Source organism: Bos taurus, chromosome 29 (assembly GCF_002263795.3).
Source record: "Bos taurus isolate L1 Dominette 01449 registration number 42190680 breed Hereford chromosome 29, ARS-UCD2.0, whole genome shotgun sequence".
NCBI lineage: Eukaryota > Metazoa > Chordata > Mammalia > Artiodactyla > Bovidae > Bos > Bos taurus.
The window spans coordinates 37,897,479-37,969,567 of NC_037356.1; the positions used below are offsets into that span (position 1 = coordinate 37,897,479).

Genomic DNA, 72,089 nt, shown 5'->3' on the forward strand with positions numbered 1-72,089 from the left:
TGGGTACCTACCAACCTGGGGAGTTCATCTTCCAGTGTCCAATCTTTTTGCTTTATCAATAGTTCATGGGGTTTTCAAGACAAGAATACTGAAGTGGTTTGCCATTCCCTTCTCCAGTGGACCACATTCTGTAAGACCTCTCTACCATGACCTGTCTGTCTTGGGTGGCCCCACATGGCATGGCTTAGTTCCACTGAGTTAGTTCCATTGGCTTAGTTCCATTGAGACAAGGCTGTGATCCGTGTGACAGATTGGCTAGTTGTCTGTGATTGTGGTTTCAGTCTGTCTGCCCTCTGATGCCCTATCTCAGTGCCTACCATCTTACTTGGGTTTCTCTTACCTTGGATGTGGGGTCTTTCTTCGCAGCTGCTCCAGCAAAACACAGCCATTGCTCCTTACCTTGGAAGTAGGGTAGCTCCTCTCGGCTGCCGCCCCTGATTTGAACATGGGGTAGTTCCTCTCCGCCATGCTTCTGCGCTGCCATTACAGCTTCAGCGAGCAATAATTTAACAGCTTATTGTTCCTCATATTGTTTCTGTTATTGTGACAGAATCGTATGTATGTTAACAGGTAAAAGCAAGACAATAATTATAACCAATGTTTTGAAGTAAGCCTTTCAGTGGCTAGAAAAAGAGGTTCACATGTAATATATAGAAGTTTAATTCAAACCCTGCTGTCTTAAATCTTGAACTGAAAGCATAAGTTTGTACAAACTAATTATATTTCTTTTAATATTAATTTTTAAGGAAAATGTGTACTTCCACCTCTGACTACTGTAAAGCCTAGAAGCAGTGACAACTTGGTAACAGTGACTATTCTGAGGTCTAACATCTAGCTTCTGAATACGTTTCCCATCAGACAATCTTAAATAGATGGCTGATTTCAGGACTGGGTAAAGAAAGGCACAAAATAATCTTGGGAATCATGAAAGACCAGAAAGCTGAGTGACTTCAAAGATCAATGGGGACTGGACAGAAAGTTTAGAAATCCAAATGAAAAGGCCAAACATTTGCCAGATTGTTGGGCAGAATGATGTTTCTGCTTCTCAACACACTGTTTATATTTCTTATAGCTTTCCTGCCAAGAAGCAACGCCTTCTGAATTCATGGCTGCAGTCACCATCCACAGTGGTTTTAGAGGCTAAGATGAAGAAATCTGTCACTGCTTCCACCTTTTCATCTTCTATTTGCCATGGAGGATGGGGCTGGATCCCATGACCTTAGTTTTTTTAATATTTAATTTTAAGCTGGCCGACTGTATCCAAATGTTAATAGGCAACATCTAATTTGTCACTGTGATAGATTGCTGGGGCACCAACTCACCATTCTGAGCACTGAGAAAGGAAAATAATCATCAATATTTAAGCTATTTTTGTTTATTAAGCATAGGTTATGTAACTACAAACAGTTCCAGGAAAACAAGCTAGACTGTCCCTTCTGGGGGTGATGAGAGGCTGATGGGGAGCAGCTATAATACAGATGAAGCCTTACTTACTGGTCTGCAGCTCACCTACTTCTGTGGAGGTCTTGTTCCTAATAGACCAAGGACTGGTACTGGTCCTGACCCACTGTGCTGGTATTGTGGACTCTTGCTCAATAGAGGCGAGAGGAGTTTGGTTTGAAAACTGCTTTTCCAATTCAGGTCCCAAATCTCTCTCAATTCTTCAGCTTCTAAATACCTTGTCTTTGTTCCCTCACATTCTGACCTACCTGTCCCACCTTCCTTATTTCTATTCACATCACTTCTCCATCTAGTCCACCAGCATTGCGAGATCCTGTATTGAGTACTTAGCAACACATTCTAGAAGTGGGTAGAAACACAATGAGTATTTCTACTTTAGTGTTTGTGTGTCCTGATCAAGGTCTTTTGAAAAGACTGAAATGGCTAGAATTATGGAGATCTCATGTTTCTTCTAAAATCCCAACCAAGAATGTCACTTCCTTGGACCTGGAGGGGATGCGTTTACTTTTGGACCCACAGATCTTAGAAGAACAGTAAGTCCCCTGTATATGAACAAGTTACATTTGAAAAAGGTGTTCAAAAATCCAAATTTCTTCATAAATCCAGCAAAGTTACTTAGGTAGCCAACTAAGACAATAGGTTATATTACTGTAGTTTAATAGCTTTATGATACTTTTCACACAAATAATACATAAAAAGCAAACACAATTAAAGAAACATTTTTAATCTTGCAGTACCCGGATAAGGCATGGCAACCCACTCCAGTATTCTGGTCTGGAGAATCCCCATGGCAAGAGGAACCTGGCATACTGCAGCCCATAGGTTGAAAATTCAGACACAGCTGAGCAACTAAGCACACCTTTAAAAATAGAATAGTAGTACCCTCTACATTATGACTGCATTTATGCTTCCTTTCAAACAGCGTGACTATGCCAAAGCCTTTGACTGTGTGGATCACAATAAATTGTGGAAAATTCTGAAAGAGATGAGAATACCAAACCACCTGATCTGCCTCTTGAGAAATTTGTATGCAGGTCAGGAAGCAACAGTTAGAACTGGACATGGAACAGACTGGTTCCAAATAGGAAAAGGAGTACATCAAGGCTGTATACTGTCACCCTGTTTATTTAACTTATATGCAGAGTACATCATGAGAAGCTCTGGGCTGGAAGAAACACAAGCTGGAATCCAGATTGCCAGGAGAAATATCAATAACCTCAGATATGCAGATGACACCACCCTTATGGCAGGAAGTGAAGAGGAACTTAAAAGCCTCTTGATGAAAATGAAAGAGGAGAGTGAAAAAGTTGGCTTAAAGCTCAACATTCAGAAAACGAAGATCATGGCATCTGGTCCCATCACTTCATGGGAAATAGATGGGGAAACAATGGAAACAGTGTCCGACTTTATTTGTCTGGGCTCCAAAATCACTGCAGATGGTGACTGCAGCCATGAAATTAAAAGACACTTACTCCTTGGAAGGAAAGTTATGACCAACCTAGATAGCATATTCAAAAGCAGAGACATTACTTTGCCAACAAAGGTTCATCTAGTCAAGGCTATGGTTTTTCCTGTGGTCATGTACGGATGTGAGAGTTGGACTGTGAAGAAGGCTGAGTGCTGAAGAATTGATGCTTTTGAACTGTGGTGTTGGAGAAGACTCTTGAGAGTCCCTTGGACTGCAAGGAGATCCAACCAGTCCATTCTGAAGGAGATCCGCCCTGGGATTTCTTTGGAAGGAATGATGCTAAAGCTGAAACTCCAGTACTTTGGCCACCTCATGTGAAGAGTTGACTTATTGGAAAAGACTCTGATGCTGTGAGGGATTGGGGGCAAGAGGAGAAGGGAACGAGAGAGGATGAGATGGCTGGATGGCATCACTGACTCGATGGATGTGAGTCTGAGTGAACTCCGGGAGTTGGTGATGGACAGGGAGGCCTGCGATACATGGGGTCACAAAGAGTCAGACATGACTGAGCAACTGATCTGATATATATATATATATATATATATATATATAATTTTTGTGACTTTGTTTTTTTCCTTAATATTATATTTTTGAGAATTCAACCTCTACTCTAGATTTGTAATCTTTGCTTTTTGGTATTTGTTATCAATTTTGTACCTTTAAGAACCCAATCTTCAGAAACCATTTTTACTTGGGAGCAAGATCTCTGGCTCGCTCTCTCCCCCTTTGGATCTCCTTTTTCTCTACCAGGTCGCCTCTGTCTCTTCCATCCCCTTTGTCTTCTCTACCTAACTCTGTGAATCTCTCTCTCTCTTTTTTTTTTTTTTTTTAAAACCGGCACGCTCTCGGTCGGGGCTCCGGCTCAGCGGCCCGGTTCCGCCCGGCAGCTCCGTGCCCACGGCCGCTGCGCCCGCAGGAAGCGTGCGCTGCCACCGGGCCGCCCCCAGCGCGGGGGGCGGGGCGCGGAGGGGCTGAATCTCTTTTTGTGTTCTGGACTGAGGAGAACACTTAGGGAATGGATTACTGGCTGGATCTGTTTCCCTCCTTTTGATTCCCCCCTTTATACCCCTGGCCACCCCTGTCTATTTCCTCCCTCTTCTCTTCTCTGTGTAACTCTGTGAACAACTCTGAGGGATCCATACTTTCGAGAGCACATAAGGAAGTGATTACTGGCTAGCTTGCTCTCGCCTCTTTTGAGTCCCCCTCTTCTACTCCTGGTCACCTCTATCTCCCTTCTCCATATTCTCTTCTCCATGTAACTCTGTGAACCTCTCTGGGTGTCCCTCACTGTGGAGAAACTTTTCATCTTTAACCTAGATGTTTTATTATTGGTGCTCTATAGATGGAGAAGTCTTGAGGCTACTGTAAGAATAAGACTGAAAACCAGAGGCGGGAGGCTTAAGTCCAAATCCTGAGATCACCAGAGAACTGAGTCCAGGGAGCATTAATCGATAGGAGCTCATCAAATGCCTCCCTACCTACACTGAAACCAAGCACCACCCAAAGACCAACAAGTTCCAGAGAAAGACATACCATGCAAATTCTCCAGCAACACAGGAACATAGCCCTGAGCTTCAACATACAAGCTGCCCAAAGTCACTCCAAACCCGTTGACATTTCATAACTCATTACTGGACACTTCATTGCACTTCAGAGAGAAGAAATCCAGCTCTACCCACAAGAACACAGACACAAGCTTCCCTAACCAGAAAACCTTGACAAGCCACCTGTCCAACCCCACCCACAGTGAGGAAACTCCACAATCAAGAGAACTCCACAAACTGCCAGAAGACAGAAAGGTGATCCCAAACACAGCAATAACAAGATGAACAGGCAGAAAAATATCCAGCAGGTAAAGGAACAAGGTAAATGTCCACCAAACCAAACAAAAGAGGAAGAGATAGGATATCTACCTGATAAAGAATTCCAAATAATGAATGTGAAAATGATCCAAAATCTTGAAAACAAAAAGGAATTACAGATAAATAACCTGGAGACAAGTATTCAGAAGATGAAAAAAAGGTTTAACAAGGACCTAGAAGAAATAAAAAAGAGTCAATATATAATGAATAATGCAATAAATGAGGTCAAAAACACTATGGAGGGAACCAAGAATAGAATAACAGAGGCAGAAGATAGGATAAGTGAGGTAGAAGATAGAATGTTAGAAATCAATGAAACAGAGGAAAAAAGAAAAATGAATTAAAAGAAATGAAGACAATCTCAGAGTCCTCTGGGACAATGTTAAACACCCCAACATTCGAATCATAGGAGTCCCAGAAGAAGACAAAAAGAAAGACCATGAGAAAATATTTGAGATAATAATTGAAAACTTCCCTAAATTGGGGAAGGAAATAATCAGGCAAGTCCAAGAAACCCAAACAGGATAAATCCAAGGCGAAACACCCCAAGACACATATTAATCAAATATCAAAGACCATATTAAACAAAGATCAAACACAAGTAACAAATATTAAAAGCAGCAAGGAATAAAACAACAAATAGCACACAAGGGCATTCCCATAAGGGTAACAGCTGATCTTTGAATAGAAACTATTCATGCCAGGAGGGAATGGCAGGGGATACTTAAAGTGATGAAAGAAAAACACCTACATCCCAGATTACTGTACCAAGCAAGGATCTCATTCAAATATGAAAGAGAAATCAAAAACTTTACAGAAAAGCAAAAGCTGAGAGAATTCAGTGCCACCAAACCAGCTCTCCAAAAAATGTTAAAGGATTTTCTCTAAACAGGAAACACAGAAAGAGTGTATAAACTTGAACTCAGGACAATAAAGTAAATGGCAATGGGATAATACTTATCAATAATTACCTTAAATATAAATGGGTTGAGTGCACCAAACAAAAGACAAAGACTGGCTGAATGGATTAAAAAAAAAATGTGTTGTCTATAATAGACCCACCTCGAAACAAGAGACACATTCAGACTGAAAGTGAAGGACTGGAAAAAGATATTCCACTCAAATAGAGACCAAAGGAAAGCAGGAGTAGCAATACTCATATCAGATAAAATAGACTTTAAAGCAAAGGATTTGAAAAGAGACAAAGAAGGACACTACATAATGATCTAAATATCAATCCAAGAAGAAGATATAACAGTTATAAATATAAAGGCACCCAACATGGGAGCACCGCAATATGAAAGACAAATGCTAACAAGTATGAAAGTGGAAATTAACAATAACAGAATAATAGTGGGAGACTTTAATACCCCACTCACACCTATGGATAGATCAACTAAACAGAAAATTACCCAGGAAACACAAACTTTAAATGATACAATAGACCTGTTAGACCTAATTGATATCTATAGGACATTTCACCCCAAAACAATGAATTTCACCTTTTTCTTAAGTGCACACGGAACCTTCTCCAGGATAAATCACATCCTGGGCCATAAATCTAGCCTTGGTAATTTCAAAAATATTGAAATCCTTCCAAGCATCTTTTCTGACCACAAGGCAGATAAAATTAGATCTCAATTACAGGAGGAAAATTATTAAAAATTCCAACATATGGAGGCTGAACAACACACTGCTGAATAACCAACAAATCACAGAAGAAATCAGAAAAGAAATAAAAATATGCATAGAAACAAATGAAAATGAAAACACAACAATCCAAAACCTGTGGGACACTGTAAAAGCAGTGCTAAGGGGAAGGTTCATAGCGATACAGGCATACCTCAAGAAACAAGAAAAAAGTCACATAAATAACCTAATTCTACACCTAAAGCAACTAGAAAAGGAAGAAATGAAGAACCCCAGGGTTAGTAGAAGGAAAGAAATCTTCAAAATGCGGGCAGAAATAAATGCAAAAGAAACAAAAGAGACCATAGCAAAAATCAACAAAGCCAAAAGCTGGTTCTTTGAAAGGATAAATAAAATTGTCAAACCATTAGCCAGACTCATCAAGAAACAAAGGGAGAAAAATCAAATCAATAAAATTAGAAATGCAAATGGAGAGACCACAACAGACAACACAGAAATACAAAGGATCATAAGAGACTACTATCAGCAATTATATGCCAATAAAATGGACAACTTGGAAGAAATTGACAAATTCTTAGAAAAATAAACTTTCCGAAACTGAACCAGGAAGAAACAGAAAATCTTAACAGACCCATCACAAGCACGGAAATTGAAACTGTAATCAGAAATCTTCCAGCAAACAAAAGCCCAGGACCAGATGGCTTCACAGCTAAATTCTACCAAAAATTTAGAGAAGAGCTACCACCTATCCTACTCAAACTCTTCCAGAAAATTGCAGAGGAAGACAAACTGCCAAACTCATTCTATGAGGCCACCATCACCCTAATACCAAAACCGGACAAAGATCCCACAAAAAAAGAAAACTACAGGCCAATATCACTGATGAACATAGATGCAAAAATCCTTAACAAAATTCTAGCAATCAGAATCCAACAACACATTAAGAAGATCATACACCATGACCAAGTGGGCTTTATCCCAGGTATGCAAGTATTCTTCAATATCTGCAAATCAATCAACATAATACACCACATTAAAAAATTGAAAAATAAAAGCCATATGATTATCTCAATAGATGCAGAGAAAGCCTTTGAAAAAATTCAACATCCGTTTATGATAAAACCCTCCAGAATGCAGGACTAGGAGGAACATACCTCAACATAATAAAAGCTATATATGGCAAACCCACAGCAAACATTATCCTCAATGGTGAAAAATTGAAAGCATTTCCTCTAAAGTCAGGAAGAAGACAAGGGTGCTCACTCTCACCACTACTATTCAACTATAGTTTTGGAATTATTGGCCACAGCAATCAGAACAGAAAAAGATATAAAAGGAATCCAAATTCAAAAAGAAGAAGTAAAACGCTCACTGTTTGCAGATGACACGATGCTCTATATAGAAAACCCTAAAGAGTCCACCAGAAAATTAATAGAGCTAATCAATGTATATAGTAAAGTTGCAGGATATAAAATCAACACAAAGATATTCCTTGCATTCCTATACACTAATAATGAGAAAATAGAAAGAGAAATTAAGGAAACAATTCAATTCACCATTGCAACGAAAAGAATAAAATATTTAGGACTATATCTACCTAAAGAAATTAAAGACCTATATATATATATATAACTATAAAACACTGGTGAAAGAAATAAAAGAGGACACTAATAGATGGAGAAATATAGCATGTTCATGGATCAGAAGGATCAATAGCGTGAAAATGATTATATTACCCAAAGCAATCTATAGATTCAATGCAATCCCTATCAAGCTACCAACAGTATTTTTCACAGAGCTAGAACAAATAATTTCACAGTTTGTATTGAAATACAAAAAACCTCAAATAGCCAAAGCAATCTTGAGAAGGAAGAATGGAACTGGAGGAATCAACCTGCATAACGTCAGGCTCTACTACAAAGCCACAGTCATCAAGACAGTATGGTACTGGCACAAAGACAGATGTATAGATTAACGGAACAAAATAGAAAGCCCAGAGATAAATCCACGCACCTATGGACACCTTATCTTTGAAAAACGAAGCAAGAATACACAATGAAAAAAAAGACAATCCCTTTAACAAGTGTTGCTGGGAAAACTGGTCAACCATTTGTAAAAGAATGAGACTAGAACACTTTCTAACACCATGCACAAAAATTAACTCAAAATGGATTAAAGATCTAAATGTAAGACCAGAAACAATAAAACTCCTAGAGGAGAACATACGAAAAACACTCTCTGACATAAATTACAGCAGGATCTTCTATGACCCAACTCCCAGAGTATTGGAAATAAAAGCAAAAATAAACAAATGACACCTAATTAAACTTAAAAGCTTCTGCACAACAAAGGAACCTATAAGGAAAGTGAAAAGCAGACTTCAGATTGGGAGAAAATAATAGCAAATGAAGAAATTGACAAAGAATTTATCTCAAAAATATACAAGAAAATCCTGCAGCTCAATTCCAGAAAAATAAATGACCCAATGAAAAAATGGGCCAAAGAACTAAACAGACATTTCTCCAAAGAAGACATACAGATGGCTAACAAACACACGAAAAGATGCTCAACATCACTCATCAGAGAAATGCAAATCAAAACCACAATGAGGTACCATTTCACGGAAGTCACAATGGCTGCTTTCCAAAAGTCTACAAGGAGTAAATGCTGGAGAGGTTATGGAGAAAAGGGAACCTTCTTACACTGTTGGTGGTAATGCAAACTAGTACAGCCACTATGGAGAACAGTGTGGAGATTCCTTAAAAAACTGGGAATTGAACTGCCATACGCCCCAGCAATCCCACTGCTGGGTATACACACCAAGGAAACCAGAATTGAAAGAGACACGTGTATCCCAATGTTAATCTCAGCACTGTTTATAAAAGCCAGGACATGGAAGCAACCTAGATGTCCATCAGCAGACGAATAGATAAGAACGTTGTGGTACATATACACAATGGAATATTACTCAGCCATTAAAAAGAATACATTTGAATCAGTTCTAATGAGGTGGATGAAACTGGAGCCTATTATACAGAGTGAAGTCAGCCGGAAAGAAAAACACCAATACAGTATACTATTGCATATATATGGAATTTAGAAAGATGGTAACAATAACCCTGTGTATGAGACAGCAAAAGAGACAGAGATGTATAGAACAGTCTTCTGGACTCTGTGGGAGAGGGCGAGGGTGGGATGATTTGGGAGAATGGCATTGAAACATGTATATTATCATACGTGAAATGAATCGCCAGTCCAGGTTTGATGCATGATACAGGATTCTCGGGGCTGGTGCACTGTGATGACCCAGAGGGATGGGATGGGGAGGGAGGTGGGAGGGGGGTTCAGGATGGGGAACACATGTACACCCATGCAGATTCATGTCCATGTATGGCAAAACCAATATAATATTGTAAAACAATTAGCCTCCAATTAAAATAAATGAATTTATATTAAAAAATGAGTAATTTCCACGCTGGTGAGTGGGGACACAATTAGACTTGGTGCAATTTCAGACTCAAGGATTGTTCCCTATAATTCAGATCAGTACTATAAACTCTCTGCTGAAAACTGGAAGGGTATCACCTGTACCTTCCTACAGTTCTCTGTATGTCACTCTCTCCTATGAACTCTGTCTATATAGAGTCATAAATCTGTCTTCTTGGGGAGACTGTTTGTCTCTGCCTAGGTATGTGTTGTATGTGTTGGAAAGTATTTCTAGAGTTGGGGCAATTGTAGAACTCTCCTTGCTTGCTCCCTGCCTCAGAAATGCATTCTCTGCTGCCAGATGTTTGATGTAATACAATGCTCTTTCATTTGTCTTTTCTACTTTGGAGTTATTTGAGACAGGAGGATAAATGTGTCCTTTACTCCTTTATGTCAACTAAAATGGAGGAATCATGAGTGTATGTGAGAGTTGGACCATAAAGAAAGCTGAGTACCAAAGAATTGATACTTTTAAATTGTGGTGTTGGACAAGACTCTTGAGAGTCTCTTGGACTGCAAGGAGATCCAACCAGTCCATGCTAAAGGAAATAAGTCCTGAATATTCATTGGAAGGACCGATGCTGAAGCTGAACCTCTAATACTTTGCCCACCTGATGGGAAGAACTGACTTATTAGAAAAGACCCTGATGCAGGGAAAGATTAAAGGCAGAAGGCAAAGGGGAAGACAGAAGATGAGATTGTTGGGTGGCATCACCAACATGATGAAGATGAGTTTGAGCAAGCAACCTAGCATGCGGCACTCCATGATATAGCAAAGAGTTGGACATGACTGGGAGACTGAACTTAACTGATGTACAGAGGACATCAGGGAGCAGGCAGAAGTCTTTGGGGTCCAGTCAAGCCTGTGGCCCTGGTGGGAGTGCTGAAAGATTTAGGTGGAAGGGGAGGCTTCCCATCCTCTGGTGCAGGTCCTTGAATCCAAGGCAAGGAGCACATGATTTTGAATGTGTTACCAAATATTGTTTTCTAAAAAAAACAAACTAAAAAAAAATCTGTTTTCTGCAGGAGTGAGAACTTTGACTGAATCTGTTCTCTAGATTTTACTGAGAGATGTGGAAGGGATATGGAGTGCGCTGAGTCTGCAAAAATTAGGTGACCAGCTGCTGGAGGGCCAGGCTTATGATTGACATTCTGCACTAGATGGAAAAAAAATTCAGAAAAAAGTGTCCCTTCTGGAGTGTACATGCCAATGTATCACATGCCAATGAAACAATGTATCACATTGTTTCAGGAGATCACTTCAGTGGTGTTTTGGGGCAAGCAAAAATGCATGATGGGTGGTTTGCTTTTGTCAATTCCTGTGGGTAGTTAGATGACTAAATGTTTGGTTACTTAATTGCATGGTTGGAATTATGCTTGGGAAAGAAAACAAGATGAGGTCCACACATATTTTGACATTAAACAGCAAGCATAGGAAGGATACTAAGGCAACTATAGGTAATTTAAACATGAGGGGGCAAATGGGGAAAGATTCATTTAACAGGCTGAGATTGGACTGTACAGGTTGCCATAGTTGTTGCTATGACAAGTAGCCATAACAGCTACTTGTTGCTATGCTGGAGATGTGGGAAACTGACTTTATGACTCTCCTTGCAGTGTGATTTAAGGGGAGAAGTAGTTGAAAAGGAAAGCATGACTGGTAAGGCTGAGGAAGGGAGTATTCTGAGCCAGTAATCATTAGCTCCTGTGGGAGCCCAGAAAACAGAAGCATCGGCTCAGTCAGGTTCTGGTCAGGGTTCAGAGATAGATGTCATTTGGCTTGAATCATTATTTAGCCTTGGGGATGGCAGCCATAACCTCTAAAAAGTTTTCCTTCTTACAGGTGGTGGAATAATTCATATTTGTTCCAGACTCAGGAACTCAGAAAGCCCTCTCAGGGCCACTTGCTCTTTGCAGGCACACATGCAATCTAGAAGGTGGAATAATCACCACGGTGCCCATTTTCCAGATGAGAAAACTGAGGTTAAGATACTTGATCAAGCTCACACAGCTAAGCATGTGAAAAGCCAAGCACAAACCCAGGGTAACAGTCCTCAAATTGTTTTTGCTCCACACCCACTGGGAGTGGTGGATGGTGATCTGACACCAATGGTTAGGCAGAAGCAAGCAATATTCAGGCTTAAATTAAAGAAAGTAAGGAAAACCACTAGAACATTCAGCTATGACCTAAGTCAAATCCCTTATGATTATACAGTGGAGATGAAAAATAGATTCAAGGGATTAGGTTTGTTAGCCTGAAGAACTATGGATGGAGGTTTGCAACATTGTATGGGAGGTGGTCACCAAAACCATCCTCAAGAAAAACAAATGTGAGAAGGCAAAGTTGTTGCCTGAGGAGGCCTTAAAAACAGCTGAAAAAATAAGAAGAGAAAGGGAAAGATATACCCAATGGAATGCAGACTTCTAGACAATAGCAAGGAGTGATAAGAAAGTTTTCATAAGTGAATAGTGCAAGATTTAGAGGAAAACAATAGAATTGTAAAGAGTATAGATCTTTTCAAGAAAAGTGGAGATACCAGAGGGACACTTCGTGGAAAGATTGGCACAATAAAGGACATAAAAGTTAAAGATCTAACAGAAGCAGATGAGATTAAGAAGAGGTGGCAAGAATGCACAGAAGAACTATACAAAAATGGTCATAATGACCAGGATAGGGATGATGCTGGGGTCACTCACATAAAGCCAGATATACTGGAGTATGTAGTCAAGTGGGCTTTAGGAAGCATCACTACAAGAAAAACTAGGGAAGGTGATGAAATTCCAAATGAGTTGTTTTAAATTCCTAAAGAATGAGATTGCAAATGTGCTGCATTCAATGTCAGCAAATTTGGAAAACTCATCAGTGGCCACAGTGCTGGAAAATTCATTTTTCTTTCCAATGCAAAAGAAAGGCAATGCCAAAGAATGTTCAACCTATCATGCCATTGTGCTCATCTCACTTGCTAGCAAGGTCATACTCAATATCCTTCAAGCTAAGTTTCAACAGTACATGAACTGAGAACTTTTAGATATACAAACTGGTTTGAATAACCAGAGATCAAATTGCCAACATCCATTGGATCATAGAGAAAGCAAGGGAATCCCAGAAAAGCATTTCCATCTGCTTCACTGACTATGCTAAACCTTTTCACTGTGTGGACTACAACAAACTGTGAAAAATTCTTAAGGAAATGGGAGTACCAGATCACCTTCTCTTTCTCCTAACAAGTCTGTATGTAGGTCAAAAGGCAGCAGTTAGAATCAGACACGGAATAACTGAAAGATTTAAAGTTGGGAAAGGAGCATGACAAGGTATACATTGTCTGGTTATGTAACTTATATGTAGGATACATCATTCAATATGCTGCTCTGGATAAATCAGAAGCTGGAATCAAGATTGCTGGGAGAAGTATCAACATCCACAGATATGAAGATGACACTACCCTAATAATAGAAAGCAAAGAAGAACTAAAGAGCCTCTCAGTGAGGAGAGGAGATGAAAAAACTAGTTTAAACTCAACATTCAAAAAACCATTCACAAAAAGGTACTCAACATTCATGGCATCCAGTACCACCACTTCATGGCATATAGATGAGGGAAAAGTGGAAAGAGTGGGCAGATTTTATTTCCTTGGGCTCCAAAATCAATATGGACCTTGAGTGCAGCCAAAAAATTAAAACACACTTGCTCCTTGGAAGGAAGAAAGGCTATGAAAAACCTGCACAGTGTATTAAAAAGCAGAGACTCACTTTGCTATAGAAGTCTGTAGTGTCAAAGTTATGGTTTTTCTAGTAATAAGGTACAGATGTGATATCTGGACCATAAGAAACAGTGAACGCCAAAGAATTGAGCTTTTGAACTGTGGTGCTTGAGAAGATTCTTGAGAGTTCCTTATACCACAAGGAGATCAAACCAGTCAATCTGAAAGGAAATCAACTTCTGACCCCTGTTGTCTCAGCTGAGGCATCTACTGAGGGCCTCCAGGTGGAAAGAACGGATGCTTCCACTGCAAAAGTGCCTAACCATGGCAGGTCCAAGCAAACAGTTTGTAGCCCCACCTATGGAGAAGCTCAGAAAGGCTGAAGTCTCTGTGTACCCTGGGTCTCCTGATACATGCGTTGCATTCTCCCCAGCAGCACTGGAGGCCAAGGAAGGGGTTGTGTGCCTTGGAGGAGGAGGATGGCTCAGGGATCCACTGGGGCCATCACTTATCAAGTAGGACTGGAAAGGACAGAGCAGGCATATGTGGTAGAGACCTGGTGACTGGGTGTGGGGCAAAAGGGAACTAGCTCTTGGTGAAGTACCTCACCCAAACTCTCCTGGAGGAGAAGCCCAGTGAAAAGTTCATCTGAGATGGGATGAAGAGAGTCTATTTCATTACCCATTATAATTCCTCTGAGTGAGGAGGTGGTGGAGTTGATGGGTTATCACAAACTCTTCCGTGGCCAGGACTATCTCCCAGTCTCTTTCTTTGGGGCTGCCTCTCCCCAGCTTCAGTCATGTAGTTCTGGAGGAAATTGGCAATCATGTTTGCTTCTGGGTCAGGGCCACAAGACCATGTAAAGCCAATCATAGGACCCCATGCCCCTGCCAGCATGGCTGATCTAGGACTGTGCCTGTGATCTGAGGTGGGTCATTCAGAGAACACCCTTGAACTCTGATGTCTTCAAACTTTTCTTTCCTTATTGGAGATGCCTTCAAGATATAAAACGCTAGGGCAGGTATCTTGGACTCCCTCACTAGGTGTAGAAGCCTTAAGGAAGAAAGTTGTCAGGCTAAGACCATCAAACAAGAGGGAATGAAAGAGTGAGGGTGTGAAATAGAGAACTGATGACTTCTGATTTCTTGGGTCCAGTCATTGAGATCTTTGTATTTGCTTTGAGTCTTGTGTCCTGGATTCTCAGAATCATTTCAATGAGTCTCTCCTTTCCTTGAAGCCAGGTGGAGGTGGGCTCCTCTCAACTGTGATTCAGACTTTGTTGTAGATCCTTCCTGATCATTGTACACCTCCCAAACACAAACAGTGGCACCCGTTTGTTTCAGCACCATTACATGTGAAACCCTTTACTGTTTATTGTAGTAGGGTGTGCAGAACATCAAATACAGTTCAGCAGCATCCTGGGCAGGAGTACCCTAAGTGTGATTTAGTGTTTGCTCGGAGCGGCCTTACTGATTCCTGAAAACACTCCAAGCATTTACACTGCCTGTGCCAGGGCAATCCTGTCATTTCCTCAATCCAAGACTGAGAAATACAGCCTCAGGAAGACGTCACCCAGGATCCAGGTCTCTCTAGATGTCCTCACTGTGTTCTCTTGAAAGGTGGTATATCAGTAGCCTCTAGAATCCTGGGGGAGTCAGAGACACACATCAGTCATCCTGAGCCCTTACATGCGACTCCCCCCAGTATCCAGACCCAGCACAATTATTTGTTTTATTTCCCTCTTTTGGTAAGTATCAAGGGATTTTCTCAGTAGCAGGGGATATGAGAATTCATCCACAACCAAAAAGGGCCAAGACATGAAGTTTACATGAGGAAGGGTGTGGGGGAGGGGAGGACAGGGAGTTGGGGATACAGAGGAATGATAAACAACAAAGTCCTACTGTAGAGCATAAGGAAATATATTAACTACCCAGTCATAAACCACATGAAAAATAATAAGAAAAAGAATATATATTTCTGTATGTGTATAACTGAGTCACATTGCTGTGCAGCAGAACTTAACGCAACACTGAAGATTAGCCACACTTCAATAAAAATTTTAGAAAAGAAAAAGAATATCCATAGTTCTCCTCTCTCCCTGTTTCTTTCCTTCTGACTCCTGCTCCTTGTTTTCTCTGCAGAGAATGCTGGTTCTCCTGCATCCCCACAATCCATACATTATTAATAAACTGTATTTTGTATTGGAATATAGCTGATTAACAATATTCTGAGTTTCAGGTGGACAGTAAATGGACTCAACCATATGTATCCATGTATCCTGGTCCCCAAAATAAACCGCCCATCCAGGTTGTCATATAATTCAGTGGAGTTCCCCGTGATACACAGTAACTCATTGTTGGTTATCCATCTTAAATAGAGCAGTGCCCACAACACGTTCTTGAAGACTTAGGAATTCTGGGAAGCCTCCTTCAGCCCGCATTCACCCTCTTTGGCCACTCCAGGGTTGGTTGGGTAACGTACTCTGGTTCCCCATCCCCACCGGTGAGTCCATAGCCCTCATCACCCCGAGTAAGTCCCCAGGACCCCAATGCAAAGCACCTTGGGATGCCATTTGCATGGAATCCAGTGCAGTTTTGCCTAGAATCAAGCAACCCTCCATATGGCTCCATGAGTTTACAGTTTTAGAATTCCTGAAATTCCCTCCCTTCCTCAAAGTCTTCTTTGAGCCCATCAGCCAGCTGTGAACTCCCCTAGGGAGCTGACATGAAGCCTCCACCCTGTGCTTGGGCTGAGCAGTCACTGTGCACCCTTTATTCACATTAGCATCCCGCCTCCGCACAGAGGGGTCAGGTATTCCAACTCACAAAGGGGGCACCCGGCCCTAGCTAGGGGAAGATGCATCCGAGAACTAGGGTGACCATGTAATTTATCATCTAAACCAGCAAAACTGCAAGAAGGGAAGGGAGACTGTTAATCCCTATGGTGGGACAGCAAACTGGGACTGTCCCCAGCCATTCTTCTTGTCACATGACTTATTTCAGGGACTGCTAGAGCTGACTTTCCATGTTCATCCGTCCGAAGGTTCAGACTGAAGTAAAGCTCTTTGAACACTGAGGACCTGAGTGTTTCCTTCTCCTTGTGACTTCCACCATGCCAGCATGGCATGGTGTCTCCACATTTATTTCAGGATGATCAATGTCCCAGATGGCCCTTTACTCTCAATTGGTTCATCTGGCCACCCCGCCCCCCTCGCCCCCGCCGCTCAGCAGCGTCTGCAATAGTGAGAGATAGCCTGCAGAGGGCGCCCTCCTCCCAGCGGCAGCCCAAGGATTCCTGCAAGTTCCTATTTGAGAACCACCCCTCAGGGTTCTCTCCTCACCTTGATGATGTAGGCTTGAGCTGGGACTGGGTAGTTGATGACATGATGGTGAAGATAATAGAGGACAGGGTATTGACTGCAAAACATGAAACGTAGTGCTGTTAGAGAGAGAGGGAGAGAGTTTGGCCCTGGAGATGCTTCTTTTGTACGGAGACTGGGAGTGACCCTGGGGCATGACCCTTCACCTCGGAACCCCCTGGCATGGCGCTGATGAGCTTCTGGATGTTACTGACCAGTCTTCTTGGGCCAAAGATCAGTGATGCCCCGGTATCCACAAGGGCCTCACAGCTGCCAGAACAAGCAATAGTCTTTCTTTTCATGGAGATGCTGAGAGACAGTGTGACAAAGCAGGCATCAAGGTCACTCTGAGTCCCCCCAGAGCTGCCCCCTTCCCAACTGTCTTCTAAACAGCTCTTTGTCTCTTGCTCTCTTTTCCTTTGCCCCCGACAGGGCATCTTCCTTGACATTCTTGAATGCAGTACTTGATTACACCAGGCTCTTTTGCACCTTGACACAAGCTGGTCTTCCTTCCTAGAGGAGCCCCCTCCCATTTGACTAGCAAATTTCTTCTCATCTTCCAGATTCCAGCTTAATTGTCATGGTTTCAGGGAAGTCTTTCTCCTGGTGTTTATCAGTCTCCTTTCTTGACAGTCTCTGTAGATCCTTCCTCATGTCTAGCATGTACCAAAGTCACAGTTCACTATATGTGTGTCTCATTTCCTGTGCATCTGCCTTCTTAGATGTGCTGGTAAGTTTTATTCTCATTACCTCCCTAAAGTGCCTGGCACACAGTGGATGCCCAAGACTTCTCTGTTTAGTGTGTGAATGAAAACTGTGAACATAATGAATGAGAAACATCCAGACAGCTGTGTCTGGAGGGGAACAAATAAAGGGTCAATCACAGAGTGAAGACGGAAATTTGTGAGGGCAGCAGATTCTCACAGTGGTGGGAGAGAGGGGCTCCTCTGGGAGAGGGTGTCTGCCAGCACTGCTCCTACAACCAGCTCAGATGCTGAGACCCTGGCCAGGAAATACATGACTAGCCCACAGAAACTCCAAAGGACAGGTCAGCTTTTGTCTGAGGGTATCACACAGAATCCTATCAATTATGCCTCTTGTCCTCAGGTCACTCCTGGATCCTACCTTCCTGATTCTCTGTTATAGCCCCTGCCCCACAGTGTGCCCATGAACGTGGGGTATCTTTTTTATTAGTTACTTTCACATCTTAAGATTTCAGCAAATCTCTCTACACTTCTCAGTCGTTGTTCCCTTAGGAGACCAGTTCTCCCCATTTCCAGCACTTTCCCTGTTTTTAAACTGATATTTATCTGTACTGAGACCTTCCTTGGTCCCAGGTAGCCTCGGACAGCTGGTCATTTTATACCTCTGTTCAGGATGGAGAAATTCTCCCTAATCCTCTGTTCACCACAGTGTAGAGTCCTCTAACCATGCTCCACGCCTCACAGGGCAGTGGGTGCAATCCTCTCCCAGCTGCAAAGACCTCTCTGCACCCTTTTAGGACCCTGGTCAGAGCCCTGGTCAGAAGGCCTGGGGATTATGAACCCATGGGTTGTTTGCATATCTATCTGCTTGTGTGTTTGTTTGTATGTGTCTCTGTGAGTGCTTGTGTGTCTCTGACTAGCTATGCATGTTTATATGTGTATGTTTATATGTGTCTGCTTGTGTGCTTCGATGTGTCTATGTGTCAGTGTCGTTGTGGGTGGTGTATATGTCTGTGTGACTGTGTGTCTGAGAATGTATTGTGTGTGTCTGCCTGTGTCCATGTACAATAGCGGGAGCATCACTTGGGCTGACCCTCAGAGGGAGAGGCTTACCGGTCCATGTGTACACGCCTGTCACCCACGTGGATCAATGGTACCCAGTTGAGCACTCCCTGGTAGTAGGATTTATCCACCCCACCAAACATCACCACACTGCCTTTCGCCCTGCATGTGTATAGAGAAGAGAGGGGTGGATCCTTGGAGGACAGTAACAACAGCACTGTCTGAGAGCTGTGATGGTCCACCCATCAAGGCCCTAATAAGGTCCCTATGTACAGATTCAGAAATAGCGTCTAGGAGCGATTGAGATCCAGACTGAGGTTGGTTACTGGCTAATGAGTGGCACAGAGGAGGTTAGAAGCTAAGTCACCTGGCTGGGCTCCACCCACTCTATCTTCTGAAGATGCCCTACCTCCTGCGACCTGAGTGGTCAGACACATTCAGAGGACATGGTGCTGAAGCATATTGGCTTTCTCCTTGTCCAGGTTGTCATTTTTTCAGGAAACTCAAAGCCTGGTAGTTCTAAGGGTATGGGTTCAGGGAACCCAGAGTTGGCTCCACTGGCCTGTGACCTCTACTGTTCAAAGGGCTCAGAAGGGATCCCAACAGTGCCCTCCCTGTCTTGAAATGCCTAATATTTCTTGAACAAGGGGTCCCACATGTTTGTTTTGTGTCCCACACTTTCAGTTTTCACTGGCTCCTGCTAATAGGGTACCTGGTCCTAGGCTCCCAGTGGAATGCTAATGAGGAAGGAAAGATATCCACCATCCTTCTCCTTCTTTCGTGATCAAATTCATAACAAATCATATTGCTTTTTCCTCCAACTTGTTTCCTGTTGCCTTCCATTAGTCTTCCTCCTCACTCAACCCCCTAGACCAAGTTACTGGTTTTGAGTCCAGGAGCAGGGTTGTGTTCCAATAAAACGTTATTTATAAAAGCCAGTGGTGAAGCCAGGTACAGCCCTGGGGCTATATTTATCCTGGGTTAGATTATCTCTCAGGATTCTTCTTTATCAAGTGTTCTATAATTTTCATGTACCTGAAAGCATCTTACAGCTAATTTGGAGAAAGAGATTGTCCATTTCAGACTTACTTGCTCAAGTAGAATTCAAAAACAGGCTCAGAAATGGCACCTTGATTCTTCAGGTTGTCAAAGATGGGGATAGCTCCAAAGACGGATATGTTGGGGTAGTTCAAGCCCAAGATGCCAGCAAAAGGTGCATCCTCATATCCATATTCCACAACGCTTAGACCGAACAGCTGGTTAGTACTTACAAGGTCCCCAATCTGTGGGAGAGAAGTGTTCCCACTTACAGATATGTGAAGTGGGGCTAGGACTGGGCTGGGGTGCATTGCCATTAAATCCTCAGAGAAGAAGTGAGGCTGGGCTCTGTCTTTGGTGGACCTCAGACGGTTAGACCAAGCTGGGAGGGGAATTTGGGTTCCATTTGTGAGAGGCTGTGAATTTTAAAACATCTGCCCCTCTGAAAAATACCACCTGAGTGAGTTAGATTGGCCTTGTGGCTTCTGTCCAGGTGGGGCAACCAAGTCAGGCCAGGACCCATTGGTGCCCCCTTGTGGACAAAATGAGTCGAGAGCAAGGTAGCCTTCTCTGGCATCACTATGACCTAATGCCAGGAATGGTCTGAATTCTCTGTAAGGTACTGTGGATTCTGCATCTGTCCAGGAAGACAGAAGCCAAAAACACAGTCTTGCTTGCAGGGATCTATGAAACTACTGCCTGGGAAATTTCCTTTTGGGGATATGTGTGTATTTGTGTGAGTGCGTATGGGAGACAAAGAGAGAGAGGGGAACTACTCAAGTACTTTGGGGAGGCAGGCCATACATTTTATGAGATTCTCAAAGGCACCCTAGAATAAGAACTCATTTATCAGGCCCCTTGATATCTCTGGCCTCCAGTTTCCCACTCCAGATACCTGAAGCTCTTGACTGCCCCCAGGGTCCCCAGGTCAGTTTTATCCTATCCCCAATGACACCCCACTCCAGTATTCTTGCCTGGAAAATCCCATGGACAGAGTAGCCTGGTGGGCTCCAGTCCATGGGGTCCCTAAGAGTCGGGCACGACTGAGCGACTTCACTTTCACTTTTCACTTTCATGCATTGGAGAAGGAAATGGCAACCCACTCCAGTATTCTTGCCTGTAGAATCCCAGGGACAGAGGAGCCTGGTGGGCTGCCGTCTATGGGGTCGCACAGAGTCGGACACGACTGAAGCAACTTAGCAGCAGCAGCAGCAAACACCCTACAGCAACCTCAGTCCTGAAAAGCCAACCCAGCTCCACCATTTACAACATGTGTGACTTCAGCAAGGCCCTTGCTGTCTGCACCTCAGTTTCATCATATGTCTCATGAGCTAACCATCTGCTGTGTGGGGCTGTTGCAGGATTAAACCAATTATTACCTGAAAGTGCCTGGAACAGTCTGTGAATATAAAGTGAAAGTGAAAGTGAAGTCACTCAGTCGTGTCCAACTTTTTGTGACCCCATGGACTGTAGCCTACCAGTCTCCTCTGTCCATGGGATTTTCCAGGCAATAGTACTGGAGTGGATTGCCATTTCCTTCTCCAGGGGATCTTCCTGACCCAGGGATCGAACCTGGGTCTCCTGCGTTGTAGACAGACGCTTTACCATCTGAGCCACCAGGGAAGTCCTGGAAAGTGCCTGGAAAAGTCTGTGAATATAAAAGTGGGTGCTTTTCCCCGCTCTTCTTGCTCCCAGCAAAATGAACCTTGAACTGCTCATGGTCAGAGGAGCTGCAAGTCCACACCTTAAGTCACTCTCTGGGTTAGCTAAGCCATTTGCTTATGTGTCACCATGGGCACTGCCTCCCCAGGGACAGGATCCTGTGAGTAAGATGGCCAATGTCTATGGGAGTTAGGCTAGGAAGGGTCTTGCCAGATGGTCCTGCATCTGTTTTGCAAGCAGAGGTCACTCCATAGCCAGTCCTGACTCAGCTTCTCTTTACATGTTACCTGAATGGTGTCATAAGCAAGAAATCCCTTCATGCTCCCAGATCCATAGGCGATCCTGAAGGTGTTTTGGGTAGGCTGGAAGGTGGAAGACTTGTAATGTCTGAACCTAACTTGTGTAATTGCAGACATAAGAGATGAGTGTAATCAGGTGCCAAGAGTGGAAACAGGGCGGCAGGGCAAGTAAAGGATGGTTCAGGTAGGGGGTGTCTGTACTTACAACAGGCTGGACTGGGACAAAAGAGGGAGGGAACCTACAAGTCAGATGAGCCTGTGTCAAAGATAACCTGGAATTCCTGAGGGCGTGTTCCAATGGTGATGTTACCCTTATATTGCATCTACAGGGAGAAGGAGGGAGTGGATTAGTCAGAACTGGCTACCCTCTATTCCCACACTGATGCCTACCTCTGGTGTCGTATATCACTTGAGATCACTTTCCAACCACTGTGAAGCTCACAGCCTTTGATCACAGAGGTGCTTGCATTTGATTTTTTTGTTTCTGTGCTACATTGTATGCAGGATATTGATTCTATGACCAGGTGTTGAAATGGCACCTCTTGCATTGGAAGCCCAGAGGCATAACCACTGGACCTCCAGAAACGTTGGACACCCAGGGAAGTCCTGGTGCCTTCATTTGAGAAATTTTGTAGTCTCTTCAAATGCAGCCTTAGCACCTCCTTCTCCAGGAGATCCTTCTTGATCAACCCCAGGCACTAACTCTAAACTCAGACCACATTCAATCAACACCACACAAGTGACCCTTTCACTTGACATGTATTTATTCTTTGCCTATCTCTCAGGCTGACATGGCATTCTTGAAGACAAATAAGCCCCTTTTCTGATCTAAAAACAGTAAGCACTGTGTTAGATTCTTATGGCCTTACACAGAATACGGGTTCAATAACTTTTTCCTGCTGAGGTTCTTGCATCTGTGGAAACTGAATTACTCTGCCTAGGGATTCACAATTGCTTTGCAGTTGGTTCTACTTTCTGATCAGAGATGGTTCATTCTTCATCTGTAACTAGTTGACTCCCTTAGTTCGGAAGGAGCTGCTGCTGCTGCTAAGTCACTTCAGTCATATCCGATTCTGTGCAACCCCATAGACAGCAACCCACCATGCTCCACCATCCCTGGAATTCTCCAGGCAAGAACACTTGAGTGGGTTGCCATTTCCTTCTCCAATTCAGGAAAATGAAAAGTGAAAGTGAAGTCACTCAGTCGTGTCCGACTCTTAGCGACCCCATGGACTGCAGCCTACCAGGCCTCTCTGTCCTTGGGTTATTCCAGGCAAGAGTACTGCAGTTGGTGGTCATTGCCTTCTGCTCAGAAGGAACAATCTCCCTCAAACTAATGACATGTCTTTGACACAGAAATGGATGTTTACCTGCCACCTAGTAATTTATGGGCCCAGTTACCAAGACCAACAGTTGAGGATGAGAGTGCCTTCTCCTCTGTGTGGGGCCCCTTTTACCCAGTGTTTCTGCCTCCTGCAGGAGCCCCAGCCCCAATATCTCACGTGGCATCTCCAGATGAGCCCCAGTGCTAGGCTAGAGCACCAGGGGGCTCTGTGGAGCACCATCCTTCAAAAACACTCACATCCATGATGTTCCTCAGGGGGTGAATACCTTAGAGGTATTCTTTCACCGAACATTTGACAAAGAAAACAAAGAAGATGCTACAATTAGATGTCAGTGTTAAGGTATAACTGTCATTGTTATGGCACTGTGTACTTTCCAATCATTTTTATGAGTCACCTTATTATAAGAATTTTATGCATATTCCATGGCAAAGACGTAAGTTTGAATAAAGATTCTGTTCTGTAATGTTGGGTAAGCCATATGACCATGCGGGGTCTCAGTCTCCCCTTCGATAAAATGGTGGAATGTAATGATTCAAACCCTCCAAATAGGATATCTTGGGGATAAGTAAAGTCATGGATATAAGGTGCCTGATAAATAGGAAGTCTCAACAATGACAGCCACTAGCATTGCTGTTGCCACCACACTGTATCCTTCTCATAGAAGCTCAGGGAAGGAGCTACAAGGGGGATTCCTATCCTCTTTTACAAGGGAGGAATTTGAAATGCAAGAGGTTTGTGAATTGGCTGTGGTCACACTGCTTGCTCAGATATAAAACAGTGTATAAGTAGATCTGCCAATCTTTCTCCAAGTTGAAAGAGAAGAGAGAGTTAAAAGAAGAATCCAGGAGATAGGGAACAAGTTCAGGAAATGTAGAAAATTAAAAGAAAAGTTAAAAGAAAACACCACAGAGAGAAATACACTCACAGAGACTTCCAAAGGGATGGAGAGATAAATGATAGTGATACTGAGATGTAGACATAGACATATACACACTGGAATAGAGAGGGAACAAAGAACATGCTAAATAAAACCTAGAAAAGTGCTATTCCGCAGGACCACACCTACATCTGCATTGACTGTGCACTGAACAATTGCAAGGAGTTCCAATTTCAATAGGTCATGACATGACTGGACCCCAGAGTTTTGCAACTATGCAAATCTACACCAAGAACCTTGGGTTCCACAGTTCCTAGAGCAAGGTACTTATCGATATTTAAGGGTTGAACTTTAAGATTGTCAGGGAAATATTCCATTCCACTCTAAACCTGATGAGTAGAAGAATAATCAGAGGAAAAGAAAAATCACAGAAAGGAAGATGATGTGGCTTATAGTCTCCATACATACATGACCCTGCAATCTGAGAAGGCCACCAGGTCAAGGAACACAAGCCACTTCATGCTTATTTCCTGGCTCCAAGGACTCATGGAAGTTCAGGTTCTTAGCATGTAGTGGTGATTGGGAGCCCCTAGATATATATGCTCTGACATGCCCTAGTTTAGCCCTTTAGGTCAATAATAGTTCTTAAAAAAACACAAAGGTCTCGATAAAATCTTTACCTTCATCAGTGTCCTTGGTGAGTGGACTTTGAAGCTTTTTCGAATACAGAGAATTGAACTGTAATCTCTTCCTTGAAGCTTGGCTGGAAAATCATACTGATCTGCATGGACATCTAAGAAGATGGAGAACCTTGCCTACTTGGAGAGAAAACTGCTAAGAACATCCTAAAAATGGATACTAAGGGCCATGCTCAACATTCTTGGTTTCATGTCATCTTCCTAGCCACTTCATGAGAAATGCATTGCTGTCTTCATTGGCGAGAAGATTGCTAGGAGGATAAGTTGTCAAATGGCAAAGTGAAGACTTCAGGGACAGCCCAGGGACATACAACTGGCTTTAGGTAGTGGGTCTGATGGCAGACATCAGGGGCACCTATGATGCCAGGTTGCATCAAAGATTTAGGGCAGAGCAGTACTTCAATTGCATGGTTTCAATATTGGAAGAAATGTCATATGCATCCACAAGATATTTTATACCATCCAGCAAATGTACAAGGAAGAACTGTGTGCTAGGTTCTGGGTTAAAGGCTTCAAAGTCAAAGTTGATGAAGACAAAGTAGTGTTTATCTTAAGAGACCTAGCAGTCTAGTTCACAAAGTCATGGCCTCAAGAGGTAGGAGATATGATACTAGGACTAGGTGGCCAAGTTGAACCCTGGGCCACACAGGCCTTACCCCTGGGAGCAGCCTTTCCTCCACTTCACCCATGCTGGAAAGCAGACCAGTTGGCCATGTTTTAAAAAGAATTGGAAGTTTGGATATTTATGTATAATCTACTGATTTTAATGTTAGCAACTAAATTTTTTCCAAAAAAACAGTGGGAACAAAATCTCCACAGCGATGTGCTGGAATCAGCTTTCAGTCTCTGCAGGTTTTTATTTCTTGCCTAGAGTTGGGAGTGCAGTGGGGACAGAGAGGAATTTAATTCATGTCAGTTGATTTACAAAGACACTGAATGCATACTGAACATGTGTGTTTCATTTCTATTTATAAAGAAAGATCATCAGGGACATACAAACCAATATAATTTAACTGCTTAAGATAAATGGATATATTTCTGATATAGTCTCCCCATAGGGTCTATGTTATGAAAAATTTTGTCTGCCAAACCAAACATACAAAAAATAATTTTGAAATGTCTTCCCAATCAAAGAAGACAAAACTACTGTGGCAGCCGAAGATAATCGTGTTTAATGACTCATCCTGGACTCCCAGGGCCTATTCCTGCATGAGATTTATCCATGCCTGTCCCTTGAATACAACAGGAGCCTCTCCTTTTGCCAGGTGTGTTTAGATGGGTCACTGTGACTTAGTCCTCATTTTTTCGTGTTGTTTAAATTCAGTTCTGGTGGTTAAATCCCAACAGGGGGAACATGACATCACTGACAAATGACACACATATATGCCCTTTAAACTATGGTGTTGCAAAAGACTCTTCAGAGTCCCTTGGACCTCGATGAGATCAAACCAATCCATTCTAAATAAAATCAGTCCTGAATATTCATTGGAAGGATTGATGGTAAAGCTGAGGCTCCAATTATTTGCCCACCTTATGGGAACAACTGACTCATTGGAAAAACCCTGATGTTAGGAAAGATTGAAGGCAGAAAGAGAAGGGGAAGACAGGATGAGATGGTTGGGTGGCATCACCAAGTCGATGGACATGAGCTTGAGTAAGCTCCGAGAGTTGGTGATGGATAGGGAAGCCTGGCATGCTGCAGTCCATGGCGTTGCAAAGAGACCGACACAACTGAAAGGACTGAACTGAAGTGAATAAATTGAGAACAAAGAAACTGATAAATCTAATTACATCAAGTTGGTGACTTGCTGCCCATAACAACACATTACTTAAGTAGCTTTAAAATTCAGAATTATGACTACATTCAGAGTGGAATATCTTCTAACTAAAAACAAAAATACTGCCCATCCAAAACAAAACAAAGAAAAACAGGAAAGAAATCTGAAACTATATTCAACAACTTATTGTTCCTCATAACTTCTGTTATTGTGACAGAATCATATGCATGTTAAAAGGTAAAAGCAAGACAATAATTAAAACTAATGTTCTGAAGGCTTCCCTGGTGGCTCAGAGGTTAAAGTGTCTGCCTTCAGTGCGGGAGACCTGGGTTCAATCCCTGGGTCGGGAAGACCCCCTGGAGAAGGCAATGGCAACCCACTCCAGTATTCTTGCCTGGAGAATCCCATGGACAGAGGAGCCTGGTACGCTACAGTCCACCGGGTTGCAAAGAGTCAGACACAACTCAGCGACTTCACTTTCACTTTCACTTTCTGAAGTAAGCCTTTCAGTGGCTAGAAGAAGAGGTTCACACATAACATAAAGAAGTTTAATTCAAACCCTTCTGTCTTTAATCTTGAACTGAAAGCATAAGTTTGTACCAACTAATTATATTCCTTTTTATTTTATTTTTTAAGGAAAACGTGTACTTCCTACTCTGACCAATGTAAAGCCTACAAGCAATGACAACTTGATATCAGTGACTATTCTGAGGTCTAACATGCAGCTTCTAAATACATTTCCCATCAGACGATGCATGGATTCTTAAAGAGATGGTTGATTTCAGGACTGGGTAAAGAAATGCACAAAATAATCTTGGGAATCATGAAGGACCACAAAGCTAAGGCATTTCAAAGCCCAATGGAGACTGGACAAAAAGTTTAAGAATCCAAATGAAAATGCCAAACATCTACCAGTTTGTTGGGCAGAATGATGTTTCTGCTTCTCAACACACTTTTTATGTTTCTCATAGCTTTCCTGCCATGAAGCAAACATCCTCTGATTTCATGGCTGCAGGCACCATCCACAGAGGTTTTAGAAGCTAAGATGAAGTAATCAGTCACTGCTTCTACCTTTTCTCCTTCTATTTGCCATGAAGGATGGGGCTGGATCCCATGATCTTACTTTTTTAATATTTAATTTTAAGCTGGCTAAATGTGTCCAAATGTTAATAGGCAACATCTAATTTGTCACTGTGATAGATTGCTAGGGCATCAACTCACCATTGTGAGCGCTGAGAAAGGAAAATAATCATCAATATTTATGCTCTTTTGTTTCTATTAAGCATAGGTTATGTAACTATAAACAGTTCCAGGAAAACAAGCTAGACTGTCGATTCTGGGAGTGATGAGAGAGTGATGGGGAGCGGCTATAATACAGATGAAGCCTCACTCACTGGCCTGCAGCTCACCTCCTTCTGTGGAGGTCTGGTTCCTAATATATCAAGGACTGGTACTAGTCCTGACCCACTGTGGTGGTATTGTGGACTTCTGCTCTAAACCCAACAGTGGGACATTCTGTAAGACAATCCACCCTGCTACCGCCCAGTTTCTGAACAAATGAATGGCATAAAATTGCGAGAGGAACAGTTATTTCATCTTAAAGGAGAACAACCAAGTGCGACATATGACTACATTCTTTCAGTAAACTGTGAAAACTGCTTTTTGAGCATCAGGGAAATTTGTACATGGACTGGATATTAGATTTTAATTTTATTGGGAACAAAGTGCATTTTTTAACATCCCATTATTTTACCCCAAATACTCATTAAGTACATTTTGTGAATTGTTCATCTCGTCCCTAAAATATTTCAGGAAAAATGAATAAGAAGTAAAAGAGAGAATGAAATGAGTGTCTGTCTTGATTTAAAAACAGATCTGCATAGCTGCGATGTATTGAATTGAGTCCACTCTTGACTTCCAATGTGATGGTATTAGGAAGTGGAGTGTTTGGGAGGTACCCAGGTTGACATGGGGTTTTGATGGTGGTCCCTCATGATGGGATTAGCCTCTCCCTATTTTTCTCTTATTCTCCCTCTTCTTGTTCCCTTCAACCACCACATGTGAGAAGATAGCAAGAAGAGAAAGACTGATGCAAGTCAAGAATGTCTTCACCGGGAACTCAGTTGGCCACAACTTTGATGTTGCAGTCTCCAGTCAATGACAACCGGTGGGACTAAGAGGATGGTTTTGTACTTATTGATGCCAAAATGATAAAATATAGTGTTTATGACAATCTTCTTTATTATATTTGTTATGCTTGAAACCGTTTTGTAGTAAGAAGTTTATAGAATGTCCATTTTGAAATTTCTGTCTTAGAGATACCCTGAGGAGCCCAAGATAGCAGATTCAGGCAGGTCCCCAATGAATGAGTGGTTGGAGGACCCCATGCTCCTTACTCCAACTCATCTCTTGTCATCTGAAAACCATCCCCCACACCTGACAACCTTACCACCACCCACCCCCCCCCATCTGCATCTCCATTACCCTGCTAAGCTGAGTCAACTAGCTGGAGATGTTTGTGATTCAGAACAGGGTCTGGAAGCAGAAGGAATGTGGATATTTTTAGAAAGAATGAACTGGGCAGACCCTTCCTTGTTTCCCCTTCTTTAGTGCCATCTGCATGTGAGGGATTGGGCCTGGGTAGAGAGGAAGCCACAAGTGGGACTGCATGGATATTTGCAAGAGAAGGGAGGAGGAATTCAGAACCCAGGAACCAGGAGGTGGTCAGCTTGCACAGGATGCAGGAGGGAAAGAAGAAGCACTGGGAAAAGAATAGTGCCTACCTGAGGGTCAGATCTACCTGAGTCTTCCGGTTAAACTTGGAGGTCACATCCTTCCTGGTGGAATTCTTGCTCCATATGTGGAGGGAAGAGAGCTGTACTCACTCCTACTGAGTCACAGGGAGAGGGACAGCCTCCCCCAGAGCCCTTTGATTCCACTCTAACTGTGGGTATCATCCCAAGCCAGAGAGCAAATGGTTGGTCATCCAAAAGATGACTTACTTTAAATAGTATTTAAAATACTACAAAATTTGTCTAAGAGTCCTGGCATATCTAGTTCCTTGAGTTTTTTAGCAGAGATGATTCATCAGCCTAAATTGGGTTTCTGCTGAGGAATCTACAAACTTCCCATGGGTAACTTCTGACTTTTAAGTACCTGATCTCGTCCCACAGAACCCAAATGATGGTAAGTTCCAGTGGGCAAGGCCTCTAAGGTCCTCGGTATCACAGCAGCTTTGTGCCAAGTGGTCTACCACTCCCAGTCCTGAGCCCAGGACCCATGAACATCACCAGACAGTTACAGCCCCCTGCCCACCAGAGGCAGCCTCAGCTTCCTCAGCAACATGCACCTCTGAGCCTCTTGTCCACTGACTGGCACTGAGCTTCAGTCTGGAACAAGTGTTCTGGAGCGAGTCCAGTCTCCCTCATCCAAGAGATGGGAAACTGAACCCTGGGTTGTATGACTAACTCTAAAGCTGCAGGTACATTAGTGAAGACTTGTGACCCAGAAACACTGGTTCTCAGACCAGAAGACTTTCAGGAAAGGAAAGATGAGAGAAAACTCCATTTCATCCACTGCTGGGCAGCTCTCAGATAGCTGCAGGCACAAGAGTGGAAATTCCTTTCCCGTTGTCCCTCAAGTCTGGTTCTGATTTTATCAGCAGACCTACCTTCTTGTAGCAGCAGGAAGGCAATACTGCAGGCTGTTTCTTCTGGGTTCCAGGCACAGTGGGGGATCCCCAGCTGTAGTGACCCTCGGAGGCCGTCGTACAGGTGGTGACTGACTCACTCACAACTCAGAATCCCCAGAGCTCCCAATCCTCATTCAGACAACACAGACCTTTGGGTGACTGGATAATATGAACCTCCATTCACAGTGAGAAGCATTCTCTTCTCAGCCTTCTGGCAACTTAGATAAGTATCTTATGTTTCCTCAGGGAATCCCTGGCTGAGAGAGGCTAAGGTCTGAGACTAGCCTGGATGCAGGGAAATATGTTCTCTTTGATGCTCCAAATAGACCTTGGAGATTCAAAGGCCTTGAGAGAATTACAATCACCCTTATGTTTTTCAGAGACTTTGCTTTATGAATCTGGTTGGAGAAAAAGGACAGAAACTCAGGCCAAGGCTGGGCATCTCTGGGTCCCAGCTGATTGTGAGTTGAGTTCCAGCCACCAGGCTTCACAGTCAGGTGCTGATATTATTCACAAGCCACCTTTGAGGAAGCAAAAGAGGAAAGAGATTTTGGGCAGAAAGCAGTGTGGTCAAAAGGCCAGGGGAATCACACGGGGCAAGATGAAACAAGAGTCATTATTTGTTTCTTTGCTCTATCAGTTCCTTGGCATTTCTACTTCTGAGAACAAGTACATGGAGATAGTCAGAGGCATTGGTGGTGCTCCTGGCACCTGATGCTCCTGGTGATAACCAGTTTGTGGACAAGACCCTGAGTCCAGAGCATATTCAGCCTTGTGATAACCCCAGGTTCTCCCTTCTTGGGAAGGCTGACATGGCTCATTGCTGCTGACTCACAAGTGAAGTATGGGATGAGGTCATGGTGGTTGACATGTAGGCCAAGTTCCAAGCATGGAAGGAAGATTGGCAGTGGAATGGTAGCCATTCTTTAAACTTGGTTACATTGGTCCTTAGCAGGGAGTACTTCCCACATCTAGAATGTTTTTCTCTCAGCTTTTTGCATATCCAGGTCCTTCTCAACATTTAGCATCATCTCAAATGAGTCTCTCTCAGGCTTGCTTTCCCTGGCCACTCCACTCTCACAAGCACAGACCCTGATCCAAAAAGTGCCTAGACACTTCCCTCCATCAAAACAATAATTATAGTTACCAATGTGGAAAGGTGGGAGAGGGATAAATTGTCAGTTTGAGATTAATATCTGTATACTATTCTATTTAATAGATAATCAACAAAGACCTACTGTACAGCACAGGAATTCTGTTCAATAGTCTGTAATATCCTGTATGGGAAAAGAATTTAGGAAAGAATGGATACATGTCTATGTATAAGGGAATTAATTTCTTATACAACAAATATTAATCGATGCTATAAATCAACTATACTACTATATAGATTAAAAGCTGATTTTTTAAAAATGCTTACATGTAGAGACCCATTGAGTTCTTTAGACTGGCAGGATTTCAGATATGATGCTGGATATGCCAGAATGGGTGCAGATATCTAAACATTTTCTGAGGTTATATTTTCCTGAATTTTCATGTCTTTTGCTTCTAGTGTCACCTTTGATTTGTCTTTGCAGGATGTAATACAATGGCTTGGAGACACCAGCCGGATGTTAGTTGAAGGATGAGAGGGAGATGCTAGTGTGAGAGTGAAATCCCAGCTCCCTATCCTTGGGTTGGGGCACGTTTGAGGCACAACTTACATCCCAAGTTCCCTGTGAAAACAGGCTCTTGCTTCCCTCTCCATGACTTGCATGATATCAGACCCAGATTGGTTTCATCCTTTTTAATGTCCTGCTTCCCCTGAGACCTCACTGGTTTCTTTGTGAGAATTTTTTTTCTTTTTTAATTTTGGCTGCACTAGGTGTTCACTGCTGCTCAGGACTTCTCTATTTGCAGCGAGCAGGGGCTACTCTGTAATTGCAGTACACTGGCTTTTCAATCCTGCACTTCTCCTGATGTAGATCAGTCTCTAGGGCACTCAGGCTCGGTAGTTTTGGCCCACTGGGTTAGTTGCCCTGGGGCATTTGTGATCTTCCCAAACCAGGTCTTAAACACTGGCTCAAAGGGAAAACACTCTGGAAGGAATTTGAAATAAATCACTTTTACATGAAACTTGGCACCATGGCCTATTTATGAGGAGACTGAGAGAGGATTGTCCTGCTTCAAGCAACCTCCTGAGATCAGAACTGATTGAAGTTCCCCTCCCAAGGGTTCCTACAGGATCTTGAAGCTGTCCTGCCATGTGGCTTTGTTCCTGGTTCAGTTTCTGAATCCCGCACTAGAGCTTCCAGAGGGCAGGGCTGTCACTTGACTCATTTCTAAGTATACATCAGTAGATACTGTCTCATTCAGACCCTAATGTCAAGACAAGGCTAACACAAAGGTCAGTTATTCTATTCTGAGTGTTTGGTTACAGATTCAATGACTGTAATCAAACCCTAAATAACATTATCTTAAATACAATACAATTTCAACTCTCTTTCATATAATATTACTTCAGGTCTCTCCACAGAGAAGAGGGTCCACTTCTTTCTTTTCATATTTTCCACCTGTGCTTCTTACCTCTGGTCTAATATGGCTGCTCCAGCTCCTGTCATTACATCTGCATTCCAGCTAGTGGAACAGAAAATAATACTTCAATTTGGAAGTGACATATCACCTCTACTCAAATTCCACTGGCCAAGGTATCTTCCATGTTCATGGAAAACTTGGGGGTTGTGGGCACACAGAAGGGCAGGGGAATGTGATCCTACTTCAGAACATTCACCATGAGTAACAAAGGCCACCACCCTTCATTCATATCCCTGTATTCATTCTTCTTTGGTTCTCCCCACAGAGCTCTTGGTCTGTTTTGGCCTGCAGATATGGATATGGATGAGTTTAACAGAGAGGACATGATCTAGGCTGTACCAATATGCAGAAAACAAGAAAGGAAAGAGGATAAGAAAGTATAAAAATTCAAAATCTAAAGGAAAGCATGCTTATAATCATAATTTTGCATTTATACAATTTAGGTATAATGGTTGATGAATCAATTTATAAAATAAAAAAATAGAGAAATGTAAAACATAAATATATTCACTAAACTAAAGCTAACAAAATAATAAGGCTATATCATATTAAACACATAGTAGTATCAAGATTAAGTTTGGATGCACATTGCGAACTACTAAAACTACTATAACTTTAGCAAGATAAACTTGATTTTTCTCTCCCACTGAAACAAAGCTGCAGGTGGGCCAGCCAGAGCTTGGGTGGTATCCATCTCCTGGGTTACATGATTGTCCAAAATACAACTGCAGGAGTTCCAGCCATCACAACTAAAATCCAGACAACAGTTAGGAAGAAAGTAGGGAAGGGAAGAGTCCAATCTCTCAGCTAAATCAGCTCCTTGAAAGCAGTCTTTAAAGAAATCCCTCTTACAGATCTGTTTGCATCTCAGTCACCAGTCATGACTAAGAGCACAGGTGGGTAGGAAATGCAGTCCTGTAGTTACTGGGCTCATGGATATATAACAAACTATTTTCAGTTTTGAAAGAGAATCAGAGAATAGATCATTTTGTAGGTAGCCTGCATTGCCTGTCTGAAAGAACAAACCTTTTCTAAATGGATTAGGCTGAATGGCTGGGTACAGTGTGGAAGCCAGGAGAAAGGAACAGCAATTAGAAACACCTAGATGGACCTAAACTGTGCTCCAGAAAAAAGAGGCAGACTGGTCAGTAGAGATCTTTTAAGGACTGAAGTGAGGATTATACACACCAGAGGACCAATTTGTTTTGAAAACTGCTTTTCCAACTCAGGTCCCAAATCTCTCTCAATTCTTCAGCTTCTAAATACCCTGTCTTTGTTACCTCAAATTCTGACCTACCTGTCTCACCTTGCTTATTTCTGTTCACATCACTTCTCCATCTAGTCCATCAGCATTGCAAGATCCAGAACTGAGGAGTTAGCAATACTTTCTAGAAGTGGGTAGAAACACAATGACTATTTCTACTTTAATATTCGTTTGTCCTTATCAAGGTCTTTTGAAGGACTGAGATGGCTAGAATCATGGAGATCTCATGTTTCAGCCCTGGTTAAAATAATTTCTTGTTACATTGGTCTGTTTGTGGTGATGCAGTCTCATAGTTGTTGTACATTTGAGAAAGTATTTTATCTTGTTTTTGATATGTATTTTTCTTGGGTATAGAATTCTGAGTCAATTATATTTCTCTCTGCATTTTAAGATGTGGTGCCAGTGTCCTCTGGCTAACATTGTTTCGTATGCCTAATCTGCTGTCTTTCCCATATTTGTTCTATTGTGTCTGTTTTTCCTTCTGGTTACATTTCTTTGGTTGATTGTTTTAAACAATGACTTATCATGCACCTTTAAATAGTTGTCCCATTTCTTGTCCTTGAATTAATTGAACTTCTGTGTTAATGGGTTTAAAGCTTTCATCATATCTGGAAAATTTTCAGCCAGTAATTATGTAGTTCTTTTCTCTATTCTTCTTCTTTCACTTCCTATGGGATGCCATTTACATATATGTTAGTATTCTTAAAGTTGTTTCAAATCTCTGTGATGCACAATTAAATTTTTTCCCACAGTCTTTTCATTCCTATTTTCCATGTCTCTATTTAACATACTCAATATTATTCAGCTTGATGACTATAAAGATTATTATTCTAGGAAGCATTCTAATGTCCTTCCTTGCTAATTATGTAATGTATATTTTAGCTGTGTTTTTACTAATTGATTTTCCCCTCATTTTGGATAGATACTGGATATGGCAATTTTTACCCTTTGGATGCTGGATATTCTTAATTTTTATAAATTATTCATGGCACTGTTTGCAGACACTTAATTTCTTGGAAACAATTGCATTTTTTGAAGGCTTGCTGTTCAGGTTTTTTAGCTGATACAAGACCAACCTTTAGACCAGGTTTACTATTCCCCACTAGTAAGGCAGTATTGTCTTCAGGGCCATACTGATGTCATGGGGATTATGAGTAATTTCCATGCTGGTGGGTGGGGACACCATTAGACTTGCTGCAATTTGAGACTCAAGGATTGTTCCCTATAATCCTGACCAGTACTATTGACTCTCTGCTGAAAACTGGAAGGTTATCACCTGTACACTCGCACAGTTCTCTGTGTGTAGCTCTCTCCTGTGAACTCTAACTATCTAGAGTCTCAAATCTCTCTTCTTGGGGAGACCGTTTGTCTCTGCCTAGATAGCCCTTCCATGTATGTGTTGGAAACTATTTATAGAGTTGGGGCAATTGTAGAACTCACCTTGCTTGCTCCCTGCCTCAGAAATCCATTCTCTGCTGCCTGACATTTGATGTAAAAAACTGCTCTTTGATTTATCTCTTCTATTTTCAAGTTGTTTGAGAGAGGAGAATAAATGTGTCCTTTGCTCCTCTATGTCTACCAAAATGGAGGTCCTCCTGAAATCAGAACTCACTGAATGCCTTGTGAATGCTAGGCACTGACTTCTGTGCATGGGTGCAGACTAACTAGGGATATGGGACTTTGGGGAGCCCCGTCTTGCTGGAGAAACATGACAGTTACAAATAGCATTTGCTATGGAGTATGTTCAGTTTAGTTCAGTCTCTCAGTCACGTTTGACTCTTTGCAACCCCATGGACTGCAGCACGCCAGGCTTCTCTGTCCTTCACCAACTCTTGGATCTTGCTCAAACTCATGTCATTGAGTCGGTGATGCCATCCAACAACCATCTCATCCTCTGTCATCCTCCTCTCCTCCTGCCTTCAATCGTTCCCAGTAATAGGGTCTTTTCTAATGAGTAAGTTCTTCACATCAGTTGGCCTAAGTATTGGAGTTTCAGCTCCAGCATCGATCCTTCCCACAAATATTCAAGATTGATTTCCTTTAGCATGGACTTGTTGGATCTCCTTGTAGTCCAAGAGTCAAGGGACTCTCAAGAGTCTTGTCCAACACCACAGTTCAAAACCTTCAATTCTTCATTACTCACCATTCTTTATGCTCCAACTGTCACATCCATACATGACAATTGGAAAAATAGCTTTGATTATACTGAACTTATTCAGCAAAGTAATGTCTTTGCTTTTAAAAATGTTGCTAGGCTTGTCATAACTTTTCTTCAAACAAGCAAGCATCTTTTAATTTCATGGCTGCAGTCATCATCTGCAGTGATTTTGGAGCCCCTAAAAATAAATTCTCACTGTTTCCATTGTTTCCCCATCTATTTGCCATGAAGTGATGGGACCAAATGCCATGATCTTCATTTTCTGAATGTGGAGTTTAAGCCAGATGTTTCACTCTCCCCTTTCACTTTCATCAAGAGGCTCTTTAGTTTCTTTTCACATTCTGCCATGAGAGTGGTCTTTTCTGCATATCTGAGGTTATTGATATTTCTCCCAGCAACCGTGATTCCAGCTTGTGCTTCATCTAGTTGGGCATTTCACATGAGGTACTCAGCATATAATTTAAATAAGCAGGGTGGCAATATACAGCCTTTACATACTCCTTTCCTGATTTGGAACCAGTCTGCTGTTCCATGTTCAGTTCTAACTGTTGCTTCTTGACCTGCATACAGATTTCTCAGAAGGCAGATAAGATGGTCTGGTATTCCAGTCTCTGTAAGTATTCCACAGTTTGTTGTGATCCACACAGTCAAAGGCTTTTGCATGGTCAATAAAGCAGAGGTAGGTATATTTCTGGAATTCTCTTGCTTTTTTCTATGATCCAATGAATGATGGCAGTATGATATCTGGTTCCTCTGCTTTTTCTCAATCCAACTTGCACATATGGAATTTCATGGTTCATGTACTGTTGAAGACTTGCTTGAAGAAATTATTTTGGTAGCATGTGAGATGAGTGCAAGTGTGTGGTATTTAAACATTCTTTGAAATCGCTTTTCTTTGGGATTGCAATGAAAACAACCTTTCCAATCCTGTGGCCACTGCTGAGTTTTCCAAATTTGCTAGCATATTAATTGCAGTACTTTAACAGCATCATCTTTTAGGATTTGAAATAGCTCAACTGCAATTCCATCACAACCACTAGCTTTATGCATAGTGATGATTCGTAAGGCCCTCTTGACTTCACATTTCAGGATGTCTAGCTTTAGGTAAGTGATTACACCATCGTGGTTATCTGGGTCATTAATATCCTTTTTGTATAGTTCTTCTACATATTCTTTCAACCTCTTCTTAATATATTCTGCTTCTCTTAGGTCCATGCCTTTACTGTCTTTTATTTGGCCCATCTTTGCATGAAAGGATCCTTCCCTACCTCTAATTTTCTTGAGCAGGCCTCTGGTCTTTCCCATTCTATTGTTTTCCTCTATATCTTTGCACTGATCACTTAGGAAGGCTTTGTTTTTAAATCTCTTTTGTTATTTTTGGAAATCTGCATTCAGATTGGCATGTGTTTCTTTTCCCTTTTGCCTTTTGCTTGTCTTCTTTCCTAAGTTATTTCTAAGGCATCCTCAGACAACCATTTTGCCTTTTTGCATTTCATTATATTGGGAATGGTCTTGATTAGGTACGTACAGATCAAAAAATGAAGATCACTGCATCCAGTTCCATTATTTCATGGCAAATACATGGAGAAACAATGAAAGCAGTGACAGAGTTTATTTCCCTGGGCTCCAAAATAACTGCAGATAGTGACTGCAGCTGTGGAAAAACAAAACAAAACAAAACAACAACAACAACAACAACAAAAAACAAACACTTGGTCCTTGGAAGAAAAGCTATGAGAAACTTTGACAGAATACTAAAAAGCATAGACATTACTACTTTACCAGCAAAGATATGTAGAATCAAAGCTATGGTTTTTCCAGAAGTCTTGAGTGGATGTGAGAGTTGGACCATAAAGAAAGCTGAGCACCAAATAATTGATGCTTTTGAACTGTGTGCTGGACAAGACTCTTGAGAGTCCCTTGGACTACAAGGAGATCCACCCAGTCCATCTTAAAGGAAATCAGTCCTGAATATTAATTTGAAGGACCAATGCTGAAGTGAACCTCTATTATTTTGGCCAATTGATGGGTAGAACTGACTCATTATAAAAGACCCCGATACTGGGAAAGATTAAAAGCAGGAGGCAAAGGGGAAGATAGAAGACGAAATTGTTGGGTGGCATCATCAACTTGATGAACATGAGTTTGAGCAAGCTCTTGGAGTTGGTGATGGACAAGGAAGCCTGGCATGCTGCACCCCATGATATAGCAAAGAGTGGGCATGACTGAGAGACTGAACTGAACTGATGTACAGAGGACAATCAAGGAGCAGGCAGAAGTCTTTAAGAAAGGAGGAAGGAACAATTCCTGGATAGCTGACAATTTTGGGTCAGCAAGCCATTTCAAGCTGCAGAAGCTGTAGGGAAGCAATTCTATGCTAGGTGGAAAGAATGGTAAGAGAAAGGCAGGGCGGCAGTGCTGGGATTTTTTCAGAGGACCAGATCCGACTTCTATTAAACTTTATCAGTGTTCAATATTGTTAGGTGATTGGAAAAATGACTTTTGTTTTGGAAGTGGTAGAACAGTATTCAATGGAAGGACTAATGATGAAGATGAAGCTCCAACACTTAGGCCAATGATGTCAAGACCCAGCTATTTGGAAGAGACCCTGATACTGGGAAAGGTTGTGGGCAGAGGGAGACAGATGAGAATATGAGATGGCATCACCTACTCAAAGAACATGAGTTTGAGGAAACTACATGAAATAGTGAAAGACAGGGAGGCCTGTTTTGTTGCCAAACATGTAATCACAAAGAGTCAGACATGGCTTAGCAACTGAACGATACCAATGAGCAGACAGGGTCCAGTGAAGGCTCTGGTCCTGGTTGGAGTGGAGAAAGACTTAGTTGGAAGGGGAGGCTTCCCATCCTCTGGTGCAGGTCCTTGAATCCAAGGCAAGGAGCACAAGATTTTGAATGTGTTACCAAAAATTGTTTTCTAAAAAAACAAAAAACTGTTTTCTTCAGGAGAGAGAGCTTTGACTGAGTTTGTTCTCTAGATTTTACTGAAGGATGTCGAAGAGATCTGGAGTGGGCTGAGTCTGCAAAAACCAGGTGACCGGCTGCTGGAGTGTGAGGCTTGTGGTAGACATCTGGCACTAGGTGGAAAACGGATCCAGAAAACATGTCCCTTCTGGATTGTACATGCCAATGTATCACATTGTTTCAGCAGATCACTTCAATGTTGTTTTGGGGCCAGCAAGAAATGGATGGGTGGTTTGCTTTTGTCAATTCCTGTGGATAATCAGATGACTAAATGTCTGCTTACTTCATTGAATGGTTGAAATCATGCTTGGGAAAGAAAACTAGATTAAGTCCACACATATTTGGTCATTAAACAGCAAGCATAGGAAGGTTTCTAAGGCAACTGTAGGTAATTTAAACATGAGGGTCCAAATGTGGACAGTTTCATTTAACAGGCTGAGATTGGACTGTACAGGTTGCCATAGCTGTTGCTATGACAAGTAGCCATAACAGCTACTTCTTTCTACGCTGGAGATGTGGGAAACCGAAAAGAGACCAACAGTCTTACAGCTCTCCTTGCAGTGTGATTTCAGGCTAGAAGTAGTTGACAAGGAAAGGCTGACTGGTAAGGCTTGAAAGGGAGTAATCTGAGACAGTAATCATTAGCTCTTTTGGGGGCCGAGAAAACAGAATCATTGGCTCAGTCAGAGTTCTGGGTCAGGTTCAGAGATAGATGTCATTTGGCTTGAATCAGTATTTAGCCTTGGAGATGGCAACCATAATCTCTAAACAGAAGATTTCCATCTCCCTAGGTGGCAGAATAATTCTTACTCTTTCAGACTCAGGAACCAAGTAAGCTCTCTCAGGGCCACTTGTTCTTAGCAGGCACATATGCATCTAGAGGTGGAATTATTATCATCATGCCCACTGACCAGATGAGAAAACGGAGGTTAAGGGACTTGATCAAGGTCACACAGCTAAGCATATGAAAAGCCAAGCATAAACCCAGGGTAGCAGTCTTCAAATTGTGTGTTTTTGCTCCACACTGACTGGGAGTGGTGGGTGGTGATCTGCCAACAATGCTTAGGCAGAAGCAAGCAGTATTCAGGTTTAATTGAAGTAAGGAAAACCAGTAGAACATTCAGCTATGACCTAAATAAAATCCCTTATGATTTTATAGTGGAGATGAAAAATAGATTCAAGGGATTAGGTCTGGAAGCCTGAAGATCTATGGATGGAGGTTTGTAACATTGTATGGGAGGTGGTCACCAAAACCAAACCCAAGAAAAATAAATGTGAGAAGGAAAAGGGGTTGCCTGAGGAGGCCTTAAAAACACCTGAGAAAATAAGAGAAACAAAGGATAAAGGGAAAGATATACTGAATGGAATGCAGACTTCCAGAGAGTAGCAAGGGGATATAAGAAAGTCTTAAGTGAACACTGCAAGAATTAGAGGAAAGTAACAGAACTGTAAAGAGTATAGATTGCTTTAGGAAAATTGGAGCTACCAGAGGAACACTTCATGCAAGGATGGGGCACAATAAAGGTCAGAAAAGTCAGAGACTTAACAGAAGCAGATGAGATTAAGAAGAAGTGGCAAGAATGCATAGAAGAACTGTACAAAAAATGGTCATAAAGACCAGGATAGGGATGATGTTTGCGTCACTCATGTTAAGCCAGATATACTGGAGTATGAAGTCAAGTGGGCCTTAGGAAGCATCACTACAAACAATGATAGGGCAGGTGATGGAATTCCAGCTGAGCTATTTAAAAATCCTAAAGAATGAGGCTATAAAAGTGCTGCATTCAATATGTCAGCAAATTTGGAAAACTCAGCAGTGGCCACAGTGCTGGAAAAGGTCAACTTTCATTCCAATCCAAAAGAAAGGCAATTCCAAAGAATGTTCAACCTATCATGCAATTGTGCTCATGTCACTTGCTAGCAAGGTAATGCTCAAAATCCTTCAAGCTAAGCTTCGACACTACATGAACTGAGAATTTCCAGATGTACAAACTGGTTTGAACAACCAGAGATCAAATTGCCAACATCCATTGGATCGTAGAGAAAGCAAGGGAATCCCAGAAAACATTTCCATCTGCTTCACTGATTATGCTAAAGCCTTTCACATAAAGGACCACAACAAACTGTGGAAAATTCTTAAGGAAATGGGAGTACCAGATCACCTTACCTGTCTCCTGAAAAGTCTGTATGTAGGTCAAAAAGTGGCAGTTAGAATCAGACACGGAACAACTGAAAGATTTAAAACTGGGAAAGAAGCATGACAAGGTGTACATTCTCACTCTGGTTATTTAACTTCTATATAGGCTACATCATTTGATATGTTGGACTGCATAAATCCCAAGCTGGAATAAATATTGCTGTGAGAAACATGAACATCCACAGATATGAAGATGGCACTGCCCTAATGGCAGAAAGCAAAAAAGAACTAAAGAGCCTCTTGATGAGATAGCAGATGCAAAAACTGGCTTAAAACTCAACTGCCAGGAGCCAGCACAGGAGTTCCCACCCATGACAAAGGTCATGCGGAGAGGCCTGATATGCAAAGGCGAGTCAGGGCTCGAGGGGGTCCCCTTGGATCTGCCTGAGTGTCTACCCCAATACCAGAATCTGTCTGTTCTACTATTTTAAGACTTTCACCACCTCCTCTGGCATTAACGGGGGGCTATCCTTGACCACTTTTTCTCCGAAGGAAATCAACTTAGAGCTCTAGCTAATTAGCCTCCTGGGCATAATAGGAGTGTTTCAATCCAAACCCCTCAGATGGCTCTCTAACTTGCCTGACAGGTTTACCTGGACTCCTACAGCTACGATTGTTTACAGTCTCCCAACCACGAAAGGCACGGGAAGCTTAAGATATTCAAATAGTATAGAGCCTCTTGGAGAGTTAGAAATTGTTAGAACTAGTAGAAGATTTCATTGTTAAGCCAATGCTTGCTGCCAAGTTTCCACATCCCCTGTATTGTATCCTTGGAAGTGTACTAATTAATATAGTTGGTACATAGAAAAAATAAGTAGTGGCCTTGGTGCTAACAACTTTAGACCCTCAAGGTAATAAATTATTTCCTTGTTGTAAACCCACTGTACCTCTGCCCTATAGGAATGCAACCTTATCTAACACCTTCGGAAGATGGCGCCAAACTTTAAAATAATTACTCTTAGAGAAAATAAGGGGAGCAGTCTCTCAGAGCTATCTGAAATGCTGCCTCCAGGCTGCAGTCCTCATTTTGCCCCAAGTAAAACTTAACTCACAACTCTCAAGTTGTACATCTTTTTTAGACGACAGTACTTATCCCTCTCTTCCTTTTTAGATAAATGGTAGCATATTATAGTAATACTTACTTTTCTCCACTTATTTTTTTCCCACCTTAACAATATACCAAGGTGTCAATTCCAAAATAGAATATAGAGTATATATTCCTCATTCTTCTTACAGCTACATAATACTCTCAGTCATTTACTGATGAATTTTTTAGGTAACTTTCTGCCATTATATATAGAACTGCAGTGAATAGTCTACTCATGTTCCTTATTGTATTTTTGCCAGTGTATCCTTGGGATACATTCCTTGAAGTGGGATTACTGGGTAAAGGGGAAAATGCCGTATGCAGTTTTGCAAGATTTGACAACTTCCCCTCCACCGGGCTTCCCTGGTGGCTCAGATGATAAAGCGCCCGCCTGCAATGCAGGAGACCCGGGTTTGATCCCTGAGTTGGGAAGATCCCCTGGAGAAGGAAATGGCAACCCACTCCAGTATTCTTGCCTGGAGAATCCCATGGACAGAGGACCCTGATAGGCTACAGTCCATGGGGTCGCAAAGAGTCAGACACAACTGAGCGACTTCACTTTCTTTCACTTTCTTTCCTTCACTGGGGTGGTACTATTTTACATTCCCATGATCAAAGCATGAGAGTTCCTGTTCACAGCATCACCAAAGACTATGTGGTCAAACCTCTGACTTTTTACCAATCTGATAAGTGAGAGATTGTATCTCATTTTAGTTTTAATTTATACTTTTCTTATTATGAGTGAGGTTGAATATTCTTTCATATATTGAAGTCATTTTTTTTTCTGAGAAGTGTCTTGACAGTTTAGAAAATATATTCAGTGTGTTTCAATCTCTTACAGAAAAAAAAAAAAAGAAAAGAAGTCTTATGGTTGACAAACCTTTATCAGAGTCATAAAATGTTAACAGGTCTTCTCACCAGAAGATGATGTAAATCACCTAAACCATTTATATATAATAAGTTTGCAGAAAAGAAAGCTTGGTCTCGAAAAGGATCAAAGACTGCTGACTTTGCATGATTTCACACCTCCTATTATCCTCTATGCACAACTTAAGTTAAATAAGCTCTCTTTGAAAATAAAGCTATGGGCCTTGCTCAAAGGTTGGTCTCCCCGTGTTGTTCTTTATTGTTTCCTTTTCCTCCTTTTCTCTTCTGATCTTCCTTCAGGCCAAAATAATTGGAGCGTGGAGGTCCTCTGAGACCACTTACTTGCCTGGGCTTCTAAGACCCACTTGAGAAGGTGCCCAAGGTGGGGCACCTTCAGTGATTCGAGAGAGTGCCTGTGGCCTCCATGGTCAGAGCAAACCTGGTGTCACGGGTTATATTGATTTTCCGCATAAACCAGTTATAATGAGTCTCTAAAATCTCTTTGCTTTGCTATTCTAATCGCCGATGCCGTCATCCTGAGGGAATCCCTGGATCCAACCGGGGCTGGACCCTGGTACTCAATATTCAAAAACTCTTCACAAAAATATACTCAACGTTCATGGCATTTGGTCCCACCACATCATAGTCTATTGATGAGGGAAACGTGGAAACTGTGGCAGATTTTATTTTCTTGGGCTCCAAAACCACAATGGAGCTTGACTGCAGCCCAAAATTAAAAGACACTTGCTTCTTGGAAGGAAGAAAGGCTATGAAAAACCTGCACAGTGTATTAAAAAGCAGAGACTCACTTTGCTACAGAGGTCTGTAGTGTCAAAACTATTTTTTTCAGTAATCACATACAGATGAGTGATCTGGACCATAAGAAAGGGTGAATGCCGAAGAATTGAGCTTTTGAACTGTGGTGCTTGAGAAGATTCTTGGGAGTCCCTTATAAACCAAAGAGATCAAACTAGTCAATCTGAAAGGAAATCAACCTGTGACCCCTGCTCTCTTAGCTGAGCCATGTACTAAGGGCCTCCAGGTGGAAAGAATGGATTCTTCCACTTCAAAAGAGCCTAACCATGGCAGCTCCAAGCAGATAGTTTGTAGCTCCAGCCCTGGAGGAAGCTCAGAAAGGCTGAAGGCTCTGTGTACCCTGGGTTCACCGATACATGCGTTGCATTCTCCTCAACAGTATTGGAGGCCAAGGAAGGGGGATTCTGGGCCCTGGAGGAGGAGGATGGCTCAGGGATCCACTGGAGCCACCATTTACCAAGTAGGGCTGGAAAGGACAGAGCAGGCATATGTGGCAGAGAGCTGGTGACTGGGGCGTGGGAAAAAGAGGGAACCAGCTCTGCATGAAGTACCTCATCCAAAATCCACTGGAGGAGAAGCCCAGTGATAAGTTCGTCTGAGATGGGATGAAGAGAGTCTATTTCATTATCCCTTATAATTCCTCTGAATGTGGAAGTGGTGGAGTTGGTGGGTCATCACAAACTCTTCCATGGCCTAGACTACCTGCCAGTTGCTATCCTTGGGGTTGCCTCTCCCCAGCATCAGTCACATAGCTCTGGAGGAAATTGACAACCATGTGTGTTGCTGGGTCAAGGCCAAAGACCATGTAAAGCCAGTCATAAGACCCCATGTCCCTGCCAGGATGGCTGATCTAGGGCTGTACATGTGAACTGAAGTGGGTGATTCAGAGAACACCCTTGAACTCTGATGTCTGCAAACTTTTTTCCTTACTAGGTGATGCCTTCAGGATTTAAAACCCTAGGGCAGGTAGCTTGAACTCCCTCACTAGGTGTAGAAGCCTAAAGAAAAAAAGTTGCCAGGCTAAAACCATCAAAGTAGACAGAAGGGAAATAGCGAGGGTGTGAGAGAATTGATGGCTTCTGATTTCTTGGGTCCAGTCACTGAGATCTTTGTATTTGCTCTGATTCTTGTATCCTGGATTCCCAGAATCATTTCAGTGAGTCTCCCTATTCCTTGAAGCCAGTTGGAGTAGGGCTCCTCTCAATTTTGATTCAGACTTGGTTCTAGATTCCTCACACCCAGACACAAACAGAAGCAACCTTTGTTTCAGCATCATTAAGAGTGAAACCCTTTATTCTTTACTGAGAATAGGGTGTACAGAACACCAAATACAGTTCACCAGCATCCTGGGCAGCAGTGCCCAAAGTGTGAGTGAGTGTGTGTTAGGAGTGGCCTTAATGATTCTTGAGCCACACCAAGCATTTACACTGCCCGTGCCAGGCCAATCCTGTCATTTCCTCGATCAAAGACTGAGAAATACAGCCTCAGGAAGACTTCACCCAGGACCCAGCTCTCTGTAGATCTCCTCACTCTTTTCTCTTTAAAGGTGGTATAGCAGTGGCCTCTAGAATCCTGGGGAAGTCAAAGACACACACCAGTCAGCATGAACCCTTACCGGTGACTCCCCCAATATCCAGACCCAGCACAATTCTTTGTTTTATTTCCCTCTTTTAGTAAGTATCAAGGGGTTTTCTCAGCAGCAGGGGATATGAGAGTTCATCCAAAACCAAAGAGGGCCAAGATATCAGTTTATCATGAGGAAGGGTGTGGTGAGTGGAGGACTGGGAGTTGGGGAAACAGAGGAATGAAAAACAACAAAGTCCTACTGTAGAGTGTCAGGAACTATATTCAATATTCAGTGATAAACCACATGAAAAAGAATAAGAAAAAATATATTTTTATGTGTATAACTGAGTCACATTGTTATGCAGCAGAACTTAATGCATCACTGAAGATTAGCCACACTTCAATATAATTTTTTTGAAAAGAACAAGTGTGTCCATAGTTCCCCTCACTCCCTGTTTCTTTCCTTCTGACTCCTGCTCCTTGTTTTCTCTGCATAGAATGCTGGTTCTCCTCCTCCATCCCCACAATCCGTACTTTATTAAAAAAAAAACAACAAAACTGTATTTTGTATTGGAGTATAGCTGATCAACAATATTCTGAGTTTCAGGTGGACAGTAAAGGGACTCAACCATATGTATCCGGGTATCCTGGTCCCAAAGACACCCCTCCCATCCAGGCTGTCATATAACTGAGTGGAGTTCCCTGTGCTACAAAGTAACTCTTTATTGGTTATCCATCTTAAATACGGCAGTGCCCACAACACGTTCTTGAAGACTTAACCCAGGAACTCTGAGAAGCCTCCTTTGGCCCACATTCACCCTCTTTGGCCACTCCAGGCTTAGCTGGGTAACGTACTCTGGTTCCCCATCCCCAATGGTCAGTCCATAGCCCTCATCAGCCCTAGTAAGTCCCCAGTGCCCCAGTGCAGACCACCTTGAGATGCCATTTGCATGGAATCCAGTGCACTTTTTCCTAAACCAAGCAACCCTCAAAATGGCTCAATGAGTTTGTTGTTTTAGAATTCCTGAAATTCCCTCTCTTCCTCAAAGTCTTCTTTGAGTCCATCAGCCAGCTCTGAACTCTCACAGGGAGCTGACATGAAGCCTCCTCCCTCTGCTGGGGCTGAGCAGTCACTCTGCACCCTTTATTCACCTTATTATCCAACCTCCCCACAGAGGGGTCTGGTATCCCAACTGAAAAAGGAGGCACCTGTCCAGAGCAAGGGGAAGATGCAGGCTAGGACTAGGCTGACCATGTAATTTATCATTCAAACCAGAAAAATCTTGAGAAGGGAAGGCAGACTGTTAACTTATGCAGGGACATCACACTGGGACTGTCCCCAGCCATTCTCCATGTAACATGGCCTATTTCGGGGACTGCTAGAACTGAATTTCATGTTCATGCACCTAAGGGTTCAGATTGAATTGAAGCTCTTTGAGGACTGAGAATTTTAATGTTCCCCTCTCCCTGACTCCCACCATGCCATATGGTGTGGTATCTCCACATTTATTTCAGGAAGATCAGTGTCCCACACAGCCCATTACTCTCAAGTGTTTGGTTTTGTGGGAGGCACTGGCCCAGCCACTGGGCTCAGCAGCATCTGCAATAGTGTGACATGGCCTCCAGAGGGCGCCCTCCTCCCAGCAGCAGCCCAAGGATTCCTGCAAGTTCCAGTTTGAGAACCAACCCTCAGTATTGTCCCCTCACCTTGAGGATGTAAGCTCGAGGTGGCACTGGGTAGTTGACGCCGTTGATGGTGAAGATAATAGAGGGCAGGATATTGACCGCAGAACATGAAACGTAGTACTGTTAGAGAGAGAGGGTGAGAGGTTGGCCCTGGAGATCCTTGTTGTGTGTGGAGCCTGGGAGTGACCCTGGGGCATGACCCTTCACCTTGGAACCCCGTGGCGTGGCGCCGATGATCCTCTGTATGTTATCAATCAGTCTTCCTGGGCCTTGGATATTTGATGACCCAGTGTCCACAAGGGCCGCACAGCCTTCAGAACAAGCAATAACCTCTCTGTTCATGGTGATGCTGAAAGACAATGGAAGAAAGCGGGCATCAAGGTCACTCTGAGTCTCCCCAGAGTTGCCCCCTTCCCGACTGTCTCCTAAGCAGCCCTTCATCTTTTGCCCTCTTTTCCTTTGCTCTCGACACAGCACCTTTCCTGATATCCTCAAATGTAGTACTTGAATACACCAGGATCTTTTGTACCTTGACACAAGCTGGTCTTCCTTCCTGGAAGACTCCACTCCCCTTTGATTAGCAAATTTCTTCTCATCTTCCAGATTCCACCTTAATTGTATTGTTTTCGGGAATTCTTTCACCTGGTGTTTATCAGTCTCCTGTCTTGGTCATCTCTGTAGACCCTTCCTCATGACTGTTGCTGCTGCTGCTGCTAACTCACTTCAGTCGTGTCCGACTCTGTGTGACCTCATAGAGAGCAGCCCGCCAGGCTCTGCTGTCCCTGGGATTTTCCAGGCAAAGTACTTTAGTGGGTTGCCATTGCCTTCTCCTCCTCATGTCTATCATGTACCAAAGTTACAATTCACTATGTGGGTGAGTCACTTCACGTACATCTGCCTTCTTAAATGTGAGGGAGAGTTTTATTCTCCTTGCCTCCCTACAGTGCCTGGCACACAGTGGATGTCCAATGCTTATCTGTTCAATGAGTGAATGAAGACTGAGAAAACAATAAGAAACATCAAGAGAGCTGTATCTGATGGGGAACAAATAATGGGTCACACACAGAGTGAAGATAGAGATTCGCAGGAGCAGCAGATTCTCATAGTAGGGGGAGAGAGGGGCTCTTCTGGGAGAGGGTGTCTCCCAGAACTGCTCCTACAACCAGCTCAGACCCTGAGACCCTGGCCAGGAAATACATGACTAGCCCACAGAAACTCCAAAGGATAAGTCAGCTTTTGTCTGAGAGTATCACACAGAATCCTATCAATTATGCCTCTTGTCCTCAGGTCACTCCTGGATCCCACTTTCCTGATTCTCTGTTATAGCCCCTGCCCCACTGTGTGCCCATGAACATGGGGTGCCTTTTTAATTAGTTGCTTTAACGTCTTAAGACTGCAGCCAACCCCTCTCCACTGCTGGGTAGCTGCTCCCTAAGACCAGTTTTCCCCATTTTCTCAGGACTGTCCCTGTTTTTAAAATGACATTTATCTGTACTGAGAACTTCCTATGTCCTAGGTAGCCCTGGGCAGTTGGTCATCTTATCATAACTCTGTTCAGGCTGGTGAAATTCTCCTTGATCCTCTGTTCACCACACTGTAGAGTCCTCTAACCATGCTCTCCACTTCAAAGGGCAGTAGGTGCAGCCCTCTCCCGGCTGCACAGACCTCTCTGGACCCTTTTAGGACCCTGGTCAGAGCCTTGCTCAGAAGGCCTGGGGATTATGAACCCATGGGTTGTTTGTGTATCTATGTGCTTGTGTGTTTGTTTGTATGTGTTTCTGTTTGTGCTTGTGTGTCTCTGACTAGCTATGCATGTTTTTATGTGTCTCTGTGTTTGTTTATATGTGTCTGCTTGTGTGTTTCCATGTGTCTGTGTGTCTGTCTCTGTCGTTGAAGGTGCTGTATATGTCTGTGTGACTGTGTGTCTGAGAATGCATTTGTGTGTGTCTGCCTGTGTCCTTGTACATTAGCGGGAGCATCACTTGGGCTGACCCTCAGAGGGAGAGGCTTACCGGTCTACGTGTACACTCCAGTCGACTGCTTGGATCAGTGGTACCCACTTGAGCTCTCCCTTGTAGTAGCGGTGGTCCACCCCACCAAACATCACCACACTGCCCTCCCGCTTGTCTCTGTAGAGAGAAGTGAGGGTGGGATCCTTGGAGGACAGTAACAACAGCACTGTCTGAGAGCTGTGCTTATCCAATGATCAACACCCTAATAAGGTCCTGATGTACAGATGCAGAAATAGCATCTAGGAGAGATTTAGATCCAGACTGAAGTCTGTTAATGTCTCATGAGTGGCACAGAGGAGGTTAGAAGCTGCATCACTTGTCTGAGCTCCATCCCTTATGTCTTCTGAAGACACCCTGGACCTCCAGTGACCTGAGTGCTCAGACACCATCATAGGACAGGGTGCTGAAGTGTTTTGGCTTTCCTCGTGTCCTCTTTGTCATTTTTCAGGAAAATAAAGCCTGGGAGTCCTAAGGGTGTGGGTTCACATCACCCAGAGTTGGCTCCACTGGCCTATGACCTACACTGTCCAAAGGGCTCCACACTCAGAAGGGACCCCACCTCTGTTCTCCCTGTCTTGAAATGCCTCATATGTCTTGAACAAGGGGCCCCACACTTTCATTACTCCCTGGCTCCTACAAATTGGGTAGCTGGTCCTGGTTTCTCAGTGAAATGCTAATGAGGAAGGAAAGATATCCACCATCCTTCTCCTTCCTTCCTTATCAAATTCATAAGCAAATACTAATGCCTTTTCCTTCAACTTGTTTCCCGTTGCCTTTCATTTGCGTTCCTCCTCACTGACCCACCGCCCCCCCCCCCCCCCCAGACCAAGTTACTGGTCTTGAGCCCAGGAGTAGAGTTGTGTTCCACTAAAATTTTATTTATAAAAACCAGTGGTAAAGCCAGGTAGGGCCCTGGGGCCATAGTTATCCTTGGTTATATTACTCTCAGGATACTTTATCAAGTGTTCTATAATTTTTGTGCAACTGAAAGCATCTTACAGTTAATTTAGAGAAAGGAATTGTCCATCTCAGACTTACTTGCTCAAGTAGAAGGCAAAAACAGGCTCAGAAATGGCACCTTCATTCTTCAGCTTGTCAAAGATGGGCATGGCCTTAGACCAGGATAGGTTCCAGTAGTTCAAGCCCAAGATGCCATCAAATCTTTTGTGCGCAAACCCATATTCCTCCACGCTTAGACCAAATGGCTGGTCGGTACTTACAAGGTCCCCAATCTGTGGGAGAGAAGAGTGTTCCCACTTACAGATATGTGAAGTGGGGCTAGGACTGGGCTGGGGTGCATTGCCATTAGATCCTCAGAGAAGAATTGAGGCTGGGCTCTGTCTTTGGTTGCCCACAGACGGTTAGCGCAAGGTAGAAGGGGAATTTAGGTTCCATTTGAGAGAGGCTGTGAATTTTAAAACATCTGCCCCTCTGAAAAACACCACCTGAGTGAGTTAAATTGGCCTCGTGGCTCCTGTACAAGTAGGGCAACCAAGAGTCAGGACAGGTCCCATTGATGCCACCTTATGGACAAAACAATCAAGAGCAAGATAGCCTTCTCTTTGGTGTCACTGTGACCTAATGACAGGAATGGACTGCATTCTCTGTAAGGTACTGTGGACTCTGCATCTGTCCAGGAAGACAGAAGCCAAAAACTCAATCTTGCTTGCAGAGTTCTATGAAATTACTGCCTGGGGAATTCACTTTTGGGGATATCTGTGTATTTCTGTGAGTGTGTATGAGAGAGAAAGAGAGAGAGGGGAACTACTCAAATATTTTGGGGGAGGCAAGCCATAGATTTATTAGGGTGCTCAAGAGTGAAAACTCATTTATCAGGCCCCTTGACTTCTCAGGCCTCCAGTTTCCCACTCTGGATACCTGAAGCCCTTGACTGCCCCCATGGCCCTCAGATCAGTTTTATCCTGTCCCTAAACACCCCACAGCAACTTCAGTCCTGAAAAGCCAGCCTAACTCCATGTTTTATCACATGTGTGCTCTCAGCAAGGCCCTTGCTGTCTGGACCTCAGTTTCCTCATATGTCTCATGAGCTAATCAGAGTAACTGCTTTGTGGAGTTGTTGCAGAATTAAACCAGTTATTACCTGAAAGTGGCTGGAACAGTCTGTGAATATAAAAGTGGGTGCTTTATCCCTTCTCGTTCCCAGATAAATGGACCTTGAACTGCTCATTGGCAGAGGAGGTGCAAGTCCACATCTCAAGCCACTCTCTGGGTTAGCTAATTTGTTTGCTTGTGTGTCACCATGGTCACTTCCCCCCCAGAGACATGATCCTGTGGATAAGGTGGCCAATATCTATGGGAGTTAGGCTAGGAAGGGTCCTGCCAGATGGTCCTGCATCTGTTTTGCAAGCCATGGTCACTCTATAGCCAGTCCTGACTCAGCATATGTTACACTGTTACCCGAACTGTGTCATAAGCAATAACTCCGTTCATTCTCCCAGATCCATAGATGATCCTGAAGGTCTTATTGGTAGGCCGGAAGGTGGAAGACTGAAGATGTCTGAACCTAACATGTGTAGCTGCAGACACAAGAGATGAGTGTCATCAGGTGCCAAGGGTGGAAACAGGGTAGCAGGGCAAGTGAAAGATGGCCCGGGTAGGGGGTGTCTGTACTCACCACAGGATGTACTGTTGCAATCGATCGAGGGCACCCACAAGTCAGATGAGCCTGTGTCAAAGATAACCTGGAATTCCTGAGGGGGTGTTCCAATGGTGATGTTTCCGACATAGAAGATCTACAGGGAGAAGGAGGGAGTGGGTTAGTGCAGAACTGGCTATCCTCTATTCCCACATTGATGCCTCCCTCTGGGTGTCACATATCTCTTGAGACCACTTTCTAACCACCATGCAGCTCATAGACTTTGGTCACAGAGGTATCTGCATTTGATATATTTTTCCTCTGCTACATTGTATGCAGGATATTGACTCTATGACCAGGCGTTGAAGTCATAGCTCCTTCATGGGAAGCCAAGAGGCATAAGCACTGGGCCTCCAGGACCACTGGACACCCAGGAAAGTCCTCGTGCCTTCATTTGAGAAGCTCTGTAGTCTCTTCAAAACAAGGCATAGCACCCCCTTCTCCAGGAGGTCCTACTTGATGAACCCCAGCCACTCCCTCTAAACTTAGACCACATCCAATCAACACCACACAGGTGACTGTTTTATTTGAGATGTATTTACTCTTTGCCTATCTCTCAGGCTGGCATTGGCATTCTTGAAAACAAAATAAGCCCTTTTCTAATCTAAAAACAGTAAGCACTGTGTTAGATTCTTATGGCAATACACAGAATACAGGTTCAGTAAGTTTTTTCTGCTGTCATTCTTGCATCTGTGGAAACTGAATTCCTTTACCTGGGGATTCACAATTGCTTTGCAGTTGGTTCTACCTTCTGATCAGTGATGGTTCACTATTCATCTGTAACTGAGTGGCTCACTTAGTTCAGAGGGAACAGTCACCCTCAAACTAATGACACATCTTTGACACAAAAATGGATATTTACCTGCCACCTGGTAATTGCCAGGCCCAGTCACAAAAACCAACAGTTGGGGATGAGAGTGCCTTCTCCTCTGGGTGGGGTCCCTCTTTTCCAGTGTCTCTGCCTCCTGTAGGAACCCCAAACCCCAACATCCCATCTGGCACCTCCAGATGAGCCCCATGCTAGGCTGGAGCTCCAGGGGGCGCTGTGGAGCACCATCCTTCCCAAATACTCACATCTCTGATGTTTCTCAGCGGGTGAATAGTTAGATTTGAGCCACGAAAAGAAATCTGGGACAGTCTGTAAGGATCCTCCTTCAAGAAATTGTTCAGCATGTTTTTTCCACTGAGAGTTTTTCTCATGGTCTTCACTCTCCTTAGAGGTATTCTTTCACCGAGCATTTGACAAAGAAAACAAAGATGCTACAATTAGCTGTCAGTGTTAAGGTATAACTGTCATTGTAATGGCCCTGTGTATTTTCTAATCATTTTTATGAGGCACATTATTATCAGAATTTTATGCATATAACATGGCAAAGACATAGTTTTGAATACAGATTCTTTTCTGCAATCTTGGGTAAGCCATATGACCATGTGGTGTCTGAGTCTCCCCTTCAGCAAAATGGTGGAATGTAACAATACAAACCCTCCAAATAGAATACCTTGGGGATATGTGAAGTGATGGATATAAGGTACCTGATAAATAGGAAGTCTCAACAATGACAGCCATCAGCATTGCCGTTGGCATCCCACTCATTCCTTCTCAAAGAACCTCAAGGAAGGAGGTAGAAGGGGGACTCTTATCCTCTTTTACAAGGGAGCAATTTGAAATACAAGAGGTTTCTGAGTTGGCAGTGGTCACACTGCTCGTCAGATATAAATCAGTGTATATAAAATGGTGTATCTTCCTCAAAGTTGAAAGAGAGGAGAGAGTTAAAAGAAGAATCCAAGATATAGGGAACAATTAAGGGAAATTCAGAGGCTTGAGAAGGAAGTAAGAGTCAAATGAACAATTAAAAGCAAACAACACAAAGAGAAATACACTCCCAGTGACTTCCAAAGAGATGGAGAGATAAATGACAGTGATACAGAGATGTAGACATAGGCATATACACATTGAAATAGACAGGAGAAAAGAGGACATGTTGAACAAAATGTAGAAAAGTGCTATTCCAGAGGACCACATCAACATCTGCATAGACTGTGCACTGAACAGTTGCAAGGAGTTGCATTTTGAACAGGTCATGACTTGTCTGAACCCCAAGATTTGTGCAACCCAAATTTACACCAAGACCTTGGGATCCACAGTTCCTATAGCAAGTTACTTATCAAAAAGTAAGAGTTGAACTTTAAGACTCTTAGGGAAATATTCCATTCCCTTCAAATCTGATGGGTGGTAGAATAATCAGATGAAAAGAAAAATCCGAGAAAGGAATATGATGTGACATACAGTCCCCATACATACTTGACTATGCACTCTGAGAAGGCCACCAGCCCGAGGAGCACAAGCCACTTCATGCTTCTTTCCTGGTTCCAAGTACTCAGGGAAGTTTTGGTTCTTAGCATGTAGTGGTGACCGGGAGCCCCTAGTTATATATGCTCTGACCTACCCTAGTTTTCCCCTTTAGGCCACTAAAAGATCTGAAAAAAAACACAAAGGTCTCGATAAAATCTTTACCTTCATCAGTGTTCTTGGCGAATGGACTTTGAAGCTTTTCAGAATACAGAGAATTGAACTGTAATCTCTTCCTTGAAGCTTGGCTGGAAAATCAAACTGATCTGCATGGACATCTAAGAAGACAGAGAACCTTGCCTACTTGGAGAAATAACTGCCAAAATCATCATGAAAATGGATACTTGGGGCCATGTTTGACACGTGTGGTTTCATGTCATCTTCCTAGCCACCTCATGAGATATGCATTGCTGTCTTCGTTGGCAAGGACATTTCTAGGATGATAAGTTGTCAAATGGCAAAGTGAAGACTTCAGGGACAACCCAGGGACAAACAACTGGCTTTAGGTAGTGGGTCTAATGGCAGACATCAGGGGCATTTATGATGCCAGGCTGCATCAAAGATTTAGGGCAGAACAGTACTTCAATTGCATGGTTTCAGTATTGGAAGAAATGTCATATGCATCCACAAGATATTTTATATCATCCAACAAACGTACAAGGAAGAACTGTGTGCTAGGTTCTGGGTTAAAGGCTTCAAAGTCAAAGTTGATCAAGACAAAAGTAGTCTTTATCTTAAGAGAGCTAGAAGCCTGGTTTTCACAAACTCCTGGCCCCAGGAGGCAGGAGATATGATACTAGGACTAGGTGGGCATGTTGGAATCTGGGCAGCACAGGCCTTACCTCTGGGAGCAGCCTTTCCTTCACTTCGCCCATGCTGGAAAGCAGGCCTGTTGGGCATGTTTTCAAGAGAATCAGAAGTTTAGATATTTATGTACAGTATACTGATTTTAATGTTAGCAACTAATTTTATTTACCCCCCCAAAAAAGTGGGAACAAAATCTCCACAGCAATGTGCTGTTATCAGCCTTCAGTCTCTGCAGTTTTTTGTTTCTGGCCTAGAATTGGGAGTGCAATGAGGACAGAGAGGAATTTAATTCATGTTGGTTGATTGTAAAAGAGACTGAATGCATACTGAACATGTTGACTCATTGGAAAACACCCTGTTATTAGAAAAGATTGAAGGCAAGAGGAGAAGCGGAAGACAGAGGATGAGATGGATGGATAGCATCTCCAAGTCGATGGACATGAGCTTGAGAAAGCTCCGGGAGTTGGTGATGGATAGGGAAGCTTGGCATGCTGCAGTCTATGGCGTTGCAAAGAGACAGACACAACTGAAGGACTGAACTGAACTGAACAAATTGAGAACAAAGACTAAGAAATCTAATTGCATCAAGTTGTTGACTAGCTACCTATAACAACACATTACTTAAGTGGCTTTAAAATTCAGACTTATGACTCTACATTCAGAGTGGAATATCTTCTAAGGAAAAACAAAAGTCCTGCCCATCAAAACAAAACCAAAGAATACCAAAAGGAAAAAAGGAAAGATATCTGACAATATATTCAACAACTTCAGTTCAGTTCAGGTCATTTGCTCAGTCGTATTCAACTCTTTGTGAGCCCATTAATGGCAGCAGGCAAGGCCTCCTTGTCCATCACCAACTCCCGAAGTCCACATATATTCATGTCCATTGAGTTGGTGATGCCATCCAACCATCTTATCCTCTGTTATCCCCTTCTCCTCCTGCCCTCAATCTTTCCCAACATCAGGGTCTTTTCAAATGAGTCAGCTCTTTGTATCAGGTGGCCAAGTATTGGAGTTTCAGCTTCAGAATCAGTCCTTTCAGTGAACATTCAGGACTGATTTCCTTTAGGATGGTCTGGTTGCATCTCCTTGCAGTCCAAGGGACACTCAAGAGTCTTCTCCAACACCACTGTTCAAAAGCATCAATTCTTAGAGGTTCAGCTTTCTTTATAGTACAACTCTCACATCCATACATGACCACTGGAAAAACCATAGCCTTGACTACATGGACCTTTGTTGACATAGTAATGTCTCTGCTTTTCAATATGCTGTCTAGATTGGTCTCAACTTTCCTTCCAAGGTGTAAGCGACTTTTAATTTCATGGCTGCAATCACCATCTGCAGTGATTTTGGAGCCCAGAAAAATGAATCAACCACTGTGTCCACTGTTTCCTCATCTATTGGCCATGAAGTGATGGCACTGGATGCCATGATCTTAGTTTTCTAAATGTTGAGCTTTAAGCCAACTTTTAACTCTTCTTTTTCACCTTCATCAAGGGGTACTTTATTCTTCTTCACTTTCTGCAATAGGGTGGTGTCATCTGCATATCTGAGGCTATTGATATTTCTCCCAGCAATCTTGATTTCAGCCTGTGCTTCCTCCAGTCCAGCGTTTTCATGATGTACTCTGTATATTAGTTAAATAAGCAGGTTGACAATATACAGCCTTGATGTACTTCTTTCCTGTTTAAACAAGTCCGTTGTTCCATGTCCAGTTCTAACTGTTGCTTCCTGACTTGCATACAGGTTTCTCAAGAGGCAAGTCAGGTGGTCTGGTGTTCCCATCTCTTTAAGAATTTTCCACATTTTATTGTGATCCACAGAGTTAAAGGCTTTGGTATAGTCAGTAAAGCAGAAGTAGGTGTTTTCTGGAATTTCTTGCTTTTTTGATAATCCATCAGATATTGGCAATACGATCTCTGGTTCTTCTGCCTTTTATAAAACCAGGTTGATCATCTGGAAGTTCCTGGTTCACGTATTGCTGAAGCCTGGCTTGGAGAATTTTGAGCATTACTTTACTAGCGTGTGAGATGAGTGCAATTGTGCGGTAGTTTGAGCATTCTTTGGCACTGCCTTTCTTTGGGATCGCAATGGAAACTGACCTTGTCCATCCTGTGGCCACTGCTGAGTTTTCCAAATTTTCTGGCATATTGAGTGCAGCACTTTCACAGCATCATCTTTCAGGATTTGAAATAGCTCAACTGGAATTCCATCACCTTCACTAGCTTTGTTCGTAGTGATGCTTCCTAAGGCCCATTTGACTTCACATTCCAGGATGTCTGGCTCTAGGTGAGTGATCACACCATCGTGATTATCTGGGCCGTGAAGATCTTTTTTGTACAGTTCTTCTGTGTATTCTTGCCATCTCTTCTTAATATCTTCTGCTTCTGTTAGGTCCATATCACTTCTGTCCTTTATAGAGCTCATCTTTGCATGAAATGTTCCTTTGGTATCTCTGATTTTCTTGAAGACATCTGTAGTATTTCCATTCTATTGTTTTCCTCTATTTCTTTGTGAAAGGTTGTTGTTAAATCACATGAAGATACCGGGATTCTTGGCCCCCGGAGGAGAAGAATTCAGTCCAGGGCCAGAGACAAGGCTTGATCACTCAGAGCTGTTGTGTAATAAAGTTTTATTAAAGTGTAAAGGAGACAGAGAAAGCTTCTGACAGGCATCAGAAGGGGGCAGAAAAAGTATGGACTTGCTAGTGTTAGCAATGAAGTTATATACTCTCCAATGAATCCAAAGAATGTCTGGATGTTGTAAAGACCTCACCAGATCTACTCTCATAATTTACATTTTAAGATAATAGAATTAGCCAGAAGGTTTAATCCAGAGACTGTCCTCAGGCAGGATACATTATTGTTATATAATCCTTGTAAAGACCAGGTCTACTCCCATAATTTACATTTTAAGATAACAGAATTAGCCAGGTTTAATCCAGAGACTGTCCTCAGGCAGGATACATTATTGTTATATAATCCTTGTAAAGACCAGGTCTACTCCCATAATTTACATTTCAAGATAACAGAATTAGCCAGGTTTAATCCAGAGACTGTCCTCAGGCAGGATACATTATTGTTAAATAATCCTAAGGAACGTGGAGAAGGAAAAAAAAAGCTTGTATTTTCTTCCTCCTTGAGAATTCCCGACCCCTCTTTCGTTGGGGACCCCTAGACTCCTTATCAATTTGCCTAGGAAATGACTCTCTCATTTGCGTTTATCGCTGGGAAGGCTTTCTTATCTGTCCTTACTATTCTTTGGAACTCTGCATTCAAATGGGTATATCTTTACTTTTCTCCTTTGCTTTTTGCTTCCCTTCTTTTCACAGCTATCTGTAAGGCCTCCTCAGACAGCCATTTGGCTTTTTTGCATTTCTTTTTCTTGGGGATGGTCTTGATTCCTGTCTCCTGTACAATGTCATGAACCTCTGTCCATCGTTCATCAGGCACTCTGTCTATTAGATCTAGTCCCTTAAATCTATTTCTCACTTCCACTGTATAGTCATAAGGGATTTGATTTAGGTCATACCAGAATGGTCTAGTGCTTTTCTACACTTTTTTCAATTTCAGTCTGAACTTGGCAATAAGGATTTCATGATCTGAGCCACCGTCAGCTCCCAGTCTTGTTTTTGCTGACTGTATAGAGCTTCTCCATCTTTGGCTGCAAAGAATATGATCAATCTGATTTTGGTGCCAACCATCTGGTGATGTCCATGTGTAGACTTTTCTCTTGTGTTGTTGGAAGAGGGTGTTTCCTATGACCAGTACTTTCTCTTGGCAGAATGCCTTTGCCCTGCTTCATTCTGTACTCCAAGGCCAAATTTGCGTGTTACTCCTGGTGTTTCTTGACTCCTACTTTTGCATTCTGGTCCCCTACAATGAAAATGACATCTCTTTTGCATATTAGTTCTAGAAGGTCTTGTAGGTTTTCATAGAACTGTTCAACTTCAGCTTCTTCAGCCTTACTGATAGGGGCATAGACTTGGATTACCGTGGTATTGAATGGTTTGCCTTGGAAACGAACAGAGATCATACTGTCATTTTTGGGATTGCATCCAAGTACTGCATTTCAGACTCTTTTGTTGACTGTGATGTCTACTCCATTTATTCTAAGGGATTCCTGCCCACAGTGGTAGATATAATGGTCGTCTGAGTTAAATTCACCCATTCCAGTCCATCTTAGTTCGCTGATTCCTAGAATGTCTATGTTCACTCTTGTCATCTCCAGTTTGAACACTTTCAATTTGCCTTGATTCTGACCTAACAATCCAGGTTCCTATGCAATATTGCTCTCTATGGCATCAAATCTTGCTTCTATCACCAATCCCACCCACAACTGGGTGTTGTTATGCTTTGGCATCATCCCTTCATTCTTTCTGGAGTTATTTCTCCACTGATCTCCAGTAACATATTGGGCACCTACCGACCTGGGAAGTTCATCTTTCAGTGTCCTATCTTTTTGCCTTACCATACTGTTCATGGGGTTCTCAAGGCAAGAATACTGAAGTGATTTGCTATTCCCTTCTCCAGTGGACCACATTCTGTCAGACCTCTCCACCATGACCCGTCCATCTAGGGTGGCCCCACACAGCATGGTTTAGTTTCATTGAGTTAGACAAGGCTGTGGTCCGTGTGACAGATAGGCTAGTTGTCTGTGAATGTGGTTTCAGTCTGTCTGCCCTCTGATGGCCTCTCTCAGTGCGTACTGTCTTCCTCGGGTTTCTCTTACCCTGGACATGGGCTTCTCCAGCAAAGCGCAGCTGCTGCTCCTTACCTTGGAAGTAGGGTAGCTCCTCTCGGCTGCTGCCCCTGATTTGGACGTGGGGTAGTTCCTTTCCGCCACACTTCTGGGCTGCCATTGCAGCCGCCATGCATCTGCACCGCCATCGCAGCTGAGGCGAGCAATAATTCAACAACTTATTGTTCCTCATATTGTTTCTGTTATTGTGACAGAATCGTATGTATATTAACAGGTAAAAGCAAGACAATAATTAAAACTAATGTTTTGAAGTAAGCCTTTCAGTGGCTAGAAAAAGAGGTTCACACATAACATATACAAGTTTAATTTAAACCCTGCTGTCTTAAATCTTGAACTGAAAGCATAAGTTTGTACCAAATAATTATATTCCTTTTTATTTTAATTTTTAAGAAAATGTGTACTTCCTCCTCCGACCACTGTAAAGCCTAGAAGCAGTGAGAACTTGATGACCGTTACTATTCTGAGGTCTAACATGTAGCTTCTAAATACATTTCCCATCAGACCATCTTAAAGAGATGGCTGATTTCAGGACTGGGTAAAGAAATGCACAAAATAATCTTGGGAATTGTGAAGGACCAGAAAATGGAGGGACTTCAAAGACCAGTGGGGACTGGACAGAATGTTTAGGAATCCAAATGAAAAGGCCAAACATCTACCAGTTTGTTGGGCAGAATGATGTTTCTCCTTCTCAATACACTGTTTATGTTTCTCATAGGTTTCTTGCCAAGAAGCTAATGTCTTCTGGTTTCATGGCTGCAGGCACCATCCACAGTGGTTTTTAGAAGCTAAGATGAAGAAATCTGTCACTGCTTCCACATTTTCTCCTTCTATTTTCCATGAAGGATGGGGCTGGATCCCATGATCTTAGTTTTTTAATATTTAACATTAAGCTGTCTGAATGTGTCCAAATGTTAATAGGAAACATCTAATTTGTCAATGTGATAGACTGCTAGGACACCAACTCACCATTCTGAGCACTGAGAAAGGAAAATAATCATCAATATTTAAGCTATTTTTGTTTCTATTAAGCATAGGTTATGCAAATACAAACAGTTGCAGGAAAACAAGCTAAATTCTCCCTTCTCGGGTTGATGGGAGAGTGACAGGGGGCAGCTATAACACAGATGAAGCCTTACTCACTGACCTGCAGCTCACCTCCTTCTGTGGAGGTCTGGTTCCTAATAGACCAAGGACTGGTACTGGTCCTGACTCACTGTGCTGGTATTGTGGACTCCTGCTCTAAAACCAGTAGTGGGACATTCTGTAAGACAAACCACTCTGTTTCCTCCCTGTTTCTGAACACTAAATGGCATTAAAATTGGGAAAGAAATAATTATTTTGTCTTAAATGAGAACAACCAAGTGTAACATATGACTACATTCTTTCAATAAACTGTGAAAAGACATCTGCTGTTTGAGAATCAGGGAAATTTGCACATGGACTGGATATAAAATGATCATTTTATGGGGAACAACAGATCATTTTTTTCATATCCTATCATTCTACCAAAAATACTCATTATGTACATTTGGTTAAATGTTCATCTTGTCCCTAAAATACTTCAGGGAAAATGAATAAGCATTAAAAGAGAGAATGAAATGATGGTCTGTCTTGATGTAAAAACAGATAGCTATGCATAGCTGCTATGGACTGAATTGTGCCCACCCTTGACTCCCAATGTGATGATATTAGGAAGTAGGGAATTTAAGAGATACCCAGGTTGAAATGTGATTTTGATGGTGGTCCCTCATGATGGGATTAGCCTCTCCCACTTTTATCTCTTATTCTCCTTCTCCTTCCTTTCCTTCAACCACCACATGTGAGAACATAGCAAGAAGAGAAAGACGGATGCAAGTCAAGAATGTCTTCCCTGGGAACTCAATTGGCCACCACCTTGATGTTGGATAGTCTCCAGTCTATGACAACCTGTGGGACTAAGAGGTTAGTTTTGTAGTTATTGATGCCGAATGATGAAATATAGGGTTCACGACACTCTTCTTTCTTATATTTGTTGTGTTTGAAATAGTTTTGCAATAAGAAGTTTATGGAAAGTCCATTTTGAAGTTTCTGTCTTAGTGATACCCTGAGGAGCCCAAGATAATAGATTCAGGAAGGTCCCAAATGAATGAGTGGTTGGAGGATCACATGCTCCTTACTCCAACTCATCTCTTGTCATCTGAAAACTGTCCCCCACACGTGAAACCCTTAGCATACCCATTCCTAATCTGCATCTCCATTCCTCTCCTAAGCTGAGTCATCTAGCTAGACGTGTTAATGACTCAGGACAGGGTCTGGAAGCAGAAAGAATGCAGATATTTTTAGAAAGAATGAACTGGGAAGGCCCATCTCGTTTTTCCCTTCTTTAGTGCCATCTGCAGATGAGGGATTGGGCCTGGGTAGGGAGGGAGCCACAAGTGGGACTGCCTAGATATCTACAAGTGAAGGGCAGAGGAATTCAGAACCCAGTAACCAGGAGGTGGGCAGCTTGCACAGGACCCAGGAGGGAAAGAAGAAACACTGGGAAAAGAATAGTGCCTACCGAGGGTCAGACCTTCTTGAGCCTTCCGGTTAAACTTGGAGGCCACTTCCTTCCTGCTGGAGTTCCTGCTCCAGATGTGGAGGGGAGAGAGCTGTACTCACTGCTGATGAGTCACAGGGAGAGGGACAGCTTCCCCCAGAGGCCCTTTGATTCCACTCTAACTGTGGGTATCATCCCAAGCCAGAGAGCAAATGGCAGGTCATCCAAAAGATGACTTACTTTAAATAGTATTTAAAACACTATAAAATTTATTTAAGTGTTGTGGCATATATAGTTCCCAGAGTTTTTTTAGAGAGATGATTCATCTGCCTAATTTGGGTTTCTGCTGAGGAATATACAAGCATCTCCATTGGTAACTTCTGACTTATAACTACCTGATCTCATCCCACAGAACCCAAATGATGGTAAGTTCTAGTGGACAAGGCCTCTAAAGTCCTCCATGGCACAGCAGCTGTGTGCCAAGTGGTCTACCACTCTCAGTCCTGATCCAGGACCCATGAACATCACCGGACAGTTACAGCCCCCTGCCCACCAGAGGCAACCTCATCATCCTCAGCAACACCCACCTCTGAGCCACTTGTCCACTGATTGGCATTGAGCCTCAGTCTGGGATAAGTGTTCTGGTGCATGTCCAGTTTCCCTCATCCAAAAAATGGGAAACTGAACCCTAGGCTGTATGACTTACCTTAGCTGCAGGTAAGTTAGTGAAGACTTGGGACCCAGGAACTCTGGTTCCGAGGCTAGGAGACTTCCAGGAAGGGAAAGATGGGAGAAAACTCCATTGCATTCACTGCTGGGTAGCTCTTAGATATCTGCAACATCAGAGTGGAAATCTCTTCCCCATTGCCCCTCAAGTCTGGTTCCCATTTTATCAGCAGGCCTGCCTCCATGTAGCAGCAGGAAAGCAATATTCAGGGCTGTTTATTCTGGGTTCCAGGCACAGTGGGAGAACCCAGCTGTTAGCGACCCTAGGAGGCCATCGTGCAGGTGGTGACTGACTCACTCCCAACTGAGATCCCCTGAGCCCCCTCTCATCCTTCATACAAGACAGACCCTTGGCTGACTGGGTAACATGAACCTGCATTCACAGCGAGAAGTTTTCTCTTCTCAGCCTTCTGGCAACTTAGATATGTGCCTTATGTTTCCTCAGGGAACCACTGGCTGAGCGACGTCAAGGTCTGAGACTAGCCTGGATGCAGGGGATGTGTTCCCACTTTGATGCTCCAAATAGACCTTGGAGATTCAAAGGCTTTAAGAGAATTACAATCACCCTTATATTTTGTAGGGACTTTGCTTTATGACATGACTTCCCTGGTGGCTCAGACGGTAAGGCGTCTGCCTACAATGCAGGAGAGCCGGGTTCAATCCCTGGGTCAGGAAGATCTCCTGGAGAAGGAAATGGCAACCCACTCCAGTATTCTTGCCTGGAAAATCCCTTGGATGGAGGAACCTGGTAGGCTACAGTCCATGGGGTCTCAAAGAGTCGGACACGACTGAGCGACTTCACTTTTACTTTTCACTTTTGCTTTATGAATCTGGTTGGAGAAAAAGGACAGAAACATAGGACAAGGCTGGACATCTCTGAGTCCCAGCTGACTGTGATTTGAGTTCCAGCCACCAGGCTTCAGAGTCAGGTGCTGTTGTTATTCACAAACCACCTTTGAAGAAGCAAAAGAGGAAAGAGATTTTGGGCAGAGAGTAGTGTGGTCAAAGGGCAGTGGGAATCACACGGGGCAAGATGAAACAAGTCATTACTTGTTTCATTGCTCTGTCAGTTCCTTGATGTTTCTACTCCTGAGAACAAGTACGTGGAGATAGTCACAGGCATTGGTGGTGCCCCTGGCACCTGATCCTCGTGGTGACAACCAGTTTGTGGACAAGACCCTGAGTCCAGAGCATGTTCAGTCTTGTGATAAACCCAGGTTCTCCCTTCTTGGGAAGGCTGACACGGCTCATTTGCTGCTAACTCACAACTGAAGCATGGGATGAGGTCATGATGGTTGACCTGTAGGCCAAGTTCCAGGCATGGAAGGAAGATTGGCAGTAGAACATTATCCATTCATTAAACTTGGTTACATTGGTCCTTAGCAGGGGCTACTTCCCACATCTAGAAAGTTTTTCTCCCATCTTTTTGCATATCCAGGTCCTTCTCAACATTTAGCATCATCTCAAATGAGTCTCTCTCAGGCTTGCTTTCTCTGGCCACTCCACTCTCACAAGCACAGACCCTGATCCAAAAAGTGCCTAGACACTTCCCTCCATCAAAACAATAATTATAGTTACCAATGTGGAAAGGTGGGAGAGGGATAAATTGACAGTTTGAGATTAATATATGTATACTACTGTATTTAATAGATAATCAACAAAGACCTCCTGTATTGCATAGGAATTCTGCTCAATAGTCTGTAATATCCTGTATGGGAAAATAATCTAATAAACAATGGATACATGTGTATGTATAAGGAAATTAATTTCCCATACAACTAATATTAATAGAATGCTGTAAATCAACTACACTCCTATGTAAATTAAAACTTGAATTAAAAAAATGCTTACATGTAGAGACCCATGGAGTTCTTTAGACTGGCAGGATTTCAGATATGATGCTGGAGATGGCAGACTGGGTGCAGAAATCTAGACATTATCTGAGGTTGCATTTTCCTGAGCTTTGGTTTCTTTTGCTTCTAGTGTCACCTTTGATTTATCTTTGGAGGATCTAATACAAGGGCTTGGAGACACCAGCTTGGTGTTAGCTGAAGGATGAGAGGGAGTCACCTGTCTGAGAGTGAAATCTCAGCTCCCTAGCCTTGGATTGGGGCATGTTTGAAGCACAACTTATATCCCAATTTCCCTGTGATAACAGGCTGTAGCTTCCCTCTCCATGACTTGCATGATATCAGACCCAGACTGGTTTCATCCTTTTTCATGTTCTACTTCCTCTGAGACCTCACTGGTTTCTCTGGAAGAATCTTTTTTTTTTTTTTTTAATATTTTTAATTTTTTTTTTTGCCAGCCCTAGGTCTTCATTGTGGAGAAGGCAATGGCACCCTACTCCAGTACTCTTGCCTGGAAAATCCCATGAACGGAGGAGCCTGGAAGGCTGCAGTGCATGGAGTCGCTGAGGATCAGACATGACTGAGTGACTTCACTTTCAATTTTCACTTTCATGCATTGGAGAAGGAAATGGCAACCCGTTCCACTGTTCTTGCCTGGAGAATCCCAGGGACGGAGAAGCCTGGTGGGCTGCCGTCTAAGGGGACTCACAGAGTCAGACACAACTGAAGTGACTTAGCAGCAGCAGCAGGTCTTCATTGCTGCTCAGGACTTCTGTATTTTCAGCGAGCAGGGGCTACTCTGTAATTGCAGTGCACTGGCTTTTCAATCCTATGCTTCTCTTGATGTAGATCACAGGCTCTAGGTCACTCAGGCTCAGTATCTGTGGCCCACTGGCTTAGTTGCCCTGGGGCATTTGCAATCTTCCCAAGCCAGGTCTCAAATGCACATTTTAAGCACTGGATCAAAAGGGAAAGCTCTCTGGAAGAAATTGGAAATAAATAACTTTTACATGAAACTTGGCACCACGGCCTATTTATGAGGAGACTGATAGAGGATTATCCCTGTTTCAAGCAACCTCCTGAGATCAGGACTGATTGAGGTTCCCCTCCCAAGGGTTCCTATAGGATCTTGAAGCTCTCCTGCCATGTGGCTTTGTTCTTGCTTGAGTTTCTGAATCCCACACTAGAGCACAGCTTCCAGAGTGCAGGGCTATCACTTGACTCACTTGAAAGTATACGTCAGTAGATATTGTCTTATTCAGATCCTAATGTCAAGACAAGGCTAACACAAAGATCAGTTATTCTATTATGAGTGTTAGGTTACAGGTTAAATGACTGTAATCAAAACCTAAAAAACATTTTCTTAAATACAGTTTCAATACTCTGTCATATAATGTTAGTGCAGGTCTCTCCACAGAGATGAGGGCCCACTTCTTTCTTGTCACATCTTCCACCTGTGCTACTTATCTCTGGTCTAACTTGGCTGCTCCAGTTCCTGTCATTATATTTGCATTCCAGCTAGTGGGACAGAAAATAATACTTCCATTTGGAAGTAACATATCACCTCTACTCAAATTCCACGGGGTGAAGTATCTTCCATGGTCATGACAAACCTGGGGTTGGTGGGCACACAGAAGGGCAGGGGACTGTGATCCTACTACAGAATATTCATGATGAGTAACAAGGGGCACCACCCTTCATTTATGTCCCTGTAATTCGTTCTTCTTTGGTTCTCTCAACACAACTTTCAGCCTGTTTTCACCTGCAGATATGGATATGGATGAGGTTATAAAAGAGGACATAGCCCAGGCTGTACAAATATGGAGAAAACAAGACTGGAAAGAAGATAAGAAAGTATAAAAATTCAAAATCCAAAGGAAAGCACACTCATAATCATAATTTTGCATTTATACAATTTACGTATAATGGTTGATGAATCAATTTATAAAATAAAAAATTAGAGAAATGTAATATATAAATATATTCACCAAACCCAACAAAATAATAAGGGTATATCATATTAAACACATTAGAGCCCTGGAATATGCAATGAATCAGGGCAAAGACTAATAGAGTTTTGCCAAGAAAATACACTGGTCATAACAAACACCCTCTTCCAACAACACAAGAGAAGACTCTATACATGGACATCACCAGATGGTCAATACCGAAATCAGATTGATTATATTCTTTGCAGCCAAAGATGGAGAAGCTCTATACAGTCAGCAAAAACAAGACCAGGAGCTGACTGTGGCTCAGACCATGAACTCCTTATTGCTAAATTCAGACTGAAATTGAAGAAAGTAGGGAAAACCAATAGACCATTCAGGTATGACCTAAATCAAATCCCTTATGATTATACAGTGGAAGTGAGAAATAGATTTAAGGGCCTAGATCTGATAGATAGAGTGCCTGATGAACTATGGAATGAGGTTCGTGACATTGTATAGGAGACAGGGATCAAGACCACCCCCATGGAAAAGGAATGCAAAAAAGCAAAATGTCTGTTTGGGGAGGCCTTACAAATAGCTGTGAAAAGAAGAGAAGTGAAAAGCAAAGGAGAAAAGGAAAGAAATAAGCATCTGAATGCAGAGTTCCAAAGAATAGCAAGAAGAGATAAGAAAGCCTTCCTCAGGGATCAATGCAAAGAGAGGAAAACAACAGAATGGGAAAGACTAGAAATCTCTTCAAGAAAATCAGAGATACCAAAGGAACATTTCATGCAAAGATGGGCTTGATAAAGGACAGAAATGGTATGGACCTAACAGAAGCAGAAGATATTAAGAAGAGATGGCAAGAATACACAGAAGAGCTGTACAAAAAAGATATTCACGACCCAGATAATCACGATGGTGTGATCACTCACCTAGAGCCAGACATCCTGGAATGTGAAGTCAAGTAGGCCTTAGAAAGCATCACTACGAACAAAGCTAGTGGAGGTGATAGAATTCCAGCTGAGCTATTCCAAATCCTGGAAGGTGATGCTGTGAAAGTGCTGCATTCAATATGCTAGCAAATTTGGAAAACTCAGCAGTGGCCACAGGACTGGAAAAGGTCAGTTTTCATTCCAATCCCAAAGAAAGGCAATGCCAAAGAGTGCTCAAACTACCGCACAATTGCACTCACCTCACACGCTAATAAAGCAATGCTCAAAATTCTCCAAGCCAGGCTTCAGCAATATGTGAACCGTGAACTTCCTGATGTTCAAGCTGGTTTTAGAAAAGTCAGAGGAACCAGAGATCAAATTGCCAACATCTGCTGGATCATGGAAAAAGCAAGAGAGTTCCAGAGAAACATCTATTTCTGCTTTATTGACTATGTCAAAGCCTTTGACTGTGTGGATCACAATAAACTGTGGAAAATTCTGAAAGGGATGGGAATACCAGACCACCTGATTTGCCTCTTGAGAAATCTGTATGCAGGTCAGGAAGCAACAGTTAGAACTGGACATGGAACAACAGACTGGTTCCAAATAGGAAAAGGAGTACATCAAGGCTGTATACTGTCACCCTGCTTATTTAACTTATATGCAGAGTACATCATGAGAAATGCTGGACTGGAAGAACCACAAGCTGGAATCAAGATTGCCAGGGGAAATATCAATAACCTCAGATATGCAGATGACACCACCCTTACGGCAGTAAGTGAAGAGGAACTAAAAAGCCTCTTGACAAAAGTTAAAGTGGAGAGTGAAAAAGTTGTCTTAAAGCTCAACATTCAGAAAACGAAGATCATGGCATCCGGTCCCATCACTTCATGGGAAATAGATGGGGAAACTGTGGAAACAGTGTCAGACTTTATTTTTGGGGGGGCTCCAAAATCACTGCAGATGGTGACTGCAGCCATGAAATTAAAAGACACTTACTCCTTGGAAGGAAAGTTATGACCAATCTAGATAGCATATTCAAAAGCAGAGACATTACTTTGCCAACAAAAGTTCATCTAGTCAAGGCTATGGTTTTTCTAATGGTCATGTATGGATGTGAGAGTTGGACTGTGAAGAAGGCTGAGTGCCGAAGAATTGATGCTTTTGAACTGTGGTGTTGGAGAAGACTCTTGAGAGTCCCTTGGACTGCAAGGAGATCCAACCAGTCCATTCTGAAGGAGATCAGCCCTGGGATTTCTTTGGATGGAATGATGCTAAAGCTGAAACTCCAGTACTTTGGCCACCTCATGTGAAGAGTTGACTCATTGGAAAAGACTCTGATGCTGGAAGGGATTGGGGGCAAGAGGAGAAGGGGACGACAGAGGATGAGATGGCTGGATGGTGTCACTGACTCGATGGACGTGAGTCTGAGTGAATTCCAGGAGTTGGTGATGGACAGGGAGGCCTGGCATCCTGCAATTCATGGAGTCACAGAGTCAGACACGAATGAGCGACTGATCAGATCTCTGAGTATCAGGATTATGTTTGGGTGTACATTGCAAAAAAACTAAAACAACTATAATTTTAGCAAGATAAACTTGATTTTTCTCTCCCACTGAAACAAACCTGGAGGTCTCCAGCCAGAGCTTGGGTGGTATCCATCTCCAAGGTTACATGATTGTTCAGTACAACTGCAGAAGTTCCATCCATCACAACTAAAATCCAGACAACAGTTTGGAAGAAAGTAGGGAAGGGGAGAGTCCCATCTCTCAGCTAAATAAGCTCCTTGAATGCAGTCTTCTAAGAAATCCCTCTTACAGATCTGCTTGCATCTCTAAGTCACCAGTCATGACTAAGAGCACGGGTGCATAGGAAGTGCAGTCCTGTAGTTACTGGGCTCATGGATATATAACAAACTATTTTCAGTTTTGAAAGAGAATCAGAGAATAGATCATTGTGTAGGTAGCCTGCAGCACCTGCCTTAAATAACAATGACAAAAATAAATGGAATAGTCTGAACTGCTGACCACAGTGTGGGAGCTTGGAGAAAGCATCAGCAATGAGAAACAGCTAGATGGATCTGAAATGTGATCCAGAAAAAGAGGCAGACTGGTCAGTAGAAATCTTCTAAGGAGTGAAGTGAGGATTACACATACCATATGACCCAATTAGTTTTGAAAACTGCTTTTCCAACTCAGGCCCCAAATCTCTCTCAGTTCTTCAGCTTCTAAATATCTTGTCTTTGTTACCTCACATTCTGACCTACCTGTCTCACCTTCCTTATTTCTGTTCACATCACTTCAATTGTCCACCAGCATTATAAGATCCAGTATTGAGAACTTAGCAACACTTTCTAAAAGTGGGTAGAAACGCAATGAGTATTTCTACTTTAGTATTTGGGTGTCCTGATCAAGGTCTTTTGAAAAGACTGAAATGGCTAGAATTATGGAGATCTCACGTTTCCTTTAAAATCCCAACCAAGAATGTGACTTCCTTGGACCTAGAGGGGATGCGTTCACTTTTGGATCCACAGGTCTTAGCAGAACAGTAAGTCCCCTATATGTGATCAGGATACATTGGAAAAGGGGGGTTCAAAAATCCCAATTTCTTCATAAATCCAGCAAAGTTACATAGGTAGCCAACTAAGACAATTGGCTATATATTACTTTAATATATAGTTTAATAGCTTAGTTTAATAGCTTTATGATACTTTTCAGACAAATAATACATAAAAAACAAACACATTAAAGAAAACATTTTTAATCTTGCAGTACTTGGATAGGGCATGGCAACCCACTCCAGTATTCTTGTCTGGAGAATCCTCATGGCAAGAGGAGCCTGGGGGACTGCAGTAAATATATTGAAAATTCAGACACAGCTGAGCAACTAAGCACACCTTTAAAAATAGAATAGTAGTACCATCTACATTACCACTGCATTTATGCTTCCTTTCAGACAGCGTAGGCTTGAAATAAAGTCCTGCACTATTGTACTCCATACAGTTCTGTACAGTAAAGTACACAAATGCACACCAATTTGTCTTGGATGTGCCCACTACAATGTGTGTCAGATCTGTGAACTAACTGATATGATTGCACATGCAAATGCACTTTTACATGTTTGAAAGTTTTCAACTTGAACGTTTGTATGTAACAAACTTGCTACACAGGTTTTCAGTGAATGTATGTAGTGAAGGAACAAGAGAGGAGAGTAAGAAGCTGCCTGTCCTTTCCCTTTTTGCGTGTATTATGGCCACTCTGAATAGGAATTTCTTTCTTTAATTTTATTTTATTTTTAAACTTTACAATATTGTATTAGTTTTGCCAAATATCGAAATGAATCTGCCACAGGTATACATGTGTTCCCCATCCTGAACCCTCCTCCCTCCTCCCTCCCCATACCATCCCTCTGGGTCATCCCAGTGCACCAGCCCCAAGCATCCAGTATCGTGCATTGAACCTGGACTGGCGACTTGTTTCATACATGATATTATACATGTTTCAGTGTCATTCTCCCAAATCTTCCCACCCTCTCCCTCTCCCTCTCCCACAGAGACCATAAGACTGTTCTATACATCAGTGTCTCTTTTGCGGTCTCATACACAGGGTTATTGTTACCATCTTTCTAAATTCCATATATATGCGTTAGTATACTGTATTGGTGTTTTTCTTTCTGGCTTACTTCACTCTGTATAATAGGCTCCAGTTTCATCCACCTCATTAGAACTGATTCAAATGTATTCTTTTTAATGGCAGAGTAATACTCCATTGTGCATATGTACCATAGCTTTCTTATCCGTTCATCTGCTAATGGACATCTAGGTTGCTTCCATATCCTGGCTATTATAAACAGTGCTGCGATGAACATTGGGGTACACGTGTCTCTTTCCCTTCTGGTTTCCTCAGTGTATGCCCAGCAGTGGGATTGCTGGAACATAAGGCAGTTTTATTTCCAGTTTTTTAAGGAATCTTTGGGTGAGCTTGAGGCCTGGTGTATGGGAACACGGCTGCAAGTGACAGAGGACCAGGATCCCAGGAGTTAGGACAAGAACCATGGTTGGTTGAAAAGAGCCAAGAGTGTGAAATAACAGGAAACAAGCTTTCACTGGTTTATGTGAAAGACTCGGCAAATATCATCCGGATTTGTGTGTAGTGACTGAGCTGTGGTTTAGAGGTGCAGTCCCTGTTGCCCAGGATGAGAAAG

The 72,089-nt window shown here is 42.7% G+C and overlaps 1 protein-coding gene, 1 non-coding gene and 1 pseudogene across 3 annotated transcripts; all 3 read right to left on the minus strand.

The window, feature by feature from the left end:
* Positions 1-15,123: 15,123 nt before the first annotated feature.
* On the minus strand, positions 15,124-25,361 carry LOC615840 (pregnancy-associated glycoprotein 1-like; annotated as a pseudogene).
* Positions 21,341-21,413, minus strand: TRNAC-ACA (transfer RNA cysteine (anticodon ACA)). Its single transcript has one exon. It is a non-coding gene; the product is annotated as a tRNA-Cys (tRNA).
* Positions 25,362-45,365: 20,004 nt separating the features above from the next.
* On the minus strand, positions 45,366-54,402 carry PAG7 (pregnancy-associated glycoprotein 7). Of its 2 annotated transcripts, NM_001109978.1 has the most exon segments (9): positions 45,511-45,660; positions 47,362-47,460; positions 47,548-47,689; positions 49,353-49,469; positions 50,391-50,584; positions 51,771-51,889; positions 51,988-52,105; positions 53,083-53,233; positions 54,311-54,374. In NM_001109978.1, coding segments are annotated over 9 exon segments (1,143 nt in total). In that variant the 5' UTR covers positions 54,364-54,374.
* Between the last annotated feature and the right edge of the window lie 17,687 nt (positions 54,403-72,089).